We start from the raw sequence: 72,089 nt of genomic DNA, 5'->3' as shown, positions 1-72,089 counted from the left end.
TTTAAACAATTTGAGCTTATTTTTGTGTATGGTATTAGGTAGTGATCTGATCTCATACTTTTACATGTACCTGTCCAGTTTTCCCAGCACCACTTATTGAAGAGGCTGTCCTTTCTCCACTGTACTTTCCTGCCTCCGTTATCAAAGATAATGTGACCATACGTGCATGGGTTTATCTCTGGGCTTTCTATCCTGTTCCATTGATCTATATTTCTGTTTCTGTGCCAGTACTGTACCTTGCTGATTACTGTAGCTTTGTAGTGTAGTGTGAAGTCAGGGAGCCTGATTCCTCCAGCTCCATTTTTCGTTCTCAAGATTGCCTTGGCTATTTGGGGTCTTTTGTGTTTCCATACAAATTGTGAAATTATTTGTTCTAGTTTTGTGAAAAATACCAGTGGTAGTTTGATAAGGATTGCAGTGAATCTGTAGATTGCTTTGGGGTGTAGAGTCATTTTCACAATGTTGATTCTTCCAACCCAAGAACATGGCATATCTCTCTACCTATTTGTATCATCTTTAAATTCTTTCATCTGTGTCTTATAATTTTCTGCATACATTTCTTTTGTCTCCTTAGGTAGGTTTATTCCTAGATGTTTTATTCTTTTTGTTGCAGTGGTAAATGGGAGTGTTTTCTTGATTTCACTTTCATATTTTTCATCATTACTGTATAGGAATGCGAGAGATTTCTGTGCATTAATTTTGTATCCTGGTACTTTACAAAATTCATTGACTAGCTCTAGTAGTTTTCTTGTAGCATGTTTAGGATTTTCTTTGTATAGAATCATGTCATCTGAAAACAGTGGCAGATTTACTTCTTTTCCGATGTGGATTCTTTTTGTTTCCTTTTCTTCTGTGATTTCTGCGGCTAAAACTTCAAAAACTATGTTGAATAAGAGTGGTGAGAGTGAGCAACCTTGTCTTTTCCTGATCTTACTGGAAATGCTTTCAGTTTCTCACCATTGAGGATGCTGTTGCCTGTGGGTTTTTCGTATATTGTCTTTATTATGTTGAGGAAAGTTCCATCTATGCCTACTTTCTGGAGGGTCTTTATCATAAATGGGTGTTGAATTTTGTCGAAAGCGTGCTCTGCATCTATTGAGATGACCATATGGTTTTTCTTTTTCAATTTGTGAATATGGTGTATCACATTGATTGATTTGTATATATTGAAGGATCCTTGCATTCCTCAAATAAATCCCACTTTGTGATTGTGTATGATCCTTTTAATGTGCTGTTGGATTCTGTTTGCTAGTATTTTGTTGAGGACTTTTGCATCTATGTTCATCAGTGATACTGGCCTGTAGTTTTCTTTCCTTATGACATCCTTTTCTGGTTTTGGTATCAGGGTGATGGTGGCCTCATAGAATGATTTTGGGAGTGTTCCTCCCTCTGCTATATTTTGGAAGAGTTTGAGAAGTATAGTTGTTAGCTCTTCTCTAAATGTTTGATTGAATTCGCCTGTGAAGCCATCTGGCCCTGGATTTTTTTTTTTGTTGGAAGATTTATCTTTATTTTTTTTACATCTTTATTGGAGTATAATTGCTTTACAGTGGTGTGTTAGTTTCTGCTTTATAACAAAGTGAATCAGTAAAACATATATATATGTTCCCATATCTCTTACCCCTTGCATCTCCTTCCTTCCCACCCTCCCTATCGCACCCATCGAGGTGGTCAAAAAGCACCGAGGTAATCTCCCTGTGCTATGCGGCTACTTCCTACTAGCTATCTATTTTAAGTTTGGTAGTGTATATATGTCCATGCCACTCTCTCGCTTTGTCACAGCTTACCCTTCTCCCTCTCTATATCCTCAAGTCCATTCTCTAGTAGGTGTGGGTCTGTATTCCTGTCTTACCCCTAAGTTCTTCATGACAATACTTTTTCTTAAATTCCATATATATGTGTTAGCATACCATATTTGTCTTTCTCTCTCTGACTTACTTCACTCTGTATGACAGACTCTAGGTCCATCCACATTATTACAAATAGCTGAATTTCGTCTCTTTTTATGGCTGAGTAATATTCCATTGTATATATGTGCCACAACTTCTTTATCCATTCATCCGATGATGTGTCCATCAGGTTGTTTCCATCTCCGGGCTATTGTAAATAGAGCTGCAATGAACATTTTGGTACATGACTTTTTTTTTTTTTTTACTACTTTATTGGTGTATAATTGCTTCACAATGGTGTATTAGTTTCTGCTTTATAACAAAGTGAATCAGTTATACATACACATCTGCTCCCATATCCCTTCCCTCTTGCATCTCCCTCCCTCCAACCCTCCATATCCCACCCTTCCAGGCGGTCACAAAGAACCAAGCTGATGTCCCTGTGCTATGCGGCTGCTTCCCACTAGCTATCTACCTTACGTTCGGTAGTGTATATATGTCTATGCCTCTGTCTCGCTTTGTCACAGCTTACTCTTCCCCCTCTCCATATCCTCAAGTCCATTCTCAAGTAGGTCTGTGTCTTTATTCCTGTTTAACCCCTAGGTTCTTCATGACATTTTTTCTTCTTAAATTCAATATATATATATGTGTTAGCATATGGTATTTGTCTTTCTCTTACTGACTTACTTCACTCTGTATGACAGACTCTAGGTCTATGCACCTCATTACAAATAGCTCAATTTCATTTCTTTTTATGGCTGAGTAATATTCCATTTTATGTGTGTGCCACATCTTCTTTATCCATTCTTTGGATGATGGAACGTTTGGTTGTTTCCATCTCTGGGCTATTGTAAATAGAGCTGCAATGAGCCTTTTGGTGAATGACTCTTTTTGAATTATGGTTTTCTCAGGTTATATGCCCAGTAGTGGGATTGCTGGGTCCTATAGTAGTTCTATTTGCAGTTTTTTTTTTTTTTTTTTTGCGGTATACGGGCCTCTCACTGTTGTGGCCTCTCCCGTTGCAGAGCACAGGCTCCGGACGCGCAGGCTCAGCAGCCATGGCTCACGGGCCCAGTCGCTCCGCGGCATGTGGGATTTCCCCGGACTGGGGCATGAACCCGTGTCCCCTGCATCGGCAGGTGGACTCTCAACAACTGCGCCACCAGGGAAGCCCTCTATTTGCAGTTTTTTAAGGAACCTCCATACTGTCGTCCATAGTGGCTGTACCAATTCACATTCCCACCAGCAGTGCAAGAGTGTTTCCTTTTCTCCACACCCTCTCCAGCATTTATTGTTTCTAGATTTTTTGATGATGCCCATTCTGACTGGTGTGAGATGATATCTCATTGTAGTTTTGATTTGCATTTCTTTAATGATTAATGATGTTGAGCATTCTTTCATGTGTTTGTTGGCAGTCTGTATATCTTCTTTGGAGAAATGTCTATTTAAGCCTTCTGTCCGTTTTTGGATTGGGTTTTTTTGTTTTTTTGCTATTGAGTTGCACATGCTGCTTATAAATTTTGGAGATTAATCCTTTGTCAGTTGCTTCATTTGCAAATATTTTCTCCCATTCTGAGGGTTGTCTTTTGGTCTTGTTTATGGTTTCCTTTGCTGTGCAAAAGCTTTGAAGTTTCATTAGTTCCCATTTGTTTATCTTTGTTTTTATTTCCATTTCTCTAGGAGGTGTGTCAAAAAGGATCTTGCTGTGATTTATGTCATAGAGTGTTCTGCCTATGTTTTCCTCTAAGAGTTTGATAGTTTCTGGCCTTACATTTAGGTCTTTAATCCATTTTGAGCTTATTTTTGTGTATGGTGTTAGGGAGTGATCTAATCTCATACTTTTACATGTCCCTGTCCAGTTTTCCCAGCACCACTTATTGAAGAGGGTGTCTTTTCTCCACTGTAAATTCCTGCCTCCTTTATCAAAGATAAGGTGACCATATGTGCGTGGGTTTATCTCTGGGCTTTCTATCCTGTTCCATTGATCTATATTTCTAATTTTTGCCAGTAGCATACTGTCTTGATTACTGTAGCTTTGTAGTATAGTCTGAAGTCAGGGAGGCTGATTTCTGCCGCTCCATTTTTCATTCTCAAGATTGCTTTGGCTATTCGGGATCTTTTGTGTTTCCATACAAATTGTGAAATTTTTTGTTCTACTTCTGTGAAAAATGGCAGTGGTAGTTTGATAGGGATTGCATTCAATCTGTAGATTGCTTTGGGTAGTAGAGTCATTGTCACAATGTGGATCCTTCCAATCCGAGAACATGGTATATCTGTCCACCTTTTTGTATCATCTTTAATTTCTTTCATCACTGTCTTAAAATTTTCTGCATACAAGTCTTTTGTCTCCTTAGGTAGGTTTATTCCTAGATGTTTTATTCTTTTTGTTGCAGTGGTAAATGGGAGTGTTTTCTTGATTTCCCTTTCAGATTTTTCATCATTAGTGTATAGGAATGCCAGAGATTTCTGTGCAATAATTTTGTATGCTGCTTCTTTACCAAATTCATTGATTAGCTCTAGTAGCTTTCTGGTAGCATCTTTAGGATGCTCTATGTATAGTATCATGTCATCTGCAAACACTGACAGCTTTATTTCTTCTTTTTCAATTTGGATTCCTCTTATTTCATTTTCTTCTCTGATGGCTCCGGCTATATCTTCCAAAACTGTGCAGAATGAGTGGTGAGAGTGGGCAAGCTTTTCTTGTTCCTGATCTTAGTGGAAATGCTTTCAGTTTTTCACCATAGAGGAGGAAGTTGGCTGTGGGTGTGTCATATATTGTCTTTAGTGTGTTGAGGAAAGTTCTCTCTTTGTTTACTTTATGGAGGGTTTTTATCCTAAAAGTGTGTTGAGTTTTGTCAAAAGTTTTCTCTGCATGTATTGAGATGATCATATGGTTTTTCTCCTTCAGTTTGTTAATATGGTGTATCATGTTGATTGATTTGCGTATATTGAAGAATCCTTGCATTCCTGGAATGAACCCCACTTTATCATGGTGCATCATCCGTTTAATGTGCTGTCAGATTCTGTCTGCTAGCATTTTGTTGAGGATTTTTGCAACTATGCTCATCAGTGATATTGGCCTGTAGTTTTCATTCTGTGTGACATCTTTGCCTGGTTTTGGTATCAGGGAGTTGGTGGCTTCGTTGAATGAGTTTGGGCGTGTTTCTCACTCAGCTATATTTTGGAAGAGTTGGAGAAGGATAGTTGTTATCTCTTCTCTAAATGTTTGATAGAATTTGCTTGTGAAGCCATCTGGTCCTGGGCTTTTGTTTGTTGGAAGATTTTTAATCACAGTTTCAATTTCAGTGCTTGTGATTGGTCTGTTCATACTTTCTATTTCTTCCTGATTCAGTCTTTGTAGGTTGTGCATTTCTAGGAATTTGTCCATTTCTTCCAGGTTGTCCATTTTATTGGCATAGTGTTGCTTGTAGTAATCTCTCATGATCTTTTGTATTTCTGCAGTGTCAGTTTTTTTTTTATTTATATAGATTATTAGCATTTATTGTGCATTATATACCATGTGCTCTGCTGAGTTTTTTTTTTTTATTAGTTTCTGCTTTATAACAAAGTGAATCAGTCATACATATACATCTGTTCCCACATCCCCTCCCTCATGCATCTCCCTCCCTCCCACCCTCCCCATCCCACCCCTCCAGGCGGTCACAAAGCACCGAGCTGATCTCCCTGTGCTCTGCGGCTGCTTCCCACTATCTATCTACCTTACGTTTGGTAGTGTATATATGTCCATGCCTCTCTTTCCCTTTGTCACAGCTTACCCTTCCCCTTCCCCATATCCTCAAGTCCATTCTCAAGTAGGTCTGTGTCTTTATTCCCGTTTTACCCCTAGGTTCTTCATGACATTTTTTTTTTAAAATTCCATATATATGTGTTAGCATACGGTATTTGTCTTTCTCTTTCTGACTTACTTCACTCTGTATGACAGACTCTAGGTCTATCCACCTCATTACAAATAGCTCAGTTTCGTTTCTTTTTATGGCTGAGTAATATTCCATTGTATATATGTGCCACATCTTCTTTATCCATTCATCCGATGATGGACACTTAGGTTGTTTCCAGCTCCGGGCTATTGTGAATAGAGCTGCAATGAACATTTTGGTACATGTCTCTTTTTGAATTATGGTTTTCTCAGGGTATATGCCTAGTAGTGGGATTGCTGGGTCATATGGTAGTTCTATTTGTAGTTTTTTAAGGAACCTCCATACTGTTCCCCATAGTGGCTGTACCAATTCACATTCCCACCAGCAGTGCAAGAGTGTTCCCTTTTCTCCACACCCTCTCCAGCATTTATTGTTTCTAGATATCTTGATGATGGCCATTCTGACTGGTGTGAGATGATATCTCATTGTAGTTTTGATTTGCATTTCTCTAATGATTAATAATGTTGAGCATTCTTTCATGTGTTTGTTGGCAGTCTGTATATCTTCTTTGGAGAAATGCCTATTTAAGTCTTCTGCCCATTTTTGTTTTGTTTTTTTTTTTCCATTTTTTTTTATTAGTTTCTGCTTTATAACAAAGTGAATCAGTCATACATATACATCTGTTCCCACATCCCCTCCCTCATGGATCTCCCTCCCTCCCACCTTCCCCATCCCACCCCTCCAGGCGGTCACAAAGCACCGAGCTGATCTCCCTGTGCTCTGCGGCTGCTTCCCACTATCTATCTACCTTACGTTTGGTAGTGTATATATGTCCATGCCTCTCTTTCCCTTTGTCACAGCTTACCCTTCCCCTTCCCCATATCCTCAAGTCCATTCTCAAGTAGGTCTGTGTCTTTATTCCCGTTTTACCCCTAGGTTCTTCATGACATTTTTTTTTTTTTAAATTCCATATATATGTGTTAGCATACGGTATTTGTCTTTCTCTTTCTGACTTACTTCACTCTGTATGACAGACTCTAGGTCTATCCACCTCATTACAAATAGCTCAGTTTCGTTTCTTTTTATGGCTGAGTAATATTCCATTGTATATATGTGCCACATCTTCTTTATCCATTCATCCGATGATGGACACTTAGGTTGTTTCCAGCTCCGGGCTATTGTGAATAGAGCTGCAATGAACATTTTGGTACATGTCTCTTTTTGAATTATGGTTTTCTCAGGGTATATGCCTAGTAGTGGGATTGCTGGGTCATATGGTAGTTCTATTTGTAGTTTTTTAAGGAACCTCCATACTGTTCTCCATAGTGGCTGTACCAATTCACATTCCCACCAGCAGTGCAAGAGTGTTCCCTTTTCTCCACACCCTCTCCAGCATTTATTGTTTCTAGATTTCTTGATGATGGCCATTCTGACTGGTGTGAGATGATATCTCATTGTAGTTTTGATTTGCATTTCTCTAATGATTAATGATGTTGAGCATTCTTTCATGTGTTTGTTGGCAGTCTGTATATCTTCTTTGGAGAAATGCCTATTTAAGTCTTCTGCCCATTTTTGGATTGGGTTGTTTGTTTTTTTGCTATTGAGCTGCATGAGCTGTTTATAAATTTTGGAGATAAATCCTTTGTCAGTTGCTTCATCTGCAAATATTTTCTCCCATTCTGAGGGTTGTCTTTTGGTCTTGTTTATGGTTTCCTTTGCTGTGCAAAAGCTTTGAAGTTTCATTAGGTCCCATTTGTTTATCTTTGTTTTTATTTCCATTTCTCTAGGAGGTGGGTCCAAAAGGATCTTGCTGTGATTTATGTCATAGAGTGTTCTACCTATGTTTTCCTCTAAGAGTTTGATAGTTTCTGGCCTTACATTTAGGTCTTTAATCCATTTTGAGCTTATTTTTGTGTATGGTGTTAGGGAATGATCTAATCTCATACTTTTACATGTCCCTGTCCAGTTTTCCCAGCACCACTTATTGAAGAGGCTGTCCTTTCTCCACTGTACATTCCTGCCTCCTTTATCAAAGATAAGTTGGCCATATGTGCGTGGGTTTATCTCTGGGCTTTCTATCCTGATCCACTGATCTATCTTTCTGTTTTTATGCCAGTACCACACTGTCTTAATTACTGTAGCTTTGTAGTATAGTCTGAAGTCAGGCAGCCTGATTCCTCCAGCTCCGTTTTTCGTTCTCAAGATTGCTTTGGCTATTCGGGGTCTTTTGTTTTTCCAAACAAATTTTGAAATTTTTTGTTCTACTTCTGTGAAAAATGCCAGTGGTAGTTTGATGGGGATTGCATTGAATCTGTAGATTGCTTTGGGTAGTAGAGTCATTTTCACAATATTGATTCTTCCAGTCCAGGAGCATGGTATATCTCTCCATCTATTTATATCATCTTTAATTTCTTTCATCAGTGTCTTATAATTTTCTGCATACAGGTCTTTTGTCTCCTTAGGTAGGTTTATTCCTAGATATTTTATTCTTTTTGTTGCAATGGTAAATGGGAGTGTTTCCTTGATTTCATTTTCAGATTTTTCATCATTAGTGTACAGGAATGCCAGAGATTTCTGTGCATTAATTTTGTATCCTGCTACTTTACCAAATTCATTGATTAGCTCTAGTAGTTTTTTGGTAGCATCTTTAGGATTCTCTATGTATAGTATCATGTCATCTGCAAACAGTGACAGCTTTACTTCTTCTTTTCCAATTTGGATTCCTTTTATTTCCTTTTCTTCTCTGATTGCTGTGGCTAAAACTTCCAAAACTAGGTTGAATAAGAGTGGTGAGAGTGGGCAGCCTTGTCTTGTTCCTGATCTTAGTGGAAATGGTTTCAGTTTTTCACCATTGAGGACAATGTTGGCTGTGGGTTTGTCATATATGGCCTTTATTATGTTGAGGAAAGTTCCCTCTATGCCTACTTTCTGCAGGGTTTTTATCATAAATGGGTGTTGAATTTTGTCGAAAGCTTTCTCTGCATCTATTGAGATGATCATATGGTTTTTCTCCTTCAACTTGTTAATATGGTGTATCACATTGATTGATTTGCGTATATTGAAGAATCCTTGCATTCCTGGAATAAACCCCACTTGATCATGGTGTATGATCCTTTTAATGTGCTGTTGGATTCTGTTTGCTAGTATTTTGTTGAGGATTTTTGCATCTATGTTCATCAGTGATATTGGCCTGTAGTTTTCTTTCTTTGTGACATCCTTGCCTGGTTTTGGTATCAAGGTGATGGTGGCCTCGTAGAATGAGTTTGGGAGTGTTCCTTCCTCTGATATTGTTTGGAAGAGTTTGAGAAGGATGGGTGTTAGCTCTTCTCTAAATGTTTGATAGAATTCGCCTGTGAAGCCATCTGGTCCTGGGCTTTTGTTTGATGGAAGATTTTTAATCACAGTTTCAATTTCAGTGCTTGTGATTGGTCTATTCATATTTTCTATTTCTTCCTGAGTCAGTCTTGGTAGGTTGTGCATTTCTAAGAATTTGTCCATTTCTTCCAGGTTGTCCATTTTATTGGCATAGAGTTGCTTATAGTAATCTCTCATGATCTTTTGTATTTCTGCAGTGTCAGTTGTTACTTCTCCTTTTTCATTTCTAATTCTACTGATTTGAGTCTTCTCCCTTCTTTTCTTGATGAGTCTGGCTAATGGTTTGTCAATTTTGTTTATCTTCTCAAAGAACCAGCTTTTAGTTTGGTTGATCTTTGCTATCGTTTCCTTCATTTCTTTTTCATTTATTTCTGATCTGATCTTTATGATTTCTTTCCTTCTGCTAACTTTGGGGGTTTTTTGTTCTTCTTTCTCTAATTGCTTTAGGTGCAGGGTCAGGTTGTTTACTCGAAATGTTTCCTGTTTCTTAAGGTGGGATTGTATTGCTATAAACTTCCCCCTTAGAAGTGCTTTTGCTGCGTCCCATAGGTTTTGGGTCGTCGTGTCTCCATTGTCATTTGTTTCTAAGTATTTCTTAATTTCCTCTTTGATTTCTTCAGTGATCACTTCATTATTGAGTAGTGTATTGTTTAGCCTCCATGTGTTTGTATTTTTACAGATCTTTTCCTGTAATTGATGTCTAGTCTCATAGCATTGTGGTCGGAAAAGATACTTGATACAATTTCAATTTTCTTAAATTTACCAAGGCTTGATTTGTGACCCAAGATATGATCTATCCTGCAGAATGTTCCATGAGCACTTGAGAAAAATGTGTATTCTGTTGTTTTTGGGTGGAATGTCCTATAAATATCAATTAAGTCCATCTTGTTTAATGTATCATTTAAAGCTTGTGTTTCCTTATTTATTTTCATTTTGGATGATCTGTCCATTGGTGAAAGTGGGGTGTTAAAGTCCCCTACTATGATTGTGTTACTGTCGATTTCCCCTTTTATGGCTGTTAGTATTTGCCTTATGTATTGAGGTGCTCCTATGTTGGGTGCATAAATATTTACAATTGTTATATCTTCTTCTTGGATCGATCCCTTTATCGTTATGCAGTGTCCTTCTTTGTCTCTTCTAATAGTCTTTATTTTAAAGTCTATTTTGTCTGATATAAGAATTGCTACTCCAGCTTTCTTTTGATTTCCCTTTGCATGGAATATCTTTTTCCATCCCCTTACTTTCAATCTGTATGTGTCTCTAGGTCTGAAGTGGGTCTCTTGTAGACAGCATATATATGGGTCTTGTTTTTGTATCCATTCAGCCACTCTGTGTCTTTTGGTGGGAGCATTTAGTCCATTTACATTTAAGGTAATTATTGATATGTATGTTCCTATTCCCATCTCCTTAATGGCTTTGGGTTCGTTATTGTAGGTATAGTCCTTCTGTTGTGTTTCTTGCCTAGAGAAGTTCCTTTAGCATTTGTTGTAAAGCTGGTTTGGTGGTGCTGAACTCTCTCAGCTTTTGCTTGTCTGTAAAGGTTTTAATTTCTCCATCAAATCTGAATGAGATCCTTGCTGGGTAGAGTAATCTTGGTTGCAGGTTTCTCTCCTTCATCACTTTAATTATGTCCTGCCACTCCCTTCTGGCTTGTAGAGTTTCTGCTGAGAGATCAGCTGCTAACCTGATGGGGATTCCCTTGTGTGTTATTTGTTGTTTTTCCCTTGCTGCTTTTAATATGATTTCTTTGTGTTTAATTTTTGACAGTTTGATTAATATGTGTCTTGGCGTATTTCTTCTTGGATTTATTCTGTATGGGACTCTCTGTGCCTCCTGGACTTGATTAACTATTTCCTTTCCCATATTAGGGAAGTTTTCAACTATAATCTCTTCAAATATTTTCTCAGTCCCTTTCTTTTTCTCTTCTTCTTCTGGAACCCCTATAATTCGAATGTTGGTGCATTTAATGTTGTCCCAGAGGTCTCTGAGACTGTCCTCTATTCTTTTCATTCTTTTTTCTTTATTTTTCTCTGCATCAGTTATTTCCACTATTTTATCTTCCACCTCACTTATCCGTTCTTCTGCCTCAGTTATTCTGCTATTGATCCCATCTAGAGTATTTTTTATTTCATTTATTGTGTTTTTAATCGATGCTTGATTCATCTTTAGTTCTTCTAGGTCCTTGTTAACTGTTTCTTGCATATTGTCTATTCTATTTCCAAGATTTTGGATCTGGGAGATAGAATCTTGGATCAGCTTTACTATCATTATTCTGAATTCTTTTTCAGGTAGACTGCCTATTACCTCTTCATTTGTTAGGTCTGGTACGTTTTTATCTTGCTCCTTCACCTGCTGTGTGTTTTTCTGCTTTCTCATTTTGCTTATGTTACTGTGTTTGGGGTCTCCTTTTTGCAGGCTGCAGATTCGTAGTTCCCGTTGTTTTTGGTGTCTGTCCCCCGTGGCTAAGGTTGTTTCAGTAGGTTGTGTAGGCTTCCTGGTGGGGGGGACTAATGCCTGTGTTCTGGTGGTTGAAGCTCGATCTTGTCTTTCTGGTGGACAGGTCCACGTCTGGTGGTGTGTTTTGGGGTGCCTGTGGCCTTATTATGTTTTTAGGTATCCTCTCTGCTAATGGGTGGGGTTGTGTTCCTGCCTTGCTAGTTGCTTGGCATAGGGTGACCAGCACTGTAGCTTGCTGGTCGTTGACTGAAGCTGGGTGCTGGTGTTGAGATGGAGATCCCTGGGAGATTTTCGCTGCTTGATAATATGTGGAGCTGGGAGGTCTCTTGTGGACCCGTGTCCTGAAGTTGGCTCTCCCACTTCAGAGGCACAGCACTAACTCCTTGCTGCAGCACCAAGAGCCTTTCATCCACCCGGCTCAGAATAACAGTGAGAAAAAGTAGAAAGAAATAATTAGTAGAAGAAAGAAAGAGAGATTGAAAGAAAGGAAGAAGGGAAGTAAGGAAGGAAGGAAGGAAGAAAGAAAGAAAGGAGGGAGGGAGGAAGGATGGAAAGAAAGGAAAGAAAGGAGGGAGGGAGGGAGGAATGAAAGCAAAAGGAAGAGTGAACGGAAGAAGGGAGGGAGGGAGGGAGGAAGGAAAGAAAGAAAGAAAGACAGGAGGGAGGGAGGGAGGGAGGAAGGAAAGAAAAAGAAAGTGGAAAGAAGAAGCGTGGGAGGGAGGGAGGGATGGAGGAAAGAAAAAGAAGGAAGGAAAGGAGGAGCGGAGGGAGGGAGGGAGGAAGGGAAGGGAGAAAAAAAGAAAGAGCAGGTAAAGTAAAATAGAATAAAGTATGAAATATAGTAGCGTTATTAAAATTAAAAAGTAATTATTGAAAAAAAACACGGACCGAAAGAACCCTGGGACATATGGTGGAAGCAAAGCTATACAGAGAGAATCTTACACAGAAGATTACACATACACATTCACAAAAAGAGAGCAGGGGGAAAAATCAAAAATCTTGCTCTCCAAGTCCACCTCCACGATTTGGGATAATTCGTTGTAAAAAGAGGAAAAGGGCGAAAAGTCTGAAATCTTGCTAAGTCCACCTCCTTAATTTGAGATAATTCGTTGTAAAAAGAGGGAAAAAAAGGGGGGGAAAGTCTTAAATCTTGTCCTCAAGGTCCACTTCCTCAATTTGGGATGATTCGCTGTCCATTCATGCACTCCACAGACGCAGGGCACATCAAATGGACCGTGGAGCTTTAATCCGCTGCCTCGGAGGCTGCACAGAGAGATTTCCCTGTCTCTGCTCTCACAACTCCCGGGTCTCAGCCTTGGACCTGGCCCCGCCTCTGTGCGTAGGTCGCCGGAGGGCGTCCGTTCTTCGCTCAGACAGGACGGGTTTAAAGGAGCCGCTGATTCGGGGGCTCTGGCTCACTCAGGCAGAGGGGAGGGAGGGGAATGCCCTCTCCTCGCGCACCAGGCAACAAAAGGGAAAAAAGTCTCTTGCCTCTCCGGTAGCTCCAGACCCTTTCCCCGGACTCCCTCCGGGCTAGCACTAACCCCTTCAGGGTCTCTTCCTGCCGCCAGCCCCAGACCTCTCCCTGCGCTCCGACTGAAAGCCGATACCCGAGCCTCAGCTCCCAGCCCCGCCCGCTCTGGCGGCCGAGCAGACAAGTCTCCCGGGCTGGTGTGTGCCTGAGGGCACCGATCCTCTGTGCCAAAATCTCTCTGCTTTGCCCTCCACACCCCTGTTGCTGTGCTCTCCTCCGCTACTCCGAAGCTTTCCCCCTCCGCCACCTGCAGTCTCCGCCCTCGAAGGGGCTTGTAGTGTGTAGAAACCTTCCCTCCTTCACGGCTCCCTCCCACTGGTGCAGGTCCCGTCCATATCCTATTGTCTCTGTTTATTCTTTTTTTCTTTTGACCTACCCAGGTATGTGGGGAGTTTCTTGCCTTTTGGGGGGTCTGAGGTCTTCTGTCAGCGTTCAGTAGGTGTTCTGTTGGAGTTGTTCCACGTGTAGATGAATTTCTGATGTATCTGTGGGGAGGAAGGTGATCTCCGCGTCTTACTCTTCCGCCATCTTCCTCCGGCTCTGCAGTGTCAGTTTTTATTTCTCCTTTTTCATTTCTAATTCTATTGATTTGCCTCTTGTCCCTTTTTTCTTGATGAGTCTAGCTAATGGTTTATCAATTTTTTTTATCTTCTCAGAGAACCAGCTTTTAGTTTTATTGATCTTTACTTTCATTTCTTTTTCATTTATTTCTGATCTGATCTTTATGATTTCTTCCCTTCTGCTAACTTGGTGTATTTTTTGTTCTTCTTCCTCTAATTGCTTTTGGTGCAATGTTATGTTGTTTATTTAAGATGTTTCCTGCTTCTTAAGGTAGGTTTGTTTTGCTATATCTTCCCTCTTAGAACTGCTTTTGCTGCATCCCATAGGTTTTGGGTCGTCGTGTCTCCATTGTCATTTGTTTGTAGCTATTTTTTGATTTTGTCTTTGATTTCTTCAGTGATCACTTCGTTATTAAATAGTGTATTGTTTAGCCTCAATGTGTTTGTATTTTTTACAGATCTTTTCCTGTAATTGATATCTAGTCTCAGAGCGTTGTGGTCGGAAAAGATACTTGATACAATTTCAATTTTCTTAAATTTACCAAGGCTTCATTTGTGACACAAGATATGGTCTCTCATGGAGAATGTTCCATGAGCACTTGAGTAAAATGTGTATTCTGTTGTTTTTGGATGGAATGTTCTATAAATATCAATTAAGTCCATGTTGTTTAATGTATCATTTAATGCTTGTGTTTCCTTATTTATTTTCATTTTGGATGATGTGTCCATTGGTGAAAGTGGGGTGTTCAAGTCCCCTACTTTGAAAGTGTTACTGTCGATTTCCCATTTTATGGTTGTTAGTATTTACCTTACATTTTGAGGTGCTCCTATGTTGGGTGCATAAATATTTACAATTGTTATATCTTCTTCTTGGATTGATCCCTTCATCATTATGTCGTTTCCTTCTTTGTCTCTTCTAATAGTCTTTATTTTAAAGTCTATTTAGTCTGATATGAGAATTGCTACTCCATCTTTCTTTTGGTTTCAATTTGCATGGAATATCTTTTTCCATCCCCTCACTTTCAGTCTGTATGTGTCTTCAGTCTGAAATGGGTCTCTTGTACGCAGCATATATTTGGGTCTTGTGTTTTTATCCATTCAGCCAGTGTGTGTCTTTTGGTGGGAGCATTTATTCCATTTACATTAAAGTAGTGATCAATAGGTATGTTCCAATTCCCATTTTCTTAATTGTTTTGGGTTTGTTATTATACATCTTTTCCTACTCTTGTGTTTCTTGCCTCTATCATTTGTTGTAAAGCTGATTTGTTGGTGCTGGACTCTCTCAGCTTTTGCTTGTCTGTAAAGATTTTAATTTCTCCATCAAATCTGAATGAGATCCATGCTGGGTAATCTTTGTTTTAGGTTTTTCTCCTTCATCATCACTTAAATATGTCCTGCCAGTCCCTTCTGGCTTGCACTGTTTCTGCTGAAAGATCAGCTGTTAACATTATGGGGATTACCTTGTTTGTTATTTGTTGTTTTTTCCTTGCTGCTTTTAATATGTTTTCTCTGTATTTATTTTTTCACAGTTTGATTAATATGTGTCTTGGCGTGTTTCTCATTGGATTTATCCTGTATGGGACTCTCTGTGCTTCCTGGACTTGATGTATTGTTTCCTTCCCCATATTAGGGAAGTTTTCAACTATAATCTCTTCAAATACTTTCTCAGTCCCTTTATTTTTCTCTTCTTCTGGAACCCCTATAATTCGAATGTTGGTGCATTTCATGTTGTGCCAGAGGTCTCTGAGACTTTCCTCAGTTCTTTTCATTGTTTTTTCTGTACTCTGCTCTGCAGTAGTTATTTCCACTATTTTTTCTTCCAGGTCACTTATACATTTTTCTACCTCAGTTATTCTGCTATTGATCCCTTATAGAGTATTTTCAATTTCATTTAGTGTGTTGTTTATCATTGCTTGTTTCCTCTTTAGTTCTTCTAGGTCCTTGTTAAATGATTCTTGCATTTTCTCTATTGTATTTTCAAGATTTTGGATCATCTTTACTATCATTATTCTGAATTCTTTTTCAGGTAGACTGCCTGTTTCCTCTTCATTTGTTCAGTCTGGTGGGTTTTTATCTTGCTCTTTCATCTGCTGTGTGTTTTTCTGTGTTCTCATTTTTCTTATCTTACTGTGTTTGGGTTCTCCTTTTTGCAGGCTGCAGATTCGTAGCTCTCATTATTTTTTTGTCTGTCCCCAGTGGATAAAGTTGTTTCAGTGGGTTGTGTAGGCTTCCTGGTGGATGGGACTAGAGCCTGTGTTCTGGTGGATGAGGCTGGATCTTGTCTTTCTGGTGGGCAGGTCCATGTCTGGTGGTGTGTTTTGGGGTGCCGGTGGACTTATTATGATTTTAAGCAGCCTGTCTGCTAATTGGTGGGGTTGTGTTCCTGTTCTGCTAGTTGTTTTGCATACGGTGTCCAGCACTGTATCTTACAGGTCGTTGAGTGAAGCTGGTTGTTGGTGTTGAGATGGAGATCCCTGGAGATTTTTGCCATTTGATATTATGTGGAGCTGGGAGGTCTTTTGTGGACCAGTGTCCTGAATTTGGCTCTCCCACCTCAGAGGCACAGCACTGACTGCTGGCTGCAGCACCAAGCGCCTTTCCTCCACATGGCTCAGAATAAAAGGGAGAAAAAGTAGAAAGAAAGAAAGAAAGAAAGAAAGAGGATAAAAGAAAATAAGGTAGTTAAAGTAAAAGTATTAAAATAAAAAATAATTAACAAGATAAAAAAATTAAAAAGTAAAAAAAAAACAACAACAAGAAAAACAATCCGGACGGATAGAACCCTAGGACAAATAGTGAAAGCAAAGCTATACAGACAAAATCTCACACAGAACCATGCACATACAGAGTCACAAAAAGTGGAAATGGGGGAAAAATAATAAACCTTGCTCTCAAAGTATACCTCCTTAATTTGGGATGATTCGTTGTCTGTTCAGGTATTCCACAGATGCAGGGTACATCAAGTTGATTGTGGAGATTTAATCCACTGCTCCTGAGGCTGCTGGGCGAGATTTCCCTTTCTCTTCTTTGTTCGCACAGCTACCGGGTTTCAGCTTTAGATTTGGCCCGACCTCTGAGGGTAGGTCGCCAGAGGGCGTCTGTTTTTCGGTCAGACAGGATGGGGTTAAGGGAGCCGCTGATTCGGGGGCTCTGAATCACTCAGGCCAGGGGGAGGGAGGGGTACGGAGTGCAGGGTGAGCCTACAGCAGTAGAGGCCGGTGTTACATTGCACCAGCCTGAGGCGCGCCGTGCGTTCTCCCAGGGAAGTTCTCCCTGGATCCCCGGACCCTGGCAATGGCGGGCTGCACAGGCTTCCCGGAAGGGAGGTGTGGAGAGTTACCTGTGCTCGCACACAGACTTCTTGTTGGAGGCAGCAGGAGCCTTAGCGTCTCATTCCTGTCTCTGTGGTCCGTGCTGTTAGCCGCAGCTCACTCCCTCCTCTAGAGCTCCTTTAATCAGTGCTCTTAATTCCCTATGCTCATTCACCAGGAAACAAAGAGGGAAGAAAAAGTCTCTTGCCTCTTAGGCAGGTCCAGACTTTTTTCCCGGACTCCCTCCCAGCTAGCTGTGGTGCACTAACCCCTTCAGGCTCTGTTCAGGCCGCCAGTCCTCTCCCTGCGCTCCGACCGAAGACTGAGCCGCAACTCCCAGCTCCCGTCCGCCCCAGCGGGTGAGCAGAGAAGCCTCTGGGGCTGGTGAGTGCTGGTCGGCACCGATCCTCTGTGCGGAAATCTCTCCGCTTTGCCCTCTGCACCCCTGTTGCTGTGCTCTCCTCTGCGGCTCCGAAGCCCCCCCCTCCCCCCCGCCACCTGCAGTCTCCGCCCGGGAAGGGGCTTCCTAATGTGTGGTAAGCTTTCCTCCTTCATGGCTCCCTCCCACTGGTGCAGGTCCCATCCCTATTCTTTTGTCCCTGTTTATTCTTTTTTCTTTTGCCCTACCCAGGTACGTGGGGAGTTTCTTGCCTTTTGGGAGGTCTGAGATCTTCTGCCAGTGTTCAGTAGGTGTTCTGTAAGAGTTATTCCATGTGTAGATATATTTCTGATGTATCTGTAGGGAGGAAGTTGATCTCCGCGTCTTACTCTTCCACCATCTTCCCCCTCTCCTGTCATATAGTATTCTGCCTATGTTTTCCCCTAAGGGTTTTATAGTAGCTGGCCTTACATTTAGGTCTTTAATCCATTTTGGTTTTATTTTTATGTATGGTGTTATGGAGTGTTCTAATTTAATTCTTTTACATGTAGCTCTCCAGTTTGCCCAGCACCACTTATTGAAGAGGCTGTCTTTTCTCATTTGAATATTTTTGCCTCCTTTGTCAAAAATAAGGTGACCATATGCGTGTGGGTTTACCTCTGGGCTTTCTATCCTGTTCCATTGATCTGTATTTCTGTTTTTGTGTCAGTACCATACTGTCTTGATTATGTAGCTTTGTAGTATTGTCTGACGTCCAGGAGCCAGATTCCTCCAACTATGTTTTCTCTCTCAAGTTTGCTTTGGGTATTCAGGGTCTTTTTTGTTTCCATACTCTCTGACATTTTAGATTATCTCCTTCTAAGCTCTCCCATCTCTCATAGGGAAAACTGACCTCACCCTACTCCTGACAGTATCCCTACTTCTCTGGAACCACCTACTTCTCCAGAGTCACCTACTTTTCCTGGTCCCTCTGCCCAATCCCAAACTCCAACTCATGTCCCTCCATACTTTCCATTACCCCAAGAAAGAGAGACTAGGCTCTCTGGGGTAACTCATAGTGGAGCTTCTTATCATCCAGGATCAGGGAAATTACGCCCTCTTAGGGAAGTGGCAAATGGTGAAGGTAAGATCAGTGTAAATGTGCCCTTCTCTTTAACCAACTTAGCCCAATGCAAACAGAGACTGGGCCAATTTTCTGAGGATCCTAGTTAGTTTGTTGAAGGGTTTCAGGCCCTAACTGTGATGTATGATTTAACTTGGAAGGATGTCCAAGTAGTTGTATCTATTTGCTGTACTCCTGAGGAAAAATAGAGATTTTGAACAGCAGCCCACGGGCATGCTGACTAGTTTGTCAGGGACCAACCTGAACATTATGCTATGGGTAGAGACACAGTCCCAAATCATGAACCCCCTTGGATTTTTAATTCCTGGGAGGGAAGCGAAGCCAGGAGGCATATGATCCATTTTGTATTAGAAAGGATCAGAAAGTGTATCCAAAAGTCAGTTTACTATGAAAAGGTTAAAGGAGTGACCCAAGGCGAAAAGGAAAATCTGGCCCTCTTTTATGGGCAGCTTGTGGAGGCTTTCAGAAAGTACACTAACATTGATCATTCCACTTCTGAAGGTCAGTCCCTGATGGGACAACACTTTATCAGCCACTCTGCCTCTGCTATTAGGCAGAAACTCCAAAAGTTACAATTAGGCCCACAAACCTCCATGCCCAAACTCTTAGGTGTGGCTTTTGGGGTATTTAATAATCAAGATAAAGCTGAGGAAGAAGAGAGAACCGAACATGAGAAAAGACAGGCCAGGTCTCATACAAAATTGATAGCCGTTGCTGTCAGCCATGTGCTGTGACCTGAGGACAACCCAAGGGGGCCGAGAAAGTTCAACTATCCTTCTGGAGGTAAGACCAACAAGGGGGAATGCTTCAAATGCAAGTCAACTTGCTACTGAGCCCGATTGCCAGAAAGAGCACCCTGGGCCATGCCCAGCCTGCAAACAAAGAGGTCATTGGAAGAGGGACTGCCCTCAGTCCTGAAGGGGAAGGGGGTCCCTTGCTCCCGAGATGGCCATGCTGAAAGACTGAGGTGGCCCAAGGAGTCCAGCAGCTTGCTGCAACCTGATGTCTATCTCCATCGGGGAGCCTTGGGTGGTCCTTGATATGGCAGGTGAGAAGATTGATTTTTTAATTGATATGGGAGCCAATTACTCTGCCCTAATTTCTCACACTGGACCTCTTTCCTCCCAAAGCTGTACTGTGACTGGTGTCGACAGAACGCCTCACACCCATTACTTTACTGGGCTCTCACTTGCCAATTTTGAGCAGTGGTTGATTTTTGCATGCCTTTTTAGTTGTTCCTGAATGTTCTAGCCCACTACTGGGAAGAGATCTTCTGAGCTCCCTCAGGACCATACTACAATTAGGAGGTCCCAAACAGCCCCTTATGCTGACTCTGACTAAGACAGACCAGATGGAAGAACACGGTTCTATTCACAACCATATTCTACAAGCAGTGAACCCATCAGTATGGGACAAAGGAATCCTCGGAAGGGTCATAAACGCCCAACCTTTAAGAATTAGCCTTAGGCCAGAAGCCACCTACCCTAACAAGAGACAATACCCTATAAAGTTGGAAGCAAAGAATGGTTTACAACCCCTCATAGATAACTTCTTAAAACATGGCCTCTTGGTATCCTGCCAGTCTCCATGCAATACCCTATTTTGCCAGTTGTTTAGCCAAATGGGGAATACACGATGGTACTAGACCTGAGAGCAGTAAAAATTTCAGTGATCTCTACACATACCCTCATGGCCAATCCTTATAACATATTAGCCCAAATCCCTGAGGACGCTAAACGGTTTACTGTGTTTGACCTCAAGCATGCCTTTTCTTCTTTTTTTATCATCCCAGTTCATCTCTCATCAAAATATCTGTCTCCCTTCGAGTGGACTAACCCTAACTCAGGGCAAATGCAACACCATATCTGGACAGTATTGTCTCAGGGGTTTTGGGACAACCCACACTTGTTTGCCCAGGCCCTAGGAAAAGAACTAAGGGAAATACACCTAAAAGAAGGGGCTATTCTACAGTATATAGATGATATATTTATATGTAGTCCCTCCATGGAAGCCTCAGATGAAAATACTATTGAAATCCTTAATTTCCTTGGGGCCCAGGGTTACAGAGTCTCTCAGACACAGGCAGAAAGCTCAAAGCAATGAGTTAAATACCTGGGATATATTATAAACCCTGGAAGTAGATAGTTATGTCCAGATAGAAAAAAAGCTACATTAGAACTAAGTACTCCAAAGAGAAAGAAATATCTCTGTACCTTTTTTGGGCATAGCAGGATTCTGTAGAATTTGGATTCCAGGATTCAGGCTAATGGCTAAGTCCCTATATGGAGCTACTAAAGGCCCAGATACAGAACCATTACTTTGGAATGGGGAATAGGAAAGGTCTTTTAAGGATATCAAGCAGGCCCTCACCAGAATCCCTGCTCTGGCTCTCCCCAGTTTGAAAAAGCAATTCATCTTGTACATGGCTGAAAAACAGGGGAAAGCTCTGGGGGTCCTTATACAGAAGCTAGGGGAAGTTCACTAGCCTATAGGCTATTTTTCCAAGCAACTAGATTCCGTGGTCAAAGGTTGACCTGGCTGCCTCTGGGCAGTAGCTGCCACCATTTTATTAGTGGAGGAAGCTAACAAGCTTACCTTTGGAGAGCCACTGGAAGTGCAGACCCCTCATCAAGTGCAAGGGATTCTAGAGATAAAAGGCCACAACTGGCTAACTGGAGGCTGGCTTATTAAGTACCAGGCTTTGCTCCTCGACTCCCTCCCCAGAGCTAACCCTCAAAACGTGCCACACTCTTAACCGCACTACATTTATGCCTGCTGAAAGCCCAGATCTAACACATTCTTGCCTCAAAACTCTTGACCAGGTCTATGCCTGTAGGTCTGATCTAACAGACCTGGCCATAGAAAACCCTGAGGACTAATGGTTTACTGATGGCAGTAGTTCCATTAAAGATGGAGTCAAGAGGGCAGAGTATGCCATTGTGAGTGCTCATAGCATCATAGAAGCAAAATTTTTGCCACCTAACAACTCAGCCCAAAAGGTTGAACTGATAGCTCTATCTCAAGCCTGAACCCTAGGGGAAGGAAAGATTGTAAATGTATACATAGACTCAAAATATGCCCTCCTCATTTCACATGTCCATACCATTATCTGGAAAGAGAGAGGACTTCTAAATGCAAGAAATTCCCCTATAAAATATGGGGCTGAGATTTTACATCTCATAGAAGCGGTTCAAAAACCAAAACAGGTAGTAGTCATTCACTGCTGTAGGCATCAAAAGGGAATTTCTCAAATTTCCCAAGGAAACAACAGGGCAGATAGGGAAGTGAAGAAAGCAGCTTTGATGCCCATAACAGGAATGGCATTAATCCCATCCCTTACCCCTTCTAGCGTTATACCTAGATACTCAACTTCCAAAGAGAACTTGGCATGAGACAGAGGAGGAACTAAGGGAAGAGATGGCTGGTGGCACACAGATCAGAAATTGCTCATACCTTTCTCTGACCAATGGAAAATTATTAAATGGGTACATGATTCTCTCCATCTGGGGAGAGATGCAATGTCTACAATTGTTTTCCCTCTTTTTACAGGGAAAGTGATCCCAGAGACATTCAGAAGAGTTACTTGAGCCTACACCCTTTGCACCACCCATAATCAAGGAGGCAACCTCAAGCCTCCCCCTCTTGTTAGCCCAGTCCAGCTATGTGGGGCTTACCAAGGAGAGGACTGGGAAATAGATTTCACTCAGATGCCCTCTTTTCAGGGCTTCAAATACTTACTAGTGTTTATAGATACTTTTACTGGATGGGTAGATGTCTTCTCCACTAGAACAGAGAAGGCCAATGAAGTGGTTACGGTGCTCCTAAAGGAAATTATTTCTAGGTTCATGCTGCCCCTTCACCGTCAGAGTGACAATGGACCTTCGTTTGTAGCAAAGGTCACTCAACAGCTTTCACAGGCTTTAGGAATTAAATACCACCTCAATTCATCCTGGAGGCCTCAGTCCTCAGGAAAAGTAGAACAGGCTAATCATATTCTAAAAAAACCTTGGGCAAACTCTGTCAAGAAATGTCATAGTTGTGGTATTGCCTGTAGCCAACAGCCCTCATAAGGGTCAGGGCAACCACTACGTTGAGCCCTTTTAAAATGACATATGGAAGGTCATTCCTTACTCTGGACATGCTAACTGACCCAGAAATCCAGGCTCATCTTAAATACATTATAAACATAGGCCAGGTACAGAAGGCTATACAAGAATATGGCAGCCCTCCACGGCCAGGGTCCCGTGATTCAGGGACAACTTCCCCGGGAGAAGACATAGCATGCCTCAAGCTATTACAATGTTATGCCGGCCTCTGCCACCACAGGCTTGCCCCGTATTCCGTTCCCCTTCCCCCCCGGCCTGATTGAGCCAGAGCCCACTAATCAGCTGCTACTTTAACCCCATCCTGTCCGGGTGGGGAACAGATGCCCTCAGGCGACCTACATGCAGAGGGGGACAAAATCCAAAGCTGAATCCCAGGAGCTGTGCAAACAAAGAAGAGAAAAGGAAATTTCTCCCAGTAGCTTCAGGAGCAGAAGATTAAACCTCCACAATCAACTTGATGTACCCTGCATCTGCGGAATACTTGAATAGACAATGAATCATCCCAAAACTGAGTCTGTGGACTTTGGGAGCAACTGTAGACTTGGGGTTTATTTTCTGGATCTATTTTTTTCTGGTTTTATGTTTATCTTAGTTTAGTATTTAGAGCTTATTGTCATTGGTAGATTTGTTTATTGATTTGGTTGCTCTCTTCCTTTTTTTTCTTTTTACAAATATATATACATATTTTTTCCCTTTTTCCCCTTTTGTGAGTGTGGATGTGAATGCTTCTTTGTGTGATTTTGTCTGTATAGCTTTGCTTTAACCATTTGTACTAGGGTTCTGTGGTTCTGTCTATCTTTTTTTTTTTTTTTTGTATAGTTTTTAGTGCTTCTTTAACATTGGTGGATTAGTTTTTGGGCTTGGTGGCTCTCTTCTTTCTTTCTATCTTTTTATTTTATTACTTTTTAAATTCTTAATATTTATTTTAATAAATTTTTAATTTTCTTTTCTTTCTTTCTTTCCTTCTTTCCTTCTTTCTTTCCTCTCTTTTCCGTGAGCTGTGTGGCCAATGGGGCACTGGTGCTCCAGCGAGGTGTCAGGATTGAGCCTCTGAGGTGGGAGAGTTGAGTTGAGGACATTGGGCCACAAGAGACCTCTTGGCTCCACGTAATATCAAACAACAAGAGCTCTCCCAGAGATCTCCATCTCAATGCTAACACCCAGCTCCACTCAATGACCAGCAAGCTACAGTGATGGACACTCTATGCCAAACAACTAGCAAGACAGGAACACAGACACACCCATTAGAAGAGAGGCTGCCTAAATTCATAATAAATTCAGAGAACCCCAATATACACCACTGGGCATGGTCCTGCCCACCAGAAAGACAAGATCCAGCCTCATCAACCGGAACACAGACACCAGTGCCCTCCACCAGGAAGCCTACACAACCCACTGAACCAACGTTACCCACTGGGGGCAGACATGAAAAACAACAAGAATTATGAACCTGCAGTCTGCAAAGAGGAGATCCCAAACACATTAAGTTAAGCAAAATGAGAAGACAGAGAAGTACACAGCAGATGAAGGAGCAATGTAAAAACCCATCAGACCAAACAAATGTAGAGCAAATAGGCAGTCTACCTGAAAAAGAATTTAGAGTCATAATAGTAAAGATGATCCAAATTCTTGGAAATGGAATGGAGAAAATACAAGAAATGTTTAACAAGGACCTAGAAGAATTAAAGAGCAAAACAAACAATGATTAAAAACACAATAAATGAAATTTAAAATTCTCTAGAAGGAATCAATTGCAGAAAAAATGAGGCAGAGGACTGAAAAGTGACCTGGAAGATAAAACTGTAGAAATAACTACCACAGAACAGAATAAAAATAAAATAAAATAAAATAAAAAAGGAATGAAAAGAATTGAGGACAAGCCAAGAGTCCTCTGGGACAACATTAAAGGCATTAACATTTGAATTATATGGGTCCCAGAAGAAGAAGAAGAAAAAAGAGAGACTGAGAAAATATTTGAAAAGATTATATTTGAAAACTTCCCAAACATGGGAAAGAAAATAGTCAATCAATTTCAGGAAGTCAATCAAGTAAAGGAATTACAGAGAATCCCATAGAGGATAAATCCAAGGAGAAACACGTTAAGACATATGTTAATCAAACTATCAAAAATTAAATACAAAGAAAAAATATTAAAAGCAGCAAGGAAAGCAACAGATAACATTCAAGGGAATCCCCGTAAGGTTAAAAGCGAATCTTCTTTTTCTTTTTTAAACATCTTTATTGGAATATAATTGCTTTACAATGGTGTGTTAGTTTCTGCTATATAACAAAGTGAATCAGTTATACATATACATATATCCCAATATCTCTTCCCTCTTGCATCTCCCTTCCTCCCACACTCTCTATCCCACCTCTCAAGGTGGTCACAAAACACCGAGTTGATCTCCCTGTGCTATGCGGCTGCTTCCCACTAGCTAACTATTTTTCATGTGGTAGTGTATATATGATCATGACACTCTCTCACTTTGTCCCAGCTTACACTTCCCCCTCCCCGTATCCTCAAGTCCATTCTCTAGTAGGTGTGTGTCCATATTCCTGTCTTGCCCCTAGGTTCTTCATGACCATTTTTTTTGTTTTTTTTAGATTACAAATATATATATATATGTTAGCATACTGTATTTGCTTTTCTCTTTCAGACTTACTTCACTCTAACAGCTGATCTTTCAGCAGAAACTCTGAAAGCCAGAAGGGAGTAGCAGGACATATTTAAAGTGATGGAAGGGAAAAACTTACAACCAAGATTACTCTACCCAACAAGGATCTCATCAGATTTGAGAAATAAATTAAAAGCTTTACAGACAAGCAAAACTTAAGAGAATTCAGCATCTCCAAAGCAGCTGTACAACAAATGCTAAAGGAACTTCTCTAGGCAGGACACACAAGAGAATGAAAAAACCTACAATAAAAAAACACAGAACAATTAAGAAAATGGTAATAGGAACATACATATCAATAATTACCTTCTTGATATAATAATATATTAATATATATTAAATATTATAATTTAATTAATAATATATTATATATGATATAATAATAATCCTCAAATAGCCAAAGCAATCTTGAGAAAGAAAAATGGAGCTGGAGGAATCAGGCACGCTGACTTCAGACTATACTACAAAGCTACAGAAATCAAGACACTAGGGTACTAGCACAGAAACAGAAATATAGATCAAAGGAACAGGATAGAAAGCCCAGAGATAAACCCACACACTTATGGTCACCTTATCTTTGATAAAGGAGGCAAGAATATACAGTGGAGAAAAGACAGCCTCTTCAATAATTGGTGCTCGGAAAACAGGACAGCTACATGTAAAAGAATGAAATTAGAACACTCCCTAACACCCTACACAAAAATAAACTCAAAATGGATTAAAGACCTAAATGTAAGGCCAGACACCATCAAACTCTTAGAGGAAAACATAGAACACTCTATGACATAAATCACAGCAAGATCCTTTTTGACCCACTTCCTAGAGCAATGGAAATAAAAACAAAAATAAACAAATGGGACCAAATGAAATTTAAAAGATTTTGCACAGCAAAGGAAACCATAACAAGACGAAAAGACAACCCTGAGAATGGCAGAAAATATTTGCAAATGAAGCAACTGACAAAAGATTAATCTCCAAAATTTACAAGCAGCTCATGAAGCTCAATATTAAAGAAGCAAAAAACCCAATCCAAAAATGGGCATAAGACCTAAATAGACATTTCTCTAAAGAAGATATACAGATTGCCAACAGACAGATGAAAGAATGGTCAACATCATTAATCATTAGAGAAATGCAAATAAAAACTACAATGAAATATCATCTCACACCGGTCAGAATGGCTATCATTAATAAATCCAAAAACAATAAATGCTGGAGAGGGTGGGGAGAAAAGGGAACCCTTGAAGGAACTTCAACATGGTGGAAGAGTAAGATGCGGAGATTACCTTCCTCTCCACAAATACATCAGAAATACATCTACATGTATAACCGCTCCTACAGAACACATACTGAATGCTGGCAGAAGACCTCAGACCTCTCAAAAGGCAAGAAACTCGCCACGTACCTGAGTGGGGCAAAAGAAAAAAGAAAAAACAGAGTCAAAAGAATAGGGATGAGACCTGCACCAGTGGGAGGGAGCTGTGAAGGAGGAAAGGTTTCCACACATTAGGAAGCCCCTTTGTGGGCGGAAACTCCGGTTGCAGAGAGGGGGACGTTTCGGAGCCACGGAGTAGAGCGCAACAACAGGTGCGTGGAGGGAAAACTGGAGAGACGCACGCATAGAGGATCGGTGTCGACCAGCATTCACCAGCCCAAGAGACTTGTCTGTTCACCCGCTGGGACAGTGGGGCTGGAAGCTGAGGCTCGGGCTTCAGTTGGATCCTAGGGAGAGGACTGGGGTTGGCTGCGTGAACACAACCTGAAGGGGCTAGTGCGCCACGGCTAGCCGGGAGGGAGTCTGGAAAAGAGTCTGGAGCTGCCAAATAGGCAAGAGACTTTTTCTTGCCTCTTTGTTTCCTGGTGCGTGAGAAGGGGGGATTAAGAGCACCGCTTAAAGGAGCTCCAGACATCGGCACAAACTGCAGCTATCAGCATGGACTACAGAGACGGGCATGGGATGTTAAGGCTGCTGCTGCAGCAACCAAGAAGACTGTATGCAAGCACAGGTAACTGTCCACACCTCCCCACCCGGAAGCCTGTGCATCCCACTACTGCCAGGGTCCCGGGATGAAGGGACAACTTCCCTGGGAGAACGCACGGTGCACACCAGGCTGGCAAAGTCACACTGGCCTCTGCCACTTCAGGCTCGCCGTGCATCTGTACCGTTCCCTTCCCCAGGCCTGAGTGAGCCAGAGCCCTCCAAATCAGCTTTTCCTTTAACCTCGTCCTGTCTGCGAGAAGAAAGGATTCCCTCAGGCGACCTACATGGAGAGGCGGGTCCAAATCCAAAGCTGAACCCTGGGAAATGTGGGAACAAAGAAGAGAAGGGGAAATTTCTCCCAGCAGCCTCAGGGGCAGAGGATTAAATCTGCACAATCAACTTGATGTACCCTGCATCTGTGGAATACCTGAATAGACAATGAATCATCCAAAATTGAGAAGTCCCAATTGGATTTTGGGAGCAAAGATATATATAGATATAACTCTTTTATTTTTCTGTGACTGTGTAATCAACCCAAATCATTTAAGAAAATTGTAATAGGAACATACATATCGATAATTTCCTTAAATGCAAATGGATTAAATGCTCCAACCAAAAGACATAGACTGGCCCAATGGATACAGAAACAAGACCCGTATATATGCTGTCTACAACAGACCCACTTCAGACCTAAGGACACATACAGACTGAAAGTGAGGGGATGGAAAAAGATATTCTATGCAAATAGAAAAAAAAAAGATGGAGTAGAAATTCACATATCAGACAAAATAGAGTTAAAAACAACGACTATTATAAGAGACAAAGAAGGAAACTACATAATGATCAAGGGAACAATCCAAGTAGAAGATATAAAAATTGTAAATAATTATGCACCAAAGAAAGGAGCTCCTCAAAACATAAGGAAAATAATAACAGCCTTAAAGGGGAAATAGAAAGTAACATTATAATAGTATGGGAATATTAACATCCTATTTTCACAAATGCACAGGTCATCCAAAATGAATATAAATAAGGAAACACAAGCTTTAAATGATACATTAAACAAGATGGACTTAATTGATATTTATAGGACATTTCATCCAAAAACAGCAGAATACACTTTCTTCTCAAGTGCTCATGGAACATTCTCCAGGATAGATCATATCTTGGGTCACAAATCAAACCTTGGTAAATTTAAGAAATTTGAAATCACATCAAGTATCTTTTCCAAACCCAACACTATGAGACTAGATATCAATTACAGGAAAAATGTGTAAAACATACAAACACATGGAGGCTAAACAATACAATACTAGATACCCAAGGGATCACTGAAGGAACCAAGAGGAAATTAAAAAATACCTAGAAACAAATAAGAATGAAAACACGATGACCCAAAATCCATGGGATGCACCACAAGCAGTTCTACGAGGGACGTATATAGCAATACAGTCTTACCTTAAGAAACAAGAAACATGTCAAATAAACAACGTAGCTTTGCAACTAAAGCAGTTAGAGAAAGAAGAACAAAAAAACCAAAAAAGTTAGCAGAAAGAAAGAAATCATAAAGATCAGATGACAAATAAATGAAAAAGAAATGAAGGAAATGATAGCAAAAATCAATAAAACTAAAAGCAGGTTCTTTGAGAAGATAAACAAAATTGATAAACCATTAGCCAGACTCATCAAGAAAAAAAAGGAGAAAACTGAAATCAATAGAATTAGAAATGAAAAAGGAGACGTAACAACTGACACTGCAGAAATACAAAGGATCATGAGAGATTACTAAAAGCAACTCTAAGCCAATAAAATGGACAACCTGGAAGAAATGGACAAAGTCATAGAAATGCACCAATTTCCGAGACTGAAACAGGAAGAAATACAAAATATGAACAGTCCAATCACAAGGAATGAAATTGAAACTGTGATTAAAAATCTTCCAAGATAAAAAAGCTCAGGTCCAAATGGATTCACACGTGAATTCTATCAAATGTTTAGAGAAGAGCTAATATCTATGCTTCCCAAACTCTTCCAAAATATAGCAGAGGGAGAAACACTCCCAAAATCATTCTACAAGGCCACCATCACCCTGATACCGAAACCAGACAAAGACGTTACAAAGAAAGAACACTACACGGCAATATCGCTGATGAATATAGATGCAAATATCCTCAACAAAATACTAGCAAACAGAAACCAACAGCACATTAAAATGCTCATAAACCATGATCAAGTGGGGTTTATCCCAGAAATGCAAGGAATCTTCAATATATGCAAATCAATCAAAGTGATAGAGCATATTAACAAATTGAAGGAGAAAAATCATATGATCATGTCAATAGATGGAGAAAAAGGTTTGGACAAAATTCAACACCCATTTATGATAAAAATCCTCCAGAAAGCAGGCATAGATGGAACTTTTCTCAACTTAATAGAGGCCATATATGACAAACCCACAGTCAACATGATCCTCAATGGTGAAAAAGTGATACCATTTCCACTAAGATCAGGAACAAGACAAGGTTCCCCACTCTCACCACTATTCTTCCACAAATTGTTGGAAGTTTTAGCCACAGCAATCAGAAGAAAAAGAAACAAAAGGTATCCAAATCAGAAAAAAAAAGTGAAGCTGTCACTCTTTGCAGATGACATGATACTCTACATAGAGAATCCTAAATAGGCTACCAGAAAATTACTAGAGCTAATCAATGAATTTGGTAAAGTAACAGGGTACAAAATTAATGCATGGAAATCTCTGGCATTCCTATACACTAATGATGAAAAATCTGAAAGTGAAATTAAGAAAACACTCTCATTTACCACTGCAACAAAAATAATAAAATATCTAGGAATAAACCTACCTAAGGAGACAAAATACCTGTATGCAGAAAATTATGACACTAATGAAGGAAATTAAAGATGATACAAATAGATGGAGAAATATACCATGTTCCTGGATTGGAAGAATCAACATTGTGAAAATAAATCTACTACCCAAAGCAATCTACAGGTTAAATGCAATCACTATGAAATTACCACTGGCAATTCTCACAGGACTAGAACAAGAAATTTCACAATTTGTATGGAAACACAAAGACCCCGTATAGCAAAAGCAATCTTGAAAATGAAAAATGGAGCTGAAGGAATCAGGCTTGCTGACTTCAGACTACACTACAGGCTACGGTAATCAAGACAGTATGTTACTGGCACAAAAACAGAAATATAGATCAATGGAACAGGCTAGAAAGCCAAGAGATAAACCCACGCACATATGGTCACGTTACCTTTGATAAAGGAGGAAAGAATATACAGTGGAGAAAGGACAGTCTCTTCAGTACGTGGTGCTGGGAAAACTGGGCAGCTACATGTAAAAGAATGAAATTAGAACACTCCCTAACACCATACACAAAAAGAAACTCAAAATGGATTAAAGACCTAAATGTAAGGCCAGATACTATGAAACTCTTAGAGGAAAACATAGGCAGAACACTCCTTGACATAAATCATAGCAAGATCCTTTTTGACCGACCTCTTAGAGAAATGGAAATAAACAAAAACAAAAACAAAAAACAAATGGGACATAATGAAACTTAAAGGCTTTTTCACAGCAAAGAAAACCATAAACAAGACCAAAAGATAACCTGCACAATGGGAAAAAATATTTGCAAATGAAGCAACTGACAAAGCATTAATCTCTAAACTTTACAAGTACCTCATGCAGTTTAATATCAAAAAACAAAAAACAAAATCCAAAAATGGGGAGAAGACCTAAATAGACATTTCTCCAAAGAAGATATACAGATTGCCAACCAATACATGAAAGAATGCTCAACACCATTAATCATTAGTGAAATGCAAATCAAAAATACAATGAGATATCATCTCACACCGGTCAGAATGACCATCACCAAAAAATCTAGAAACAACAAATACTGGAGAGAGTGTGGAGAAAATGGAACACTCTTGCACTGCTGGTGGGAATGTGAGTTGGTACAGGCACGATGGAAAAAGTATGGAGGTTCCTTAAAGAACTAAAAATAGAACTACCATATGACCCAGCAATCCCACAACTGGGCATATACCCTGAGAAAACCATAATTCAAAAAGAGTTATGTACCAAAATGTTCATTGCACCTCTGTTTGCAATAACCAAGACATGAAAGCAACCTAAGTATCCATCAATAGATGAATGGATAAGGAAGATGTGGCACATATATACAATGGAATATTACTCAGCTCTGAAAAGAAACGAAATTGAGTTATTTTTCGTGAGGTGGATATACCTAAAGTCTGTCATACAGAGTGAAGTAAGTCAGAAAGAGAAAAACAAATACCGTATGCTAACACATATATATGGAATCTAAGAAAAAAAAGTATCATGAAGTACCTAGGGTCAGAATGGGAAAAAAGACACAGACCTACTAGAGAATAGACTTGAGGATACGGGGACGGGGAAGGGTAAGTTGTGACAAAGTGAGAGAGTGGCATGGACATATATACACTACCAAATATAAAATAGATATCTTGTGGGAAGCAGCCGCATAACACAGGGAGATTAGCTCGGTGGTTTGTGACCACCTAGAGGAGTGGCATAGGGAGGGTTGGAGGGAGGGAGATACAAGAGGGAAGAGATATGGGAAAATATGTATATGTATAACTGATTCACTTTGTTATAACGCAGAAACTAACATACCATTGTAAAGCAATTATACTCTAATAAAGATGTAAAAAAAATGCATAATATATCTAGGAATAAACATACCTAGGAGGCAAACACCTGTATACAGAATATTATAAGACAGTGATGAAAGAAATTAAACATGATACAAATAGCCGGAGAGATATACCATGTTCTTCGATTGGAAGAATCAACAATGTGAAAATAATTCTACTAGGCAAATCAAGCTATATATCCAATGCAATCCCTATCAAACTACCACTGGCACTTTTCACAAAACTAGAATAAAATATTTCACAATTTGTAGGGAAACACAAAAGAACCTGAATAGCCAAAGCAGTCTTGAGAAAGAAATTGGAGCTGGTGGAATCAGGCTCCCTGACTTCCGACTATACTACAAATCTACAATAATCAAGACATTACTGTACTGGCACAAAAACAGAAATATAGATCAATGGAACAGGATAGAAAGCCCAGAGATAAACCCACGCACATATGTTCACATTATCTTTGATAAAGGAGGCAAAAATATACAGTGGAGAAAAGGCAGCCTCTTCAATACGTGGTGCTGGCAAAACTGGACAGGTATATGGAAAAGAATGAAATTAGAACACTCCCTAACACCGTACACAAAAAGAAACTCAAAATGGATTAAAGACCTCAATGTAAGACCACACACAATCAAACTCTTAGAGGAAAACATAGGCAGAACACTCTAGGATATAAATCACAACAAGATCCTTTTTACCCACCTCCTATACAAATGGAAATAAAAACAAAACTAAACAAATGGGACCTAATGAAATTCAAAAGGTTTTGCACAGCAAAGGAAACCTTCAACAAGACAAAAAGACAACCCTCAGAATGACAGAAAATATTTGTAAATGAAGCAACTGTTAAAGGATTAACCTCCAAAATTTACAAGCAGCTCATGCAGCTCAATGTCAAAAAGCAAACAATCCAATGCAAAAATGGGCAGAAGACTTAAATAGACATTTCTCCAAAGAAGATATACAGATTGCCAACAAACACATAAAAGAATGCTCAATATCATTGATCATTAGAGAAATGCAAATCAAAACTACAATGAGATGTCATCTCAGACCTGTCAGAATGGCCATAGTCAAAAAATCTACAAACAATAAATGCTGGAGAGGGTGTGAAGAAAAAGGAACCCTCTTGCACTGTTGGTATGAATGTTAATTGGTACAACCACTATGGAGAACAGTATGGAGGTTCCTTAAAGAACTAAAAATAGAACTACCATATGACCCAGCAATCCCACTACTGGGCATATACCCTGAGAAAACCATAATTCAAAGAGTCATGTACCAAAATGTTCATTGCCATTCTATTTACAATAGCCAGGACATGGAAGCAACCTACATGTCCATCAACAGATGAAAGGATAAAGAAGATGTGGCACATATATACAATGGAATATTACTCAGCCATAAAGAGAAACGAAATTGAGTTATTTGTAGTGAGGTGGTGGACCTAGAGTCTGTCATTCAGAGTGAAGTAAGTGAGAAAGAGAAAAACAAATACCGTATGCTAACACATATATATGGAATGTAAGGGAAAAAAAAAGTGGTCATGAAGAACCTAGAAGCAAGACTGGAATAAGACCCAGACCTACTAGAGAATGGACTTGAGGATATGGGGAGGGGGAAGGGTCAGCTGTTCAAAAGCGAGAAAGTGGCATGGACTATATACACTACGAAACATAAAATCGATAGCTAGTGGGAAGCAGCCGCATAGCACAGGGAGATCAGCTCTGTGCTTTGTGACCACCTAGAGGGGTGGGATAGGGAGGGTGGGAGGGAGGGAGATGCAAGACTGAAGAGATATGGGGACATATGTATATGTATAACTGATTCAGTTTGTTGTAAAGCAGAAACTAACACAATTTTAATGCAATTATAGTCCAATGAAGATGTTATGAAAAAAAGAAAAAGGTTTCAACAACATTGAACACTCATTTATGTTAAAAACCCTATAGAAAGTAGGCATAGAGGGAACTTACGTCAATATAATAAAGGCCATATATGAGAAGCCCAGAGTCGACATCATTCTCAATGGTGAAAAACTGAAACCATTTCCTCTAAGATCAGGAACAAGACAAGGTTGTCCACTCTCACCACTATTATTCAACATAGTTTTGGAAGTTTTAGCCACAGAGATCATAGAAGAAAAAGAAATAAAAATAATCCAAATCGGAAAAGAAGTAAAGCTGTCACTATTTGCAGATGACATGATACTATACATAGAGAACCTTAAAGATGCTACCAGAAAACTACTAGAGCTAATCAATGAATCTGATTAAGTAGCAGGATACAAAATTATTGCACAGAAAACTCTTGCATCCCTATACACTAATCATGAAAATTTTCAAAGAGACTTTAATGAAACACTCACATTTACCATTGCAACAAAAAAATAAAATAAATAGGAATAAGCCTACCTAAGGTGACTAAAGACCTGTATGCGGAAAACTATAAGACATTGATGAAAGAAATTAAAGATCATACAAACAGATGGAGAGATATGCTATGTTCTCAGATTCGAAGAAACACCATTGTACAAATGACTATACTACCCAAAGCAATCTACCGATTCAATGCAATACCTATCAAATTACCAATGGCATTTTTCAGAGAAGTAGAAGACGTATTTCACAATCTGTATGGAAACACAAAAGATACCGAATATCCAAAGCAATCTTCATGAAGAAAAATGGAGCTGGATTGATCAGGCTCCCAAACTTCAGACTATACTACAAAGCTACAGTAATCAAGACAGTATGGTAGTGTCACAAAAGCAGAAATATAGATCAATGGAATAGGATAGAAAGCCCAGAGGTAAACCCCCACACATATGGTCACCTTATCTTTCATAAAGGAGGCAAGAATACAATGGAGAAGAGACAGACTCTTCAATAAATGTTGCTGGGGAGTCTGGACAGTTACATGTAAAGGAATGAAATTAGAACACTTCATAACACCATACACACAGATAAACTCAAAGTGGATTAAAGGCCTAAGTGTAAGGCCAGACACTGTAAAGCTCTTAGAGGAAAATCTAGGCAGAATCCTCCATGACTTAAATCACAGCAGGATACTTTTTGAGCCACCTCCTGGATAAATGGAAATAAAAACAAAATAAACAACTGGGATGTAATGAAACTTAGAAGCTTTTCCACAGCAAGGGAAACCATAAACAAGATGAAAAGCCAACCCTCAGAATGGGAGACAATATTTGCAAATGAAGCAACTGACAAAGGATTAATCTCCAAAATATACAAGCAGCTCATGCAGCGCAATAGCAAAAAGAACAAACAACCCAATTCAAAAATGGGAAGAAGGACTAAATAGACATTTCTCCAAAAAAGTTATACAGATTGCCAACAAACACACGAAAGGATGCTGAACATCACTAATCATTAGAGGAATGTAAATAAAAACTCCAATTTGCTATCACCTCACACTGGTCAGAATGGCCATCATGAAAATATCTACAAACAATAAAAGCTGCAGTGGTTGTGGAGAAAAGGGAACCCTCTTGCACTCTTGGTGGGAATGTAAATTGATACAGCCACTATTGAGAAAATTATGGAGGTTCCTTAACAAACTAAATATAGAACTACCATATGACCCCACAATTGCACTACTGGGGATATGCCCTGAGAAAACCATAAGTCAAAAATAGTCATGGGAAGAACTTCAAGTTGGTGGAAGACTAAGATGTGGAGATCAGCTTCCTCCCCACAAAGTACATCAGAAATACATCTACATGTGGAACAACTCCTACAGAACACGTATTGAACGGTGGAAGAAGACCGCAGACCTTCTAAAAAGGAAAAAAAAACTCCCCACGTATGTGGGTAGGCCAAAAGAAAAGACAGAGTCAAAAGAATAAGGATGGGACCTACAAGAGTGGGAGGGAGCTGTGAAGTTAGAAACGTTTCCACACACTAGGAAGCCCCTTCATGGGTGGAGACTGCTGGTGGCAGAGGGGGGCATCTTTGGAGCCACCGAGGGGAGCTCAGCAACAGGGTGTAGAGGGCAAAGCGGCGAGATTGCTGCATAGAGGATTGGTACCCACCAGCACTCAACAGCCCAAGAGGCTTGTCTGCTCACCTGCTGGGGTGGGCGGGGGTTGGGAGCTGACGATCCAACTTCGGTCTGATCCCTGGAAGGGGACTGAGGTTGGCTGCATGAACACAGCCTGAAGGAGGCTAGTGCACCACAGCTAGCTGGGAGGGAGTCCGGGAAAATGTCTGGAACTGCCAAAGAGGCAAGAGACTTTTTCTTGCCTCTTTGTTCCCTGGTGTGGGAGGAGAAGGAATTAAGATCTCTGATTGTAGCACAGGGAGATGAGCTTGGCGCTTTGTGACCACGTAGAGGGGTGGGACAGTGAGGGTGGTAGGCATGGAGATGTAAGAGGGAAGAGATATGGGGACATATGTATATGTATAACTGATTCACTTTGTTATAAAGGAGAAACTGACACACCATTGTAAAGGAATTATACTCTACTAAAGATGTTAAAACACACACACAAACACACACACACAAGTTCGCTGCTTGAAGGAGCTCCAGAGACAGGCAAGATCCACAGCAATCAGCGTGGACCCCAGACACGGGCATGAGACACTAAGGCTGCTGCTGCAGCCACTAAGAAGCCTGTGTGCAAGCACGGGACATGATCCACAACTCCCCTCCCAGGAGCCTGTGCAGCCTGCCAATGCCAGGGTCCCATGTCCAGGGACAACTTACACAGGAGAACACACAGAGCACATAATGTTGTTGCAATGTCACAGTGGCCTCTGCTGCCGCAGGCTCGTGCCGCACACCGTAACCATCCCTTCCCCTGGCCTGAGTGAGCCAGAGACCCAGAAGCACCTGCTTCTTTAACCCCGTCCTGTCTGCGAGAACAACAGATGCCCTCAGGCGACCTACACGCAGAGGCAGGGCCAAATCCAAAGCTGAACCCCAGGAGCTGTGCGAACAAAGAAGAGAAAGGGAAATCTCTCCCAGCAGCCTCAGGAGCAGCAAATTAAATCTCCACAGTCAACTTGATGTACCCTGCATCTGTGGAAAACCTGAATAGACAACGAATGATCCAAATTGAGGAGGTGGACTGTGGGAACAACAATATAGATATATTTTTTTTCCCTCTTTCTCTATTTGTGAGTGTGTATGCATATGCATTTCTGTGTGATTTGTCTGTATAGCTTTGCTTTTACCATTTGTCCTAGGGTTTTGTAATTCCACTTTTTTTAGTATTGTTTTCAACACTTTTTATCATTGGTGGATTTGTTTTTTGGTTTGGTTGTTCTTTCCCTCTTTTTTAAGTACTTAATTTTTTTTAATACTTATTTTTGTTCTTAATTTTATACCTATTTTATTTCAGTTTACTTTATCTTTCTTTCTTTTTTTTCTCCCTTTTATGCTGAGCTGTATGGATGATGGGCTCTTGGTGCTGGAGCGAGGAGTCAGGGATCTGCCTCTGAGGTGAGAGAGCCAAGTTCAGGAAAGTGGTCCACCAGAGACCGCCCAGCTCCACGTATTATCAAATGGTGAAATCTCCCAGAGATCTCCATCTCAAAACCAAGACCCAACTCAATTCAACGACCAGCAAGCTACAGTGCAAGACACCCTATGCCAAAGAACTAGTGAGACAGGAAAACAACCCCATCCATTAGCACAGAGGCTGCCTAAAATCATAAGGCCACAGACACCTCAAAACACACTTCCAGACGTGGACCTGCCCACCAGTAAGACAAGATACAGCCTCATCCACCAGAAGACAGGCACTAGTCCCCTACACCAGGAAGCCAACACAAACCACTGAAACAACTTTTGCCACTGGGGACAGACAACAAAAACAATGGAAACTACGAAACAGCAGCCTGCGAAAAGGAGACTGCAATCACAGTAAGTTAAGCAAAATGAGAAGACAGAGAAAGACACAGCAGATGAAGGAGTAAGGCAAAAACCCACCAGACCTAAGAAATGAAGAGGAAATATGCAGTATACCAAAAAAGAATTTACTACATAATGATCAAGGGATCGATCAAAGAAGAAGACATAACAATTGTAAATATTTATGCACCCAACGTAGGAGCACCTCAATACGTAAGGCATATACTAACAGCCATAAAAGGGGAAATCGACAGTAACACATTCACAGTAGGGGACTTCAACACCCCACTTTCACCAATGGACAGATCATCCAAAATGAAAATAAATAAGGAAACACAAGCTTTAAATGATACATTAAACAAGATGGGCTTAATGGATATTTATAGGACATTCCATCCAAAAACAACAGAATACACATTTTTCTCAAGTGCTCATGGAACATTCTCCAGGATAGATCATATCTTGGGTCACAAATCAAGCCTTGGTAAATTTAAGAAAATTGAAATTGTATCAAGTATCTTTTCCAACCACAACGCTATGAGACCAGATATCAATTACAGGAAAAGATCTGTAAAAAATAAAAACACATGGAGGCTAAACAATACACTATTTAATAACGAAGTGATCACTGAAGAAATCAAAGAGGAAATCAAAAAGTGCCTAGAAAAAAATGAAAATGGAGACATGACACCCCAAAACCTATGGGATGCAGCAAAAGCAGTTCTAAGAGGGACGTTTATAGCAATAAAATCCTACCTTAAGAAACAGGAAACATCTCAAATAAACAACCTAACCTTGCACCTAAAGAGAAAGAAGAACAAAAAACCCCCAAAGTTAGCAGAAGGAAAGAAATCATAAAGATCAGATCAGAAATAAATGAAAAAGAAATGAAGGAAACGATAGCAAAGGTCAATAAAACTAAACGCTGGTTCTTTGAGAAGATAAACAAAATTAGTTAACCTTCTAGAGAATTTTTAAGTTCAGTTATTGTGTTGTTCATCTCTGTTTGCTCTTTAGTTCTTCTAGGTCCTTGTTAAATGTTACTTATATTTTCTCCATTCTATTTCCAAGATTTTGGATCATCTTTACTATCATTATTCTGAATTCTTTTTCAGGTAGACTGCCTATTTCCTCCTCATTTGTTAGGTCTGGTGCATTTTTATCTCGCTACTTCATCTGCTGTGTCTTTCTCTGTCTTCTGGTTTTGCTTATCTTACTGTGTTTGGGGTCTCCTTTTTGCAGGCTGCAGGTTCGTAGTTCCCGTTGTTTTTGGTGTCTGTCCCCAGTGGCTAAGTTTGGTTCAGTGGGTTGTTTAGGCTTCCTGGTGGAGGGGACTAGTGCCTGTGTTCTGGTGGATGAGGCTGGATCTTGTCTTTCTGGTGGGCAGGTCCACGTCTGGTGGTGTGTTTTGGTGTCTGTGGCCTTATTATGATTTTAGGCTGCCTCTCTGCTAATGGGTGGGGTTGTGTTCCTGTCTTGCTAGTTGTTTGGCATAGGGTGTCCAGCACTGTAGCTTGCTGGTCGTTGAGTGAAGCTGGGTGCCGGTGTTGAGATGGAGATCTCTGGGAGTTTTTCGCCGTTTGATATTATGTGGAGCTGGGAGGCCTCTTGTGGACCAGTGTCCTGAAGTTGGCTCTCCCACCTCATAGGCACAGCACTGACTCCTGGCTGCAGCACAAAGAGCCTTTCATCCACATGGCTGGGACAAGGTGGCCATCCCTAGTTTTGCATCAACATGATCTCAGGCACAAACGTCCTTGTTTTTCCATTTTGTCTTTATGTTATTTGTTGAAACAACTGGCCCGCCGTCCCCACGAATGTCGCGGCTTCAGCCACCGGGGCCCCTCCAGAGCTGGCAGCCTCAGTGAGGCCGCCCTCCCCTCGGGCTCTGGGGCACCTCCGTGACAGTGGAGGGAAGAGACCCCGAGCCTGGAGTTCCAGCTCTGCGGAAACACGGTCTCCGTTCTCACATGGGGACTTCCTTGCCTTTTGGGAGGTCTGAGGTCTTCTGCCAGCGTTCAGTGGATGTTCTATAGGAGCAGTTCCACGTGTCGATGTATTTCTGATGTATCTGTGGGGAGGAAGGTGATCTCCACGTCTTTCTCTTTTGCCATCTTCCTCAACTCCCCCTCATTTCCTATTTTAGAAGCTTCTAGACACAAATCAATGTAAGCATTCCATTCAGTCTGTTTGATCTTAGAGCTGGCTTTTTCTAACTGTGCATGAGAAAATAGCAACTTTCGAATATCAAAAGAACCAATATTTGGCCGTTTCAGGTTGAGATCTTTTAGCATAATTTCCCAAATTAAGTAGGTATTTGTAAGTATGAGTTTTGTATGTACATAAACCTGGCTAGGGTGTTTGTCAGAGGCTGGTTTTTTGATGTCCCTTTTTTCTGTGTTTGAAAGGTTCTACTTCCTATTTTAAAGTTGAACTTGGGGATAAAATTTACTAATGAAGTTGTGTAGTGGGCCACTGTGCTGCTTGTCAGCTTAACTCCTCTAGGTGTCACCCTAGAGCGGTTTCAGCCCTCTTAACATGTCTCTATTTTTCCCTTCGGTGGTCTAAGACCACCACAGGTGCTTGGATCACTGAATGGCCAATTCTTATAGTGACCTCTGTATTAGCAAGTCTTTTAATTAATGAGTGGTTTTCCCTATGGGAACACTTCACGGTATGAGGACTCTGCTTCCACCACTCACATAAATGTCTCAGTCTTCTGAGAAAGTCATAACCAACCAGGAGGAGTCTTGTCCCTTTTCTTCAGAGAAAGGCTCTCATGTAATATCTTCACTTTTATCCCAACAAATTCTATTAAGGCAGGCAAACTGAGGAAAAGTGTCAGATCAGCCTCTCACATAACCACTCAGCCCAGACCACTCAGTCTCCTACAACTGATCAAACCCCGGTATCTTTCAACCCCCCCCCCATCAGTGTCTTTCAACTGGGTCGGTATTCCTCGGTATCTTTCAACGAATCACCCCCCCCCCCAGTATGTTTCAACTGGGTGGGTATTCCCTGGTACCTTTCATCTGCTCTCCCCAGTACCTTTCAACTGGGGGAGCAGGACAGTACCTGTTATACATGAACAAATAAAACTCAGGGTAATCAACTAATATGGGAGATCCAAGACCCAGGAGAGTCTTACCCAAATTCGTCTGGACTCTCTGAGGAGGCACACGGGCACAAGCTCTGGTTCCTCGTACAGTTCAGGTAAAGGAGATAAGTCCACTCTGGGTCCCATATCTGTGGTCACCATAACTGTTGACTGAAAAAAATGTACAACATGAGATTTGTGAGTTAAGTTTTATTTGGGGCAAAAAGAGGACTATAACCTGGGAGACAGCGTTTCAGATAGCTCTGAGACACTACTCCAAAGAGGTAGGGGTGAAGGTCAGTATATATGTGATTTTGGTGAAGGGGAAGAACATGTAATCAAGCACATATTTTTTACAGAAGGTTACTGCTAGTCACGAGGCACAGACATTACCATGAAGGATTTTAGTGCTTTTCTAGATATTAGGAGATGCAAGAATTGGGCTCATAAAATATCTATCTGAAAGACCTGAAAGTATCTATCTGAAGACCTGTTCTGCCAGTTTTTCCCAGAGCACAGAGTGCCTCATTCCTGATCTCCACCCTGAACTCCTTTCAGGGGGTGTTGAAGGTCAGCAGCTGCAGCGGTTAACTTGATACTTGTAGAGGTAGACGGCAAGTGCAAATTTGTAGCTGACAGGCGATTATGATGTGTCAATGTAGGTTCAATCAATTTTAACAAATGCACCACTCCAGTGAGGAATGTTAATAATGGGGGAAGGTATGCATGTGGGGCACGGGATATATGGGAAATATCTGTACCTTCTTAATTTTACTGTGAGGTTAAAACTGCTCTAGAAAAATAAAATCTTTAATTAAAACAATAATGGATAATGGACTTGGTAGACTATTTGTTTATTATATTTGTAACATGACTTGGGAAGATGGAAGTATTCCTATTGCCTGTGGTTTAATGTGTAGGAATAATATATCTTATCTTCTAAGCTCCACATGTTGATTATACATTAGGTATCAATTGGAAAATAAAACTGAAGAATAACTCTGAAATTGTAAAGCACTTAGAAAAACAAGCTGCTAAACCAAATCAACTTATATAAAGTTGTTATAGGATGATGGATAACTTGTTTGTTGCTAATCAAGAACCCACTCTAACTATACATAACTGGTATGATATCTTCAAAGGCTACTCACCTAAAGCTAATTTTCTTTTAAATTCATCCAGTAATAATATTAACCAATACTTTGTTAGATATGTTGGTTGGGCCTTGTTGGATACACAGAAAATTAAGAACATCCCAAAGAGAAATCAGCCATGTAATGTAAATTATATCAAAACTCTGAAATCAGATTTTATCAAAAGGGGGCATAATTGTGAGAAAAGTAAACTTACCTAACCTTACTGAGGAATGCTAAAGAATGGGACTTATCATATGTGCTAGATACACTGTTAAGGGCAACTGTAGGAGGTACTGATAAAGGAATTATGAAGAACAAATATTGGAGTAAGCCTGATAAAGAATTATAGAAAACAGCATGACAAAGGAAGCTCAGTAAAACTTCTGACATAAATTGAGTACCTGTTGACTGTTTACTAAAAGAAGGAATGTTATATAACAACTGTAAAATAAAATAAAATGTTTAAAAAAATGAACTGAAAATCTACTAAAAATTTGTAGTCACTTGCTGGCTATCTGCATACATCTAGGTATTTGTTTTACTCAATAATAAAATTATTTAATTGTATATTTATGAATTGACATGTTCCTTTAAGTCTCAATTGCTTTCCTTCTTATTCCCAACAAAGATGATGTCTGTAGAACAGTTGGGATCCATTTCCTGAGGGATTTATTTGCAAAGTTGAGAATATGGAGATTAGAGGAACAAAGTAATTAAAACAGTTACACAGCATTAATAACAGTATTACATTCTTTCCCTTCAGCAAAATTAATAAGTTGGAAATTTAACAGTGAAAATGGTTTGTGTAATAATATTATCTTTCTCCTGACACATTAAGTAATTTGATTTAAAATTACTTATAAGCTTTGCTGATAAGTACTTATCCAACCCTTGCCCCCTGCAGTGGAAGCATGAAATCCTAACCACTGAACTACCAGGGAATTACCAAGGGGGGCTTTTAAAAATATTCAGATGCTTAGACCAGTGCTCACACCAATCAAATCAGAATAGGTGTAGAAAGATTGGGTTGTGGATTACAGGCACCAATATATTTTTTAAAGGTTCCTATATAGGAGTCAGCTTCAAGATGGCAGAAGAGTAAGACGTGGAGTTCACCTTCCTCCTCACAAATACATCAGAAATACATCTACACATGGAACAACTCCTACAGAACACCTACTGAACGCTGGCAGAAGACCTCAGACCTCCCAAAAGGCAAGAAACTCCTCACGTACCTGGGTAGGGCAAAAGAAAAAAGAAAAAAACAGGGACAAAAGAATATGGACGGGACCTGAACCAGCGGGAGGGAGCTGTGAAGGAGGAAAGGTTTCCAGACAATATGAAGCCCCTTCCCAGGCGAAGAATGTGGGTGGCAGAGGGTGGGGGGAGCTTCGGAGCCACAGAGGAGAGCACAGCAACAGGAGTGCGGAGGACAAAGTGCAGAGATTCCTGCACAGAGGATCGGTGCCGACCAGCACTCACCAGCCCGAAAGGTTTGTCTGCTCACTGCTGCGATGGCTGGGGCCTGGGAGCTGAGGCTCGGGCCTCAGTTAGATGCCAGGGAGAGGACTGGGGTTGGCTGTGAAACACAGCCTGAAGGGGGTAGTGTACCACAGCTAGCCGGAAGGGAGTCTGGGACAAAGTCTGGAGCTGCCGAACAGTCAGGAGACTTTTTCTTGCCTCTTTGTTTCCTGGTGCATGAGGAGAGGGGATTAAGAGCGCTGCTTGAAGGAGCTCCAGAGATGGGTGCGAGCTGCGGCTATCAGCGAGGACCACAGAGACAGACATGAGACGCTAAGACTGTTGCAGCCACCAAGAAGCCTGTGAGCAAGCACAGGTCACTATCCACACCTCCCCTCCCAGTAGCCTGTGCAACCTGCCACTGCCAGGGTCCCGTGACCCAGGGACAAATTCCCCAGTAGAAAACACAGCACGCCTCAGGCTGGTGCAATGTCATGCCTGCCTTTGTAGCCACAGGCTCGCCCCACATTCCATATCCCTCCCTGCCCCCGGCCTGAGTGAGCCAGAGCACTGAATCAGCTGCTCCTTTAACACTGTCCTGTCTGAGCAAAGAACAGATGCCCTCAGGAGACCTACATGCAGAGGCGGGTCCAAACCAAAAGTTGAACACCAGGAACTGTGCGAAAAGAGAAGAGAAAGGGAAATTTCTCACAGCAGCCTCAGGAGCATCGGATTAAATCTCCACAGTCAACATGATGTACACTGCATCTGTGGAATCCCTGAATAGACAACGAATCATCCCAAATTGAGGAGGTGGACTTTGTGAGCAACTATATATATATATATATATATTTTCCCCTTTTTCTCTTTTTTTGAGTGTGTATGTGTATGATTCTGTGTGTGATTTTGTCTGTATAGCTTTGCTTTTAACATTTGTCCTAGGGATCTGTCTGTCCATTTTGTTTTTGTTTTTGTTTTACGGTAGTATTTAGAACTTGTTATCTTCAGTAGATTTGTCTTTGGTTTCATTGTTATCTTCTTTCTTTTTTTATTACTTAAAAATTTTTTTGGTAATTAGTTTTTATTTTTTATTTTAAATATTTTATTTTATTTTACCTCCTTCTCTCTTTATTTCATTTTTTTTCTCCATTTTATTCTGAGCCGTGTGGATCACAGGCACTTGGTGCTCCAGCCAGGCATCAGGGCTGTGCCTCTGAGGTGGGCGAGCCAAGTTCAGGACACTGGTCCACAAGAGACCTCCCAGCTCCATGTAATATCAAATGGCGAAAATCTCCCAGAGATCTCCAGCTTAAAGCCAAGACACAGCTCTATTCAACGACCAGCAAGCTACAGTGCTGGACACCTTATTCCAAAAAACTAGCAAGACAGGAACACAACACAATCCATTAGCAGAGAGGCTGCCGAAAATCACAATAAGGTCACAGACACCACAAAACACACCACCAGATGTGGACCTGTCCAAAAGAAATACAAGATTCAGCTGTATCCACTAGAACACAGGGACTAGTCCCCTCCAAAAGGAAGCCTCCACAACCCACTGAACCAACCTCAGCCACTGGGAGCAGACATCAAAAACAATGGGAACTACGAAGCTGCAGGCAGAAAAAAGGAGATCCCAAACACAGTAAGTTAAGCAAAATGGGAAGAGAGAGAAAAACACAGCACATGAAGGAGCAAGGCAAAAACACACCAGACTTAATAAATGAAGAGGAAATAGGCAGTTTTCCTGAAAAAGAACTCTGAATAATGATAGTAAACATGATCCAAAGTCTTGAAAAAAAAAATGGAGGAAATACAAGAAACGTTTAACAAAGATCTAGAAGAATGAAAGAGCAAAGAACCAGTGATAAACAACACAATATATGAAATTGAAAATTCTCTAGAAGAGATCAATAGGAGAATAACTGAGGAAGAAGAACAGATAAGGGAACTGGAATATAAAATAATAGAAATAAGGACTGCAGAGCAGAATAAAGAAAAAACAATGAAAAGAAATGAGGACAGTCTCAGAGACCTATGGGACAACATTAAACACACCAACATTCGAATTATAGGGGTCCCAGAAGAAAAAGAGAAGAGGAAAGGGACTGATACAATATTTGAAGAGACTACATTTGAAAACTTCCCTAATATGGAAAAGGAAATAGTTAATCAAGTCCAGGAAGAACAGAGAGTCCATTAAAGGATAAATCCAAGGACAAACATGCCAACACACATATTAATCAAACTATCAAAAATTAAAAACAAAGAAAAAATATTAACCATAGCAAGGGAAGAACAACAAATAACACAAAAGGGAATCCTCATAAGGTTAACAGCTGATCTTTCAGCAGAAACTCTGCAAGCCACAAGGGAGTGGCAGGACATATTTAAAATGATGATGGAGAAAAACCTACAACCAAGATTACTCTACCCAGCAAGGATCTCATTCAGATTTGATGGAGAAATTAAAACCTTTACATCAAGCAAAAGCTAAGAGAATTCAGCACCACCAAAGCAGCTTTAGAACAAATGATAAAGGAAATTCTCTAGGCAGGAAACACAAGAGAAGGAAAAGACCTACAGTAACAAACCCAAAACAATTAAGAAAATGGTAATAGGAATAAATATATCGATAATTACTTTAAATGTAAACGGATTAAAGGCTCCAGCGAGGAGACGGGCTAAATGGATACTAAAACAAGACACGTATATATGCTGTGTACAAGAGACCAACCTCAGACCTAGGGACACATACAGAGTGAAAGTGAGGGGATGCAAAAAGATATTCCATGCAAATGGAAATCAAAAGAAAGCTGAAGTAGCAATTCTCATATCAGACAAAATAGACTTTAAAACAAAGACTATTACAAGAGTCAAAAAAGGATATTACATAATGATCAAAGGGGTCAACCCAAGAAGAAAGTATAACGTTTGTAAATATTTATGCACCAAATATAGGAGCACCTCAACACATAGGACAAATACTAACAGCCGTAAAAGGGGAAATTGACAGTAACATATTCATAGTAGGGGACTTTAACACCATACTTTCCCAATGGACAGATCAACCAAAATGAATATAAATAAGGAAACACAAGCTTTAATGATACATTAAACAAGATGGACTTAATGGATATTTATAGGACATTCCATCCAAATACATCAGAATACACATTTTTCTCAAGTGCTCATGGAATATTCTCCAGAAGAGATCATATCTTCGGTCACAAATCAAGCCTTGGTAAATTTAAGAAAATTAAAATCGTATCAAGTATCTTTTCCAAACACAATGCTATGAGACTAGATATCAATTACAGGAAAAGATATTTAAAAAATACAAACACATGGAGGCTAAACAATACACACTACGTAATAACGAAGCTATCACTGAAGAAATCAAAGAGGAAATAAAAAAATACGTAGAAAAAAATGACAATGGAGACATGACGACCCAAAACTTATGGGATGCAGCAAAAGCAGATCTAAGAGGGAAGTGTATAGCAATACAATCCTACCTTAAGAAACAGGAAACATCTCAAATAAACAACCTAACATTGCAACTAAAGCAATTAGAGAAAGAAGAACAAAAATATCTAAAGTTAGCAAAAAGAAAGAAATCATAAAGATCAGATCAGAGATAAATGAAAAAAAAATGAAGGAAACGATAGCAAAGATCAATAAAACTAAAAGCTGGTTCTTTGAGAAGATAAACAAAATTGATAAACCAATAGCCAGACTCATCAAGAAAAAAAGGGAAAAGACTCAAATCAATAGAATTAGAAATGAAAAAGGAGAAATAATAACTGACACTGCAGAAATACAAAAGATCATGAGAGATTACTACAAGCAACTCTATGCCAATAAAATGGACAACCTGGAAGAAATGGACCAATTCTCAGAAATGCACAACCTGCCAAGACTGAAACAGGAAGAAATAGAAAATATGAACAGACCAATCACAAGAACTGAAATTGAGAATGTGATTAAAAATCTTCCAACAAAAAAAAGACAAGGACCAGATTCCTTCACAGGTGAACTCTCTCAAACATTTAGAGAAGAGCTAACACCTATCCTTCTCAAATTCTTTCAAAATATAGAAGAGGACAGAGGACTGCCAAACTCATTCTATGAGGCCACCATCACCCTGATACCAAAACCAGACAAAGATGTCACAAAGAAAGAAAACTACAGGCCAATATCCTGATGGACAATGATGCAAAAATCCTGAACACAATACTAGTAAACAGAATATAACAGCACATTAAAAGGATCATACATGATGATCAAGTGCGGTTTATCTCAGGAATGAAAGGATTCTTCAATACATGCAAATGAATCAAAGAAATACACCATATTAACAAATTGAAGGAGAAAAACCATATGATCATCTCAATAGATGCAGAGAAAGCTTTCTACAAAATTTAACACCTATTTATGATAAAAACCCTGCAGAAACTAGGCATAGAGGGAACTTTCCTCAACATAATAAAGGCCATGTATGACAAACCCACAGCCAACATAATCCTCAATGGTGAAAAACTGAGACCATGTCCACTAAGATCAAGAACAAGACAAGGTTGCCCACTCTCACCACTATAATTCAAGATAGATTTGGAATTCTTTTTTTTTCGGTACCCGGGCCTCTCACTGTTGTGGCCACTCCCATGGTGGAGCAGAGGCTCCGGACATGCAGGCTCAGTGGCCATCGCCTACGGGCCTAGCGGCTCTGCAGCATGTGGGATTTTCCCAAACCGGATCATGAACCTGTGTCCCCTGCATCGGCAGGCAGACTCTCAACCACTGCGCCACCAGGGAAGCCCGAGTTTGGAAGTTTTAGCCACAGCAATCAGAGAAGAAAAAGAAATAAAAGGAATCCAAATTGGAAAAGAAGAAGTAAACTGTCACGGTTTGCAGGTGACATGATATTATACACAGAGAATACCAAAGATGCTACCAGAAAATACTAGAGCTAATCAATGAAATTGGTAAAGTAGCAGGATACAAAATTAATGCACAGAAATCTCTGGCATTCCTAAACACTAATGATGAAAAATCTGAAACTGAAATTAAGAAAGCACTCCCATTTACCATTGTAACAAAAGGAATAAAATATCTAGGAATAAACCTACCAAAGGAGACAAAAGATCTGTATGCAGAAAATTATCTGACACTGATGAAAGAAATTAAAGATGATACAAACAGATGGAGAGATATACCATGTTCTTGGATTGGAAGAATCAACATTGTGAAAATGACTCTACTACCGAAAGCAATCTACAGATTCAGTGAAATCCCTATCAAACAACCACTGGCATTTTTCACAGAACTACAACAAAAAATTTCAGAATTTCTATGGAAACACAAAAGACCCCGAATAGACAAAGGAAACTTGAGAACGAAAAACGGAGCTGGAGGAATCAGGCTCCCTGATTTCAGACTATACTACAAAGCTTCAGTAATGAAGACAGTATGGTACTTGCACAGAAACAGAAATATAGATCAATGGAACAGGATAGAAAGTGCAGAGATAAACCCACGCACATTTGGTCACCTTCTCTTTGATAAGGGAGGCAAGAATATACAGTGGAGAAAAGACATCCTCTTCAATAAGTGGTGCTGGGAAAACTGCACAGGTACATGTAAAAGTATGAGATTAGAAAACTCCCTACCACCATACACAAAAATAAACTCAAAATGGATTAAAGACCTAAATGTAAGGCCAGAAACTATCCAACTCTTAGAGGAAAAGTTAGGCAGACCACTCTGTGACATAAATCACAGCAAGATCCTTTTTGACCCACGTACTAGAGAAATGGAAGTAAAAACAAAAATAAACAAATGGGACCTAATGAAACTTCAAAGCTTTGCACAGCAAAGGAAACCATAAACAAGACCAAAAGACAACCCTCAGAATGGAAGAAAATATTTGCAAATGAAGCAATTGACAACTGATTAATCTCCAAAAAGTACAAGCAGCTCATGAAGCTCAATAACAAAAAAACAAACAATTCAATCCAAAAATGGGCAGATGACCTAAATAGACATTTCTCTAAAGAAGATATACAGACTACCAAGAAACACATGAAAGAAAGTTCAACATCATTAATCATTAGAGAAATGCAAATCAAAACTACAATGAGATATCATCTCACACCGGTCAGAATGGCCATCATCAAAAAATGTAGAAACAATAAATGCTGGAGAGGGTGTGGAGAAAAGGGAACACTCTTTCACTGCTGGTGGGAATGTGAATTGGTACAGCCACTATGGAGAACAGTATGGAGGTTCCTTAAAATCTACAAATAGAACTACCATATGACCCAGCAGTCCCACAACTGGGCATATACCCTGAGAAAACCATAATTCAAAATGAGTCACGTACCAAAATGTTCATTGAAGGTCTATTTACAATAGCCCGGAGATGGAAACAACCTAAGTGTCCATCATTGGATGAATGGATAAAGAAGATGTGGCACATATATACAATGGAATATTACTCAGCCATAAAAGAAATGAAACTGAGTTATTTGTAGTGAGGTGGATATACCGAGAGTCTGTCATACAGAGTGAAGTAAGTCAGAAAGAGAAAGACAAATACGTATGCTAATAGATATATATGGAATCTAAGAAGAAAAATGTCATGAAGAACCTAGGGGTAAGGTGGGAATGAAGTCACAGACCTACTAGAGAATGGACTTGAGGATATGGGGAGGGGGAAGGGTAAGCTGTGACAAAGTGAGAGAGTGGCATGGACATATATACACTCCCAAACGTAAAATAGATAGATAGTGGGAAGCAGCCACATAGCACAGGGAGATCAGCTCAGTTCTTTTTGACCACTTGGAGGGGTGGGATAGGGAGTGTGAGAGGGAGGGAGATGCAAGAGGGAAGAGATATGGGAACATATGTATATGTATAACTGATTCACTTTGTTATAAAGCAGAAAGTAACACACCATTTTAAAGCAATTATACTCCAATAAAGATGTTTAAAAAAAAAAGAGTCATGTACCAAAATATTCATTGCAGCTCTATGTAGAATAGCCAGGAGATGGAAGCAACTAAGTGTCTATCATCGGATGAATGGATAAAGAAAATGTGACACATATATACAATGGAATATTACTCGGCCATAAAAAGAGATGAAATTGAGTTATTTTAGTGATTTGGATGGACCTAGAGTCTGTCATACAGAGTGAAATAAGTCAGAAAGAGAAAAAGTAATACCGTATGCTAACACATATATATGGAATCTAAAAAGAAATGTCATGAAGAGCCTAGGGGTAGTTCGGGAATAATGACACAGACCTATTAGAGCATGGACTTGAATATATGGGGAGGGGGAAGGGTAAGCTGTGACAAAGTGAGAGAGTGGCATGGAGATATATACACTAGCATACATAGGGTGTATAGCTAGTGGGAAGCAGCCGCATGGCACAGGGTGATCAGCTAGGTGCTTTGTGACCACCTAGATGGGTGGGATAGGAAGGGTGGGAGTGATGGAGACGCAAGTGGGAAGAGATATGAGAACATATGTATATGTATAACTGATTCACTTTGTTGTAAAGTAGAAAGTAACACACCACTTTAAAGCAGTTTTACTCTAATAAAGATGTTTTAAAAAATCTAGAAACAATAAATGCAGGAGAGGGTGTAGAGAAAAGGGAACCGTCTGGCACTGTTGGTGGGAATACAAGTTGATACAGCCACTATGGAGAACAGTATGTAGGTTCCTTAAAAAACTACAAATAGAACTATGATACGACCCAGGAATCCCACTACTGGACATATACCCTGAGAAAACCATAATTCAAAAAGAGTCATGTACGAAAATGTTCATTGCAGCTCTATTTACAATACCCAGGATATGGAAGCAACCTAGGTTTCCATCAACAGATGAATGGATAAAGAAGATGTGGCACATATATACAATGGAATATTACTCAGTCATAAAAAGAAAGGAAATTGAGTTATTTGTAGTGAGGTGGATGGACCTAGAGTGTGTTGTACAGAGTGAAGTAAGTCAGCATGAGAAAAACAAATACTGTATTCTAACATATATGTATGCAATCTAAAGAAAAAAAAAGAAAAAGAAAAAAAAAGAAAAAGAAAAAGTCATGAAGAACCTAGGGGCATGTCGGGAGTAAAGACACAGAACTACTAGAGAATGGACTTGAGGAAACGGGGAGGGGGAATGATATGCTGGGACAAAGCGAGAGAGTGGCATGGACATATATATACTACCAAATGTAAAATAGAAAGCTAGTCGGAAGCAGCCGCATAGCACAGGGAGATCAGCTAGGTGCTTTGTGACCACATAGAGGGGTGGGATAGGGAGGGTGGGAGGGAGGGAGATGCAAAAGGGAAGAAATATGGGGACATATATATATATGTATAACTGATTCACTTTGTTATAAAACAGAAAGGAACACACCATTGTTAAGCAATTTTACTCCCATAAAGATGTTTAAAAAAAGAAATATTATTTCTGAGCGGTATTCCGTGGTATGGATATACCACAATTAACCATTCACCCGCTGAGGGACATCTGGATTGTTTGTAGCTTTGGCCTATTCTGAATAAAGGTGCTTTAAAAATAAATAAATAAATAAATAAATAAAAATCCCTATATAATTCCAATGTTCAGCTGAGGTTGAAAACAACTTTTCTAAAACACATGCTCTTTTCAGTATACTAATTTTCTTTAAACTTTCCCCATCATAAAAATCACTTAAAATCATTGTTAGAAATACAGATTCCTCTTATCTTTACCCAGACATTCTGATTTAGTAGGTTTAGTTGGGACCTATAAGTCCTATTTTTAAAGAGTGTAAGGAAAGAAAAATTTACGTGCCATTCCAGTTCTACAAAAATCAAACCATTAACCACTACATTCACCCACAAAGAGTGTATCCTGAGGGGAATTCAAGATGGAGAAAAACTGGAAGCAAAATGCTTCCAATTTGTGCTTTGGATATACTGACCCCTAGATTGTTAAGATATATATCTAAGGGAAAATTTCAGTGACCTCAGATCCTTGCATTTTCCCATATGTATCAACACACTAAAAATCATTAACTTGAGATGTCTGTTATTTGTTATTAGAAGTAAGTTTTTGTGCTTGACCTCGTGCTTTTCCCAGCAAAAAGTTCATATATTTCCCGGCTCCTCCCTTAGGTTTCCAGAGTAGTTCCTCAGAGCTGTCTGAGAAGCTGTCTCCTGGTCGAAAGTCGTCAGTAACTCACAACATTTACATTGTGTATTTTTGTTTCAGTTGACAGTTTTGGAAACCACAATGGGGCCCAGAGTACCTTCTGTTTTGCCTGCACTGTATAAGGGTCCAGAGCCTTGGTACCAGCAAGGGTCACTTGTGCCCATTTGCCTCCTTTGGTGTGTCCAGAAAATTGGGTGAAACTCTCCTGGGTCTTAGATCTCCCGTTATTGGCTGATGATCCTAAGTTTTATTTGATGGTGGACAAACTACTTGCTGTAAGGAGGTTTTCCTTAAACTTAGTTTCAAGAAGAGGTACCCGTCTCCACAGTTGAAAGATATTGTGTTAAAAAGACACCAGGGAAAATTCACCCAGTTGAAAGATACTGGGATTTGCTCTGTTGAAAAACACTGAGTAGTCTGGACTGGGTGATTAGGTAGGAAACTGGCCTCATGTTTTCCCTAAACAAGGGTCATCAGAGAGCCAGCCTTCAACTAACACCACAGCCAGGTTCATGTACAATATATATGAAACTTATACTTGCAAGGACTTACTTAATTGGGAACTAAGAAAATCTAACACTAAAAATGGCCAAGATGGGGCTCTTTTTCACATTCCCAAATTGGATTTTCTGTACACAGAGAAAGCTGGCTTGAAAGGAACATCTTTTCAGAATTCTGACCTTAAAGGAACAAAATCCTTTCTAGGAGGAGCTTGCATTTCTCTTCCTGTGCCTTTGAAATGTAAATGTTCTACCAGATCTTCTTAGATGTTTTGCTCTGTGTTTTGAGAGAATGGTATTTGCCATCCAGAAGGTACACATATGGTGTAGATTTGGCAGCCAGTTGAATAGACAGGGATTCTGAGCAGTCTCTTTGGCTATGCCAGCTCTCAGGGAAATTTGTCATAGGGATTCCAGCCCATAAGGGACCTTTTCCATCTCAATCTTCGTTGTGTCCCCCTGTACAATGAAGGCCTTTACTTTCTTAGACTATTTTGGGGAGTAAAGTTTCTGGACCTTGTGAAAACTGTACCTTTTGCACTCTCTTGTAAGGACACATCTTGCATCTTATTGGTTTGGGTTGCTATTAAGATACTACTCATCAATGGCCAGACTATGGATCCTTTAAATTGGAAAAACTTCTAAATTGATAAATCTATAGAGAGCTCTCATTATAAACAGCTGTTTTATTGGGACCTATTGAAAGACCAAATTAAAATCTGGATGCAAAAATATAACAGCTTAAGAACTCCCTTAGATTAAAACAAAGAAACAAACAATGGTCTGGGAAACCTTACTTGTGGTCTTGGATTCCCCTTAATGGGTCTTATGGATGTTAATAAAAATACTAGGTTAATTAATGTTAATTAGGTTGATTAACAAGGGAATTGGAGGAAGTTGAGGGGAAGGTCAAACGACTTCTTCCAAACAAGGTGGAAATTTTAAAGTGACTCTTCCCAACAGGATAGAAATCTTACATGGTTTTTATGAAATGGGATAAATAAAATGGACACTGATGGGATCAAAACAAACACAACCTAAGTTTGGATGGCAAAAGGGTCCCCCAAATGGTCCCTCCAACATTAAAAGGCCCCAAACAAGCCTGCTTTATTTACCCCAGTTTTTTAAAAATTAAAAAGCTTAAAGAAAATTACACTGAGGTACCTGACAAGCAATTGCTTGGAACAAAGTTAGGTTGGTTAATTAAGTTAATGACTGACAAAAGGGATTGGGTGCCTTGGCTTGACCCCTCACTGGGGATGTTGACTTAAAATAATTGCACATGAGAATTGTGACCCACGTTTTATTTGGGTCAAAATTGCTAGGAGAAACACTGACTGAAACCACGCACCCTGTCCAGGCAAAGACAGTAACAATTTGCATGAGTTATTTTATGACAGGAGATCCTGGTAAGGAGCGTGGAACGAACAAGCCAACGCCAAGCAGAAGAAAGTTCAAAAGGAGAAAGGAGACGCCAGTGTACATGTCCTACCAACCTCCCAGAATCCTCCTCGCTGGAATCCATCTTGGCTGAGTGGTTGCGTGTGTCACCAGAAAGGACCCTGAGTCAGGATGATTGACCAGAGACAGCCTGGAAACTAACCCCATTATCATAAAACCCGAGACTACGAGCCATGTGGCAGAGTAGTTCTGGGTTCCCTTACCCTGCTGCTCTCCACCTGGGTGCCCCTTCCCAAAAAATATCTTGCTTTGTCAGCACGTGTGTCTCCTCGGATGATTCATTTCTGAGTGTTAGATAAGACCCCACTCTTGGGCCCTGGAAGGGGTCCCCCTTCCTGCAACAAAATGGAGACTATAGACTGGGAGACAGCATTTCAGATAGTTCTGAGGAACTGCTCCAAAGAGGTAGGGGGGAAGATCGGTATATATGTGATTTTGGTGACAGGGGAGTACATACAATCAGGCACATTTTTTTCTTAGCAGAAGGTTACGAGGAGCAGTCATCACCATGAAGGATTTTAGTGCTTTTCTAGATATGAAGAGGTGTAAGAATTGGGCTCATAAAATTGGCTCCTGAAAATATCAAACTATCTGAAGACCTGTTCTGCTAGTTTTTCCCAGAGAACAGAGTGCCTCATTTCTGCTCTCCACCCTGAACTCCTTTCAGGGGGGTGTTAAAATCAGCAGCTGCAGTAGCACATGATTTAATCCTTGTAGAGGTAGTTGGCAAATGCCAATTTGTTGTTGACAGGGACCCCAAAGTCTTTTATACATAAATGGATAAAATGGCCAGGGGATAACAAGGAAAGTTTCTGGGATTCCTTGTAAGACCAAGACTTGTTGGTGGGGTCATAATGGAGGCTAAAGTTAAAGGTATAAGAGTTGGTAGAATTGAGATGAAAGTTTACAAAAATTTGTATATTTGAATGGACTTTATATAAGATGGTTACATCTCTTTTGCCTAATTATATTCTGGGACAGACATTATGTCTCACTGGGGAATGATTCCCCTGTCTGGTATTATAAGACAAGGCATATAAATCTGCCCCTCAGGCAATATTAATTAAACATACTAAAGGAAACCAACAGGGTTACTTGAGCCCAGAGAATATGAAGTAAAAACTGGTGGCTAATATTAAGGGGCTAATAAAAGCAATAATGGAGTTTTTTTGCCCCTAGAGCAATCTGCTCTGGGTTTAACTTGTGCACGCAGAAAGAGGGCCATTGTTGAATGCCTTGTGCAAACTTTTAAAGGCATGATAAATTGAACCCCAAATTTCTTGAACATAGAATTCTTGATTCCCAGTTTAGTTAGAAATCTTGCTGATATAAGGAAACAAATTAAAGAAAATATAGTTGGGCAAATCAATCTTTTAATATCACTTAGGTAGCAGAGTCCTTTGGGAAGTTAAAAGCAAATATATTTGTCTTGCCAATCTCTACAAATCAGAAATGTAAGTACAGTCCACAAGGACTTGAGAGAGCCTAATTAACTCAGGTAGAATATAAAACCAAACAAAAAAAAAGGGGAAAGGTTTTTGAAAGTTAAGAATTCTAACTCATATATGTAATTAAAAGTAATAAAATTAATAAGGAAAACATCTTTGTATGAAAGGAAAAAAGATATAAGGAATGGAAATGCAGTCTGTTAAGGGAAAAGAGTAAATTTGTCCTGGAGAGAAAAAGGGGGGGGGGGGGGCATAGGACAAAATTTGAAGGTAAAGTGGGAAATTATAGAAGGTTTGTGGGATAAGAACCCTGAAACAAGAGTTTTGTGGATGGTCAGGACTAGTTAAGATTAGAAGAAAATTTAATTGAGTAAATAAATTTTAATATTAAAAGTAAGCCAGTGTGACCGCCTGGAGGGGTCGGATAGGGAGGGTGGGAGGGAGGAAGAAGCAAGAGGGAAGGGATATGGGAACAGATGTATATGTATAACTGATTCACTTTGTTATAAAGCAGAAACTAATAAAAAATAAATAAAAATAAATAAATAAATAAATAAATAAATAAATAAAGAAAGAAAGAAAGAAAGAAAGAAAGAAAGAAAGAAAGAAAGTTTTATAACATTAAAAAAAGCAAGCCAGTACAAAACTAGAATTGGTTTGTTCTTTGTTTTAAGAGAATGAATTCTTTTAAAAAATATTAATCTACTTTTAATAACAGGTTGTAAAGTTTATCTTCTAAGTAATCTGTTGTAACTTTCAGTATTTGCCTTTAAATTCTTTTCTTGTCACTTTGATTGAGTGAATAAGTATTGTTTCATGGTGACCTATGAGCCTATTTTGACCAAGTGTTTTAAAACCTTTTGATATCTTTAATACTTCCTGAAGTCAAATTCTAAATGAAGTTCTTTTGACCTCTAGCTAACCTTGGGATGCTTCAGAGGGCCCCTGAAACATCAAAGAGGTATTAAAATAATAAAGTTTATCTGGTATGTTAAGTTACAATGGGAAACATCATCAAATTGCATGGGTAAATGTCATTAATATAGATAGTCTAGAAATTATATGGAATTCCTAAAAATCTGGTTTATCCTAGTATAATGTTATCAGTCATAGTTCTAGTTATTATCTTAAAATATTGTATGTCACAGAAATAACTGTTTGTCAATTACATTGTAATCAGATCTTTATACTATTTTAAGTCTTTTGTCATTTATAGACAGTTATTATTTTACTCTGATGCTTTAACAAAAGTGAAGATCTTCAAGAAGGTATTTTTGAAAAGGACTTTTTGAAAATTATAGGTTTCTGATGACTTTTAGATCATACCATTGAACTGGGTAAGAAATTACAAAACTATTGGAAAACTTAATGGCTTCATCCAGACCAACAAAATTTAATTACATGGACTGAAAGAACTGATAAATATGAATTATAATTTATGACTTTTGGTCTGAAATATTACTGTCTTTTAATATTTGTTTTCCAGAAAACCTTACCTCTTATGTTAACTATGACCTACAGCAAGGTGATAAATTATACCTTTATAAACAGATATGAAACACTTATCTTCTTCTCTCTACCTAATCCCTCCAGAATTTGACTTCTCCAGCTGGCTTCCCTCTGGATTTGATGGCTTATTGTGATCCAGATTACAACTAGCTATACATTGTTTTAATTTGTTCTCTCTTTGTTGTTTTGAAAGTGTTCATAATTTCTCTGCTGTACTATAACCTTATTAATGTTACTAACTGTATTACTTATATCCTATTTTATAAGATTGTTGTCTCTTGCATTACCCAGTGTGTAGCCAGACATCCAACAGAATTAATGATGGCTAAACATCTTGAGGCAATTGATCACATATATAGCTCTCTATAAAATTAATTGTAATAGTGCAACTCTAGATATGGGAAGAAGCAACAAAGGAAAAATATTTCCTGTATCATAATATAATAAATAAAAAATAATTTTACTGGCTGGGTTATATTGACCGTATTATCTTTGATACATGGTATAGTTTGAGTCAAAATTTAATCTCTTAACTGAATTTATTAGTACTCTGTTCCAATTTCTCTAAAGTGAGAAAAAAATCAATGTGCACTATATAGAAAATTCTTAACATAAAACTCCTGTTTTACCATTTTTATCCCCCAATTTCACTGTTACATAACAACAAACATAATTTCAATATACTATACAGACCCAACCTCATACCATAGATCCATTTTTTGGTTCTCTGTTAAATGAGTTAGCTGGATTTCCATACAATATAAAGAGTCCATGCATTCTATATGTTTGCCTAAGCTAGCTATCTACACAAATTCTCTTCCAAGGCAGGGCCCCCACCTGTGCAGAATAAAGTAGGCAGCCTTATTCCTGAGAAATACAGTGATAAATTGATTTGTCTTAGGTTCTCAGAGTCTGCCCTCTCAGGACCCTGTCTTTGGAAAGAAAACAAAAATGGATACTTACTCTGCCTGCAAACTACAGAAAACTCAACCCCTTTTATGCCATACCATGCACGTAACCCACAGAAATGTCTCCAATAAAATAATATATCTAATTGGAATTTTGAAAAACAGTGCCCTCTGACTTGGAATCCTGACGTACTTTAAAAAAAAAAAAAACAAAGCGTCTCCCAGCTGCTGCTGATACTGTGATACTGGTCCTTATAGTACTACCTTGACCAGATGCTTTGAATTGCTATATATTGCAAACTTTTATGGCACATAGAGCCTTGATCCACCAATATCACTACCACTCCATTTGAAACATGTTCTGTGGACTTTCTGCTGAATGCCCAAAGACTGCAACTACTCATCTCCACCACAGTCTCTCACCTGTGTATTTCTACTTAACCTTCCCCTAGTAGCAGTTAGAAGTTTGTGTAACCTAGAGTTGATTATAGAGCAACCTACTCAGAATGATAAGTGAAGTGGACATAGTCAATCTATCCAAGAAAGAGTTTAGGATAGTGATCAATAAGATGAACAAAAAATTCAGGAGAAGAATGGATGCACAGAGAGAGAAGTTAGAAGATTTTAACAAAGATTTAGAAAATATATAAAACAACCAAAGATGAAGAATACAACAACTGCAAAGAAAAATACATTAGAAGGAAATAATAGTACATTAAATGATACAGAGGAAAAGATCAGTGAGTTAGAATAGAGTAACAGAAAACATTGATGCTAAATAGAGAAAAGAAAAAAATGAAAAGAAATGAGGACAGTTTAAGAGACCTCTGGAAAACATCAAGAGCACTAATATTTACACTATAGGTGTCCCAGAAGGAGAAGAGAGAGAAAGGGGCTGAGAACATAATTGAAGACTTAATAGCTGAAAACTTCCCTAATGTGGAAAAAAAGAAAAGGACATAAAGTCCAGGAAGGACTGAGAGTCCCAAGTAGGATTAACACAAAGAGGAAATCAACAAGATACACTGTAATTAAAATGGCAAAAACAAAAGCTAGAGAATATTAAAAGCAGCAAGGGAAAAGCAACACATTACATACAAGGGAACTTCCATATAGCTATGAGATGACTTTTCAACAGAAACTCTGCAGGCCAAAAGGGAGTGGCAAAATATAGTTAAAGTGATGAAAGGGAAAAAGCTACAACTGAGAATACTCTACTTGGCAAGGCTTTCATTTGGATTTGATGGAGAGATCAAAAGCTTTAAAGACAAACAAAAGCTGAAAGAGTTCAACACCATCAAGCCAGCATTCAAAGAAATGTTAAAGGAACTACTCTACGTGAAAAAGAAAAGGCCAAAACTAGAAACATAAAAATTAAGAACAGATAAATGTCATTGGTAAAGGCAAACATATAGAAAAGGTAGGAAATCAACCATGAAAAAAGCTACTAGGAAGGTTAAAAGATGAAAGTAGTAAAATCATCTATATCCACATTAAGCAGATAAGAGATAATACAATTAGATAACATATAAAATATGATATCAAAACAGTAATTGTGCTGGCAGGAGATTACAAATGCAGGCTTGTTAAAATGCATTTGGAATTAAGAGTTCAGAAATTAAAACAATCACATATATATGTAGATTGCTATATTTAAACTCATGGTAACCACAAACCAAAAATTAATAATACATGCAAACAAAAAACCAAAATGAAATCCAAAAATAACACTAAAGATAGCCATCAAATCATAAGGGAAGAGAAGAAAATAAGAAAGGAACAAAAAAGACTTACAAAAACAAAGTACAATAAACAAAATGGCTATAAGAACATACATATTGGGGCTGGTCGGAGAAGATGGCGGAAGAGTAAGACACAGAGATCACCTTCCTCCTCATAAATACATCAGAAATACATCGACACGTGGAACTGCTCCTATAGAACACCCACCGAATGCTGGCAGAAGGTCTCAGACCTCCCAAAAGGCAAGAAACTCCCCACGTAACTGGGTAGGGCAAAAGAAAAAAGAAAAAAGAAAAAACAGAGACAAAAGAATAGGGACGGGACCTGGGCCAGTGGGAGGGAGCTGTGAAGGAGGAAAGGTTTACACACATAAGGAAGCCCCTTTGAGGGCGGAGACTGTGGGTGGCGGAGGGGGGAAGCTTCAGAGCTGCGGTGGAGAACGCAGCAACAGGGCTGTGGAGGGCAAAGCGGAGAGATTGCCGCAGAGAGGATTGGTGCCGAAAAGCACTAACCAGCCCGAGAGGCTTGTCTTCTCATCTGCCGGGGCGGGCGGGGGCTGTGAGCTGAGGCTGGGGCTTCGGTGGGATCTCAGGGAGAGGACTGGGGTTGGCGGCATGAACACAGCCTGGAGGGATTAGTGCACCATGGTTAGACGGGAGGGAGTCCAGGAAAAAAGTCTGGACCTGCTGAAGAGGCAAGATACTTTTTCTTCCCTCTTTGTTTCCTAGTGCGGGAGGAGAGGGGATTAAGAGCGCTGCTTAAAGGAGCTCCAGAGATGGGCGTGAGCCGTGGCTATCAGCGCGGACCTCAGAGACAGGCATGAGATGTTAAGGCTGCTGCTGATGCCAGCAAGAAGTCTGTGTGCAAGCACAGGTCACTATCCACAACTCCCCTCCCAGAGCCTGGAAAGACCACCACTGCCAGGGTCCCGTGATCCAGGGACAACTTCCCCGAGAGAACGCATGGTGCACCTAAGGCTGCTGCAACATCATGATGGCCGCATCCGTACCCCTCCCTCACCCCGGACTGAGTGAGTCAGAGCTCCCGAATCAGCTGCTCCTTTAACACCGTCGTGTCTGAGTGAAGAAGAGATGCCCTCAGGCGACCTACATGCAGAGGCGGGGCCAAATCCAAATCTGAACCTCGGGAGCAGGGCGCACAAAGAAGAGAAAGGGAAATCACTCCCAGCAGCCTCAGGAGGAGCGGATTAAATCTCCACAATCAAACTTGATGCTCCCTGAATCTGTGGAATTCCTGAATACACAACAAATCACCCCAAATTGAGGAGGTGGACTTTGGGAGCAAGGTATATTATTTTTTACCCTTTTCCTCTTTTTGTGAGTGTGTATGTGTATGCTTCTTTGTGAGATATTGTCTGCATAGCTTTGCTTTCACCATTTGTCCTTGGGTTCTGTATGTCCGTTTTTTTTTTTTTTTTGGTTTTCTTACTTAAACAATTTTTTTTCTTAATAACTATTTTTTATTTAAATAACTTGATTTTATTTTATCTTACTTTATGTTATTTTATTTTATCATCTTTCTTTCTTTCTTTCTATTTTTTCTCCCTTTCATAATGAGCCGTGTGGATGAAAGTCTCTTGGTGCTCCAATCAGCACTCAGCGCTGTACCTCTGAGGTGGGAGAGCCAACTTCAGGACACAGGTCCACAAGAGACCTCCCAGCTCCACATAATATCAAATGGTGAAAACCTCGCAGAGATCTCCATCTCAACACCAAGACCCAGCTTCACTCAACGACGAGCAAGCTACATTGCTGGACAACCTATGCCAAACAACTAGCAAGACAGGAACACAACCCCACCCATTAGCAGAGAGGTTGCCTAAAATTATACTAAGACCACAGACACGCTAAAACACACCACAAGACGTGGAACTGCCCACCAGAAAGACAAGATCCAGCCTCATCCACCAGAACACAGACACTAGTCCCCTCCACCAGGAGGCCTACACAGCACACTGAAACAACCTTAGCCACTGGGGACAGACACCAAATACAACGGGAACTATGAATCTGCAGCCTGTGAAAAGGAGTCCTCAAACACAGTAAGTTAAGCAAAATGAGAAGACAGAAAAACACACAGCAGATGAAGGAGCAAGATAAAAACCCACCAGAACTAACAAATGGAGAGGAAATAGGCAGTCTACCTGAAAAAAATGTCAGAAAAATGATAGTAAAGATGATCCGAAATGTTGGAAATAGAATAGAGAAAATGCACGAAACACTTAACAAGGACCTAAAAGAACGAAAGAGGAAACAAGCAATGATGAAAAGCACAATAATTGAAATTAAAAATACTCTAGAAGGGATCAATAGCAGAATAACTGACGCAGGGGAACGGATAAGTGACTTGGAAGATAAAATAGTGGAAATTAGTACTGCAGAGCAGAATAAAGAAAAAACAATGAAAATAATTGAGGACAGTCTCAGAGACATTGGGGACAACATTAAACGCATCAACATTCGAATTATAGGGGTCCATAAGAAGAAGAGAAAAAGAAAGGGACTGAGAAAATATTTGAAGAGATTATAGTTGAAAACTTCCCTAATATGGGAAAGGAAATAGTCAATCAAGTCCAGGAGGCACAGAGAGTCTGGTACAAGATAAATCCAAGGAGAAACATGCCAACACATATTTATCAAACTATCAAAAATTAAATACAAAGAAAACATATTAAAAGCAGCAAGGGAAAAACAACAAATAACACACAAGGGAATCCCCATAAGGTTAACAGCTGATGTTTCAGCAGAAACTCTGCAAGGCAGAAGGGAGTGGCAGGACATATTTAAAGTGATGAAGGAGAAAAACCTACAACCATGATTAATTTACGCAGCGAGTATCACATTCAGATTTGATGGAGAAATTAAAAGCTTTACAGTCGAGCAAACGATGAGAGAGTTCAGCACCACAAACCCAGCTTTCCAAAAAATGCTAAAGAAACTTCTCCAAGCAAGAAACAAAAGAGAAGGAAAAGACCTACAATAACAAACCCCAAACAATTAAGAAAATGGGAATAGGTACATATATATCGATAATTAGCTTAAATGTAAAATGGATTAAATGCTCCCACCAAAAGACACAGACTGGCTGAATGGGTACAAAAAGAAGACTCATATATATGTTGTCTACGAGAGACCCACTTCGGACCTAGGGACACATACAGACTGAAAGTGAGGAGATGGAAAAAGATATTCCATGCAAATGGAAATCAAAAGAAAGCTGGAGTAGCAATTCTCATATCAGACAAAATAGACTTTAAAATAAAGACTATTAAAAGAGACAAAGAAGGACACTACATAATGATCAAGGGATCGATCCAAGAAGAAGATATAGCAATTGTAAATATTTATTCACCCAACATAGGAGCACCTCAATACATAAGGCAAATACTAACAGCCATAAAAGGGGAAATCGACAGTAACACATTCATAGTAGGGGACTTTAACACCCCACTTTCACCAATGGACAGATCATCCAAAATGAAAATAAGTAAGGAAACACAAGTTTTAAATGATACATAAATAAGATGGGCTTAATGGATATTTATAGGACATTCCATCCAAAAACAACAGAATACACATTTTTCTCAAGTGCTCATGGAATATTCTCCAGGATAGATCATATCTTGGGTCACAAATCAAGACTTGGTAAATTTAAGAAAATTGAAATTGTATCAAGTATCTTTTCTGACCACAATGCTATGAGACTAGATATAAATTACAGGAAAAGATATGCAAAAAATACAAACAGAGAAAGCTTTCGACAAAATTCAACACCCATTTATGATAAAAACCCTGCAGAAAGTAGGCATAGAGGGAACTTTCCTCAACATAATAAAGGCCATATATGACAAACCCACAGCCAGCATCGTCCTCAATGGTGGAAAACTGAAACCATTTCCACTAAGATCAGGAACAAGACAAGGTTGCCCACTCTCACCACTCTTATTCAACATAGTTTTGGAAGTTTTAGCCACAGCAATCAGAGAAGAAAAGGAAATAAAAGGAATCCAAATCGGAGAAGAAGAAGTAAAGCTGTCACTGTTTGCAGATGACATGATACTATACATAGAGAATCCTAAAGATGCTACCGGAAAACTACTAGAGCTAATCAATGAATTTGGTAAAGTTGCAGGATACAAAATTAATGCACAGAAATCTCTGGCATTCCTATATACTAACGATGAAAAATCAGAAAGTGAAATCAAAGAAACACTCCCATTTACCATTGCAACAAAAAGAATAAAATATCTAGGAATAAACCTACCTAAGGAGACAAAAGACCTGTATGCAGAAAATTATAAGACACTGATGAAAGAAATTAAAGATGATACAAATAGATGGAGAGATGTACCATGTTCTTGGATTGGAAGAATCAACATTGTGAAAATGACTCTACTACCCAAAGCAATCTACAGATTCAATGCAATCCCTATCAAAATACCACTGGCATTTTTCACAGAACTAGAACAAAAAATTTCACAATTTGTATGGAAACACAAAAGACCCCGAATAGCCAAAGCAATCTTGAGAACGAAAAATGGAGCTGGAGGAATCAGGCTCCCTGACTTCAGACTATACTACAAAGCTGCAGTAATCAAGACAGTATGGTACTGGCACAAAAACAGAAAGATAGATCAATGGAACAGGATAGAAAGCCCAGAGATAAACCCACGCACATATGGTCACCTTATCTTTGATAAAGGAGGCAAGAATGTACAGTGGAGAAAGGACAGTCTCTTCAATAAGTGGTGTTGGGAAAACTGGACAGGGACATGTAAAAGTATGAGATTAGATCACTCCCTAACACCATACACAAAAATAAGCTCAAAATGGATTAAAGACCTAAATGTAAGGCCAGAAACTATCAAACTCTTAGAGGACAACATAGGCAGAACACTCTATGACATAAATCACAGCAAGATCCTTTTTGACCCACCTCCTAGAGAATTGGAAATAAAGACAAAAATAAACACATGGGACCTAATGAAACTTCAAAGCTTTTGCACAGCAAAGGAAACCATAAACAAGACCAAAAGACAACCCTCAGAATGGGAGAAAATATTTGCAAATGAAGCAACTGACAAAGGATTAATCTCCAAAATTTATAAGCAGCTCATGCAGCTCAATAACAAAAAAACAAACAACCCAATCCAAAAATGGGCAGAAGACCTAAATAGACATTTCTCCACAGGAGATATACAGACTGCCAACAAACACATGAAAGGATGCTCAACATCTCTACTCATTAGAGAAATGCAAATCAAAACTACAATGAGATATCATCTCACACCAGTCAGAATGGCCATCATCAAAAAATCTAGAAACAATAAATGCTGGAGAGGGTGTGGAAAAAAGGGAACACTCTTGCACTGCTGGTGGGAATGTGAATTGGTACAGCCACTATGGAGAACGGTATGGAGGTTCCTTAAAAAACTACAAATAGAACTACCATATGACCCAGCAATCCCACTACTGGGCATATACCCTGAGAAAACCATAATTCAAAAAGAGACATGTACCAAAATGTTCATAGCAGCCCTATTTACAATAGCCCGGAGATGGAAACAACCTAAGTGTCCATCATCGGATGAATGGGTAAAGAAGATGTGGCACATATATACAATGGAATATTACTCAGCCATAAAAAGAAATGAAATTGAACTATTTGTAATGAGGTGGATGGACCTAGAGTCTGTCATACAGAGTGAAGTAAGTCAGAAAGAGAAAGACAAATACTGTATGCTGACACATATATATGGAATTTAAGAAAAAAAAGGTCATGAAGAACATAGGGGTAAGACAGGAGTAAAGACACAGACCTACTAGAGAATGGACTTGAGGATATGGGGAGGGGGAAGGGTAAGCTGTGACAAAGTGAAAGAGTGGCATGGACATATATACACTACCAAACGTAAGGTAGATAGCTAGTGGGAAGCTGCCGCATAGCACAGGGAGATCAGCTCGGTGCTTTGTGACCGCCTGGAGGGGTGGGATAGGGAGGGTGGGAGGGAGACACAAAAGGGAGGGGATATGGGAACATATGTATACATATAACTGATTAAATTTGTGATAAAGCAAAAAATTAAAAATTTAAAAAAAAAAATACAAACACATGGAGGCTAAACAATACACTACTTAATAACGAAGTGATCACTGAAGAAATCAAAGAGGAAATCAAAAATTACCTAGAAATAAAGGAAAATGGAGACACGACGACCCAAAACCTAAGGGATGTAGGAAAAGCAGTTTCAAGAGGGAAGTTTATAGCAATACAATCCTACCTTAGGAAACTGGAAACATCTCGAATAAACAACCTAACCTTGCACCTAAAGCAATTAGAAAAAGAAGAACAAAAAACCCGAACGTTAGCGGAAGGAAAGAAATCATAAAAATCAGATCAGAAATAAATGGAAAAAGAAATGAAGTAAATGAGAGAAAAGATCAATCAAACTAAAGGATGTTTCTTTGAGAACATAAAAAAATTGATAAACCGTTAGACAGACTCATCAAGAAAAAAAGGGAGATAACTCAAATCAATAGAATTAGAAATGAAAAAGGAGAAGTAACAACTGACACTGCAGAAATACAAAAGATCATGAGAGATTACTACAAGAAACTCTATGCCAATAAAATGGACAACCTGGAAGAAATGGATAAATTCTCAGAAATGCACAACCTGCCAAGACTGAATCAGGAAGAAACAGAAAATATGAATAGACCAATCAAAAGCACCGAAATTGAAACTGTAATTAAAAATCTTCCAACAAACAAAAGCCCAGGACCAGATGGCTTCACAGGCGAATTCTATCAATCATTTAGAGAAGAGGTAACATGTATCCTTCTCAAACTCTTCCAAAATATAGCAGAGGGAGGAACACTCCGAAACTCATTCTATGAGGCCACCATCACCTTGATACCAAAACCAGACAAGGATGTCACAAAGAAAGAAAACTACAGGCCAAAATCACTGATGAACATAGATGCAAAAATCCTCAACAAAACACTAGCAAACAGAATCCAACAGCACATTAAAAGGATCATACACCGTGATCAAGTGAGCTTTATTCCAGGAATGCAAGGATTCTTCAATATACACAAATCAATTGACATGATACACCATATAAACAAATTGAAGGATAAAAACCATATGATCATCTCAATAGATGCAGAGAAAGCTTTAGACAAAATTCAACACCCATTTACGATAAAAACCCTGCAGAAAGTATGCAGAGAGGGAACTTACCTCAACATAATAAAGGCCATATATGATAAACCCACAGCCAACATTGTCGTCAATGGTGAAAAACTGAAAGCATTTCCAATAAGATCAGGAACAAGACAAGGTTGCCCGCTCTCACCACTATTTTTTTTAATTAGTTTCTGCTTTATAACAAAGTGAATCAGTCATACATATACATCTGTTCCCACATCTCCCTCCCTCCCACCCTCCCCATCCCACCCCTCCAGGCGGTCACAAAGCACCGAGCTGATCTCCCTGTGCTCTGCGGCTGCTTCCCACTATCTATCTACCTTACGTTTGGTAGTGTATATATGTCCATGCCTCTCTTTCGCTTTGTCACAGCTTAACCTTCCCCCTCCCCATATCTTCAAGTCCATTTTCAAGTAGGTCTGTGTCTTTATTCCCGTTTTACCCCTAGGTTCTTCATGACATTTTTTTTTTAAATTCCATATATATGTGTTAGCATACGGTATTTGTCTTTCTCTTTCTGACTTACTTCACTCTGTATGACAGACTCTAGGTCTATCCACCTCATTACAAATAGCTCAGTTTCGTTTCTTTTTATGGCTGAGTAATATTCCATTGTATATATGTGCCACATCTTCTTTATCCATTCATCCGATGATGGACACTTAGGTTGTTTCCAGCTCCGGGCTATTGTGAATAGAGCTGCAATGAACATTTTGGTACATGTCTCTTTTTGAATTATGGTTTTCTCAGGGTATATGCCTAGTAGTGGGATTGCTGGGTCATATGGTAGTTCTATTTTTAGTTTTTTAAGGAACCTCCATACTGTTCTCCATAGTGGCTGTACCAATTCACATTCCCACCAGCAGTGCAAGAGTGTTCCCTTTTCTCCACACCCTCTCCAGCATTTATTGTTTCTAGATTTCTTGATGATGGCCATTCTGACTGGTGTGAGATGATATCTCATTGTAGTTTTGATTTGCATTTCTCTAATGATTAATGATGTTGGGCATTCTTTCATGTGTTTGTTGGCAGTCTGTATATCTTCTTTGGAGAAATGCCTATTTAAGTCTTCTGCCCATTTTTGGATTGGGTTGTTTGTTTTTTTGCTATTGAGCTGCATGAGCTGTTTATAAATTTTGGAGATTAATCCTTTGTCAGTTGCTTCATCTGCAAATATTTTCTCCCATTCTGAGGGTTGTCTTTTGGTCTTGTTTATGGTTTCCTTTGCTGTGCAAAAGCTTTGAAGTTTCATTAGGTCCCATTTGTTTATCTTTGTTTTTAGTTCCATTTCTCTAGGAGGTGGGTCCAAAAGGATCTTGCTGTGATTTATGTCATAGAGTGTTCTACCTATGTATTCCTCTAAGAGTTTGATAGTTTCTGGCCTTACATTTAGGTCTTTAATCCATTTTGAGCTTAATTTTGTGTATGGTGTTAGGGAATGATCTAATCTCATACATTTACATGTCCCTGTCCAGTTTTCCCAGCACCACTTATTGAAGAGGCTGTCCTTTCTCCACTGTACATTCCTGCCTCCTTTATCAAAGATAAGTTGGCCATATGTGCGTGGGTTTATCTCTGGGCTTTCTATCCTGATCCACTGATCTATCTTTCTGTTTTTATGCCAGTACCACACTGTCTTAATTACTGTAGCTTTGTAGTATAGTCTGAAGTCAGGGAGCCTGATTCCTCCAGCTCCGTTTTTCGTTCTCAAGATTGCTTTGGCTATTCGGGGTCTTTTGTTTTTCCAAACAAATTTTGAAATGTTTTGTTCTAGTTCTGTGAAAAATGCCAGTGGTAGTTTGATAGGGATTGCATTGAATCTGTAGATTGCTTTGGGTAGTAGAGTCATTTTCACAATATTGATTCTTCCAATCCAGGAGCATGGTATATCTCTCCATCTATTTGTATCATCTTTAATTTCTTTCATCAGTGTCTTATAATTTTCTGCATACAGGTCTTTTGTCTCCTTAGGTAGGTTTATTCCTAGATATTTTATTCTTTTTGTTGCAATGGTAAATGGGAGTGTTTTCTTGATTTCATTTTCAGATTTTTCATCATTAGTGTACAGGAATGCCAGAGATTTCTGTGCATTAATTTTGTATCCTGCTACTTTACCAAATTCATTGATTAGCTCTAGTAGTTTTTTGGTAGCATCTTTAGGATTCTCTATGTATAGTATCATGTCATCTGCAAACAGTGACAGCTTTACTTCTTCTTTTCCAATTTGGATTCCTTTTATTTCCTTTTCTTCTCTGATTGCTGTGGCTAAAACTTCCAAAACTAGGTTGAATAAGAGTGGTGAGAGTGGGCAGCCTTGTCTTGTTCCTGATCTTAGTGGAAATGGTTTCAGTTTTTCACCATTGAGGACAATGTTGGCTGTGGGTTTGTCATATATGGCCTTTATTATGTTGAGGAAAGTTCCCTCTATGCCTACTTTCTGCAGGGTTTTTATCATAAATGGGTGTTGAATTTTGTCGAAAGCTTTCTCTGCATCTATTGAGATGATCATATGGTTTTTCTCCTTCAACTTGTTAATATGGTGTATCACATTGATTGATTTGCGTATATTGAAGAATCCTTGCATTCCTGGAATAAACCCCACTTGATCATGGTGTATGATCCTTTTAATGTGCTGTTGGATTCTGTTTGCTAGTATTTTGTTGAGGATTTTTGCATCTATGTTCATCAGTGATATTGGCCTGTAGTTTTCTTTCTTTGTGACATCCATGCCTGGTTTTGGTATCAAGGTGATGGTGGCCTCGTAGGATGAGTTTGGGAGTGTTCCTTCCTCTGATATTGTTTGGAAGAGTTTGAGAAGGATGGGTGTTAGCTCTTCTCTAAATGTTTGATAGAATTCGTCTGTGAAGCCATCTGGTCCTGGGCTTTTGTTTGATGGAAGATTTTTAATCACAGTTTCAATTTCAGTGCTTGTGATTGGTCTATTCATATTTTCTATTTCTTCCTGAGTCAGTCTTGGTAGGTTGTGCATTTCTAAGAATTTGTCCATTTCTTCCAGGTTGTCCATTTTATTGGCATAGAGTTGCTTATAGTAATCTCTCATGATCTTTTGTATTTCTGCAGTGTCAGTTGTTACTTCTCCTTTTTCATTTCTAATTCTATTGATTTGAGTCTTCTCCCTTCTTTTCTTGATGAGTCTGGCTAATGGTTTGTCAATTTTGTTTACCTTCTCAAAGAACCAGCTTTTAGTTTTATTGATCTTTGCTATTGTTTCCTTCATTTCTTTTTCATTTATTTCTGATCTGATCTTTATGATTTCTTTCCTTCTGCTAACTTTGGGGGTTTTTTGTTCTTCTTTCTCTAATTGCTTTAGGTGCAGGGTCAGGTTGTTTACTCGAAATGTTTCCTGTTTCTTAAGGTGGGATTGTATTGCTATAAACTTCCCCCTTAGAACTGCTTTTGCTGTGTCCCATAGGTTTTGGGTCGTCGTGTCTCCATTGTCATTTGTTTCTAGGTATTTTTTAATTTCCTCTTTGATTTCTTCAGTGATCACTTCGTTATTGAGTAGTGTATTGTTTAGCCTCCATGTGTTTGTATTTTTACAGATCTTTTCCTGTAATTGATGTCTAGTCTCATAGCATTGTGGTCGGAAAAGATACTTGATACAATTTCAATTTTCTTAAATTTACCAAGGCTTGATTTGTGACCCAAGATATGATCTATCCTGGAGAATGTTCCATGAGCACTTGAGAAAAATGTGTATTCTGTTGTTTTTGGATGGAATGTCCTATAAATATCAACTAAGTCCATCTTGTTTAATGTATCATTTAAAGCTTGTGTTTCCTTATTTATTTTCATTTTGGATGATCTGTCCATTGGTGAAAGTGGGGTGTTAAAGTCCCCTACTATGATTGTGTTACTGTCGATTTCCCCTTTTATGGCTGTTAGTATTTGCCTTATGTATTGAGGTGCTCCTAAGTTGGGTGCATAAATATTTACAATTGTTATATCTTCTTCTTGGATCGATCCCTTTATCGTTATGTAGTGTCCTTCTTTGTCTCTTCTAATAGTCTTTATTTTAAAGTCTATTTTGTCTGATATAAGAATTGCTACTCCAGCTTTCTTTTGATTTCCATTTGCATGGAATATCTTTTTCCATCCCCTTACTTTCAATCTGTATGTGTCTCTAGGTCTGAAGTGGGGCTCTTGTAGATAGCATATATATGGGTCTTGTTTTTGTATCCATTCAGCCACTCTGTGTCTTTTGGTGGGAGCATTTAGTCCATTTACATTTAAGGTAATTATTGATATGTATGTTTCTATTCCCATTTCCTTAATGGCTTTGGGTTCGTTATTGTAGGTATATTCCTTCTGCTGTGTTTCTTGCCTAGAGAAGTTCCTTTAGCATTTGTTGTAAAGCTGGTTTGGTGGTGCTGAACTCTCTCAGCTTTTGCTTGTCTGTAAACGTTTTAATTTCTCCATCAAATCTGAATGAGATCCTTGCTGGGTAGAGTAATCTTGGTGGCAGGTTTCTCTCCTTCATCACTTT

Source organism: Hyperoodon ampullatus, assembly GCF_949752795.1.
Source record: "Hyperoodon ampullatus genome assembly, chromosome: X".
Taxonomy (NCBI): domain Eukaryota; kingdom Metazoa; phylum Chordata; class Mammalia; order Artiodactyla; family Ziphiidae; genus Hyperoodon; species Hyperoodon ampullatus.
Note: the sequence above shows the minus strand (reverse complement) of the source record.